The 69,187-nt window shown below is 45.5% G+C and overlaps 10 protein-coding genes across 10 annotated transcripts; 5 read left to right on the plus strand and 5 right to left on the minus strand.

Annotated features, from left to right (window-relative positions):
* The first annotated feature begins 5,176 nt into the window (after positions 1-5,176).
* On the plus strand, positions 5,177-19,851 carry LOC128714103 (uncharacterized). The gene is made up of 4 exons (XM_053808979.1): positions 5,177-5,696; positions 16,669-18,478; positions 18,618-18,980; positions 19,047-19,851. The coding sequence occupies exons 1-4, from the start codon at positions 5,234-5,236 to the stop codon at positions 19,843-19,845; spliced, it is 3,435 nt and encodes a 1,144-aa protein (XP_053664954.1). The 5' UTR covers positions 5,177-5,233; the 3' UTR covers positions 19,846-19,851.
* Positions 19,852-21,513: 1,662 nt separating this feature from the next.
* On the minus strand, positions 21,514-22,647 carry LOC128714355 (uncharacterized). The gene is made up of 3 exons (XM_053809229.1): positions 22,413-22,647; positions 22,248-22,344; positions 21,514-22,177 (listed from the first exon to the last, which is right to left on the minus strand). Exons 1-3 carry the CDS (start codon positions 22,639-22,641, stop codon positions 21,514-21,516), a joined length of 990 nt encoding a protein of 329 aa, XP_053665204.1. The 5' UTR covers positions 22,642-22,647.
* A 2,928-nt stretch (positions 22,648-25,575) lies between these two features.
* Positions 25,576-27,855, plus strand: LOC128714078 (sodium-coupled monocarboxylate transporter 1-like). The gene is made up of 7 exons (XM_053808953.1): positions 25,576-25,808; positions 25,898-26,175; positions 26,254-26,332; positions 26,451-26,594; positions 26,668-26,808; positions 26,868-27,494; positions 27,564-27,855. The coding sequence occupies exons 1-7, from the start codon at positions 25,576-25,578 to the stop codon at positions 27,853-27,855; spliced, it is 1,794 nt and encodes a 597-aa protein (XP_053664928.1).
* A 71-nt stretch (positions 27,856-27,926) lies between these two features.
* LOC128715078 (uncharacterized) lies at positions 27,927-29,318 on the minus strand. The gene is made up of 2 exons (XM_053809960.1): positions 28,809-29,318; positions 27,927-28,730 (listed from the first exon to the last, which is right to left on the minus strand). Exons 1-2 carry the CDS (start codon positions 29,316-29,318, stop codon positions 27,927-27,929), a joined length of 1,314 nt encoding a protein of 437 aa, XP_053665935.1.
* Positions 29,319-31,324: 2,006 nt separating this feature from the next.
* LOC128714490 (uncharacterized) lies at positions 31,325-34,817 on the minus strand. The gene is made up of 5 exons (XM_053809363.1): positions 33,867-34,817; positions 33,609-33,803; positions 31,928-33,540; positions 31,737-31,863; positions 31,325-31,597 (listed from the first exon to the last, which is right to left on the minus strand). The coding sequence occupies exons 1-5, from the start codon at positions 34,815-34,817 to the stop codon at positions 31,325-31,327; spliced, it is 3,159 nt and encodes a 1,052-aa protein (XP_053665338.1).
* A 775-nt stretch (positions 34,818-35,592) lies between these two features.
* Positions 35,593-37,604, plus strand: LOC128712490 (uncharacterized). The gene is made up of 2 exons (XM_053807381.1): positions 35,593-36,511; positions 37,588-37,604. The coding sequence occupies exons 1-2, from the start codon at positions 35,593-35,595 to the stop codon at positions 37,602-37,604; spliced, it is 936 nt and encodes a 311-aa protein (XP_053663356.1).
* A 1,469-nt stretch (positions 37,605-39,073) lies between these two features.
* On the plus strand, positions 39,074-39,483 carry LOC128714368 (INO80 complex subunit C). The gene is made up of 2 exons (XM_053809241.1): positions 39,074-39,221; positions 39,287-39,483. The coding sequence occupies exons 1-2, from the start codon at positions 39,074-39,076 to the stop codon at positions 39,481-39,483; spliced, it is 345 nt and encodes a 114-aa protein (XP_053665216.1).
* Positions 39,484-39,998: 515 nt separating this feature from the next.
* Positions 39,999-42,512, minus strand: LOC128714595 (ankyrin-1-like). The gene is made up of 7 exons (XM_053809468.1): positions 42,500-42,512; positions 41,712-41,988; positions 41,210-41,631; positions 41,083-41,100; positions 40,611-40,849; positions 40,391-40,543; positions 39,999-40,316 (listed from the first exon to the last, which is right to left on the minus strand). Exons 1-7 carry the CDS (start codon positions 42,510-42,512, stop codon positions 39,999-40,001), a joined length of 1,440 nt encoding a protein of 479 aa, XP_053665443.1.
* A 3,454-nt stretch (positions 42,513-45,966) lies between these two features.
* On the minus strand, positions 45,967-47,041 carry LOC128713695 (hsp70-binding protein 1-like). The gene is made up of 3 exons (XM_053808558.1): positions 46,991-47,041; positions 46,107-46,925; positions 45,967-46,038 (listed from the first exon to the last, which is right to left on the minus strand). Exons 1-3 carry the CDS (start codon positions 47,039-47,041, stop codon positions 45,967-45,969), a joined length of 942 nt encoding a protein of 313 aa, XP_053664533.1.
* Positions 47,042-47,350: 309 nt separating this feature from the next.
* LOC128711826 (DNA-directed RNA polymerase II subunit RPB9) lies at positions 47,351-47,864 on the plus strand. Its single transcript, XM_053806712.1, has 3 exons — positions 47,351-47,415; positions 47,480-47,608; positions 47,675-47,864. Exons 1-3 carry the CDS (start codon positions 47,351-47,353, stop codon positions 47,862-47,864), a joined length of 384 nt encoding a protein of 127 aa, XP_053662687.1.
* Positions 47,865-69,187: the final 21,323 nt, after the last annotated feature.

Consider the following 69,187-nt stretch of genomic DNA (forward strand, 5'->3'; position numbering starts at 1 on the left):
GCCCCAGATCGTAAAACGGCGATGTTCATTACCAGCGTTTAATGGACGCTAAGGGAAGGGTGGCCACTCCATCCATACCCCAGGCTATTGATGGATATCTCACCCCTAAGCATTCAGGTCCAGCATCGGACCACCGGTTCAATTTCCAATATGTCTCCCTCCTGTGGCGTTCCTCCGGCAAGATCTCGCACAGAAATCCTTGGAATGTCTGGGCGGTCAACTTTTGTATATAGTTAGGCTATGCTACCCTGTGGAGACTGCTGCTGCTATTAACATAGCCCTACCTTGGGAGCTGTTTCGTTGGTTGTCCCGCGTACTGGCCATCTGGTCCGCGGCAAGGTGATTTCCAAAATCTGCAAAAATCATACTTCATACCAGTTACTCCTACCTGGTGTTACACCAGGTTCACTGAACTTCTGGCACAACTGTTGCACAACTTTGTATAGCGTGCACTCTTAACGATAACTTCTAGCTCCACCTCCATTTTGACCCGTTCTGCATCTGGTGTCGGACAGCTTCCAATGTGGTTTGGGCTACACAATGCGATTCAATCGCATAATGCCTGCCAATCTGAATGATTAGACCTGGTGGGACTACCTCCTACGAATACAGCGATCAGCTTTATTTGTAGCAAAGAAAACATTAACCAATAGCATGAGGCTGTCTAGACTGTACGTCAGGGGTGTAAAATTCATTGTACTACTATGCAGGTATTACGGCTTTCCCACTCAACCGGCTCGATTCCCATATCTCATACAAAGTTTGTGTATACACCAACGGATAAAGTTGCTCCCTTGCCTCGCACATCCAGCTGCAGGGCTGATTGTAAATAATATCACTTTCCATTGGGAAATGACGGTGAAAGGCATTTATCTGTTGTAGGGACTTGCATCTAGCGTCCAGTGACCAGGTCGCTTGATAGCCAGCTAATGCCCTCCAGGTGAAGGTACCTTCCGACGGTACGTGGCACACGTGTCGCGTTAAATAAAGTTTTCAAGTCGCTTTTTTCCTCTTTCCCCATCTATCAGTGCATACACCCTATGGAACTGGAAAATCGTGTCAAAATGCACCACCACCGTTCATTGTCCTTTCCGGCAGCATTAAACGCCTGTCGTCATTGCTCCTGCTTCAGCTACAGCTTCATTATGCAACGTGTCGGCAAAGTTACGGTACTCATTACAAAACCAAAAAACAACTTATCAACTCCCGTGTGGAACGTGTGTCAATCATTCGTTTTTGAAAACATCCCACGACATGTACCATTTGTTTCAAACAAATATTATCCACATTGACGTGAGTTTTGTTTGCTGATGGTATTGGTGAACGGTGGCCAAGACAACGATTACACGTGACCGATCCCTCTCCCTTACATTGTCCACTAAACATTCTTCACTATCACTTTGTTGCCGGCAATCGTTTCACTTTTAACACAAGTATCCGATGGAATGTGCCGAAAATTACACAAAACCCTTGCTGTCTCCGCGGTGCAAATGGTAACGTGCGTACAAGATGTTAACAGGGAGGATGGTGTGGTGTGGTGGCAAGATAAACCACGACCCGGGCCAACCCTGGGCCTCTCGGAGGTTAGAGGCTAGAGAAAGCTATCGATGGTGCAACGAAAAATGCCATCCGAAAACAAACGTGCAATGGGACGGCCGGCCATAACCATGCGGTGCGGCATTTTATTATCACCGGTTGGTTTCGGGGAAAATGAAAGCTAACATTGCACGGGTTGAACATTTTTCTTTGCTGATTTATCTCTCGCTCGCTGCCAAACCGATTGCTTTGCCAACCGCATAGTAAGGGCACGTCAGGCGGAAATGATTTAGCGCAAGGTTAATTAATTGATTGCTTAATAAGGAAAGCAATTGCCTTTCGCTCCACGTTGACAAGATTATGCGTTTTGTTGGTGTTTGGTTACTTTTGTAACTAATTGTAAAAAGTGAAATGGGATGTTTTCATTTTACTTTTCCGCTAGATGGCTTAAGCCGTAGTGTATTATTTTTGCTGACGATGGGCAAAACACAATATTAATAATTGTTTATTGCACCGTGTTTGCCTACCTTTAGGCGCAGATTTATCTATTGTTATACAGTTATTCCTGAAGCTGAAGCTTAACTTGACAAGCTATTCCATTCGCCGTGAATCAATTTACTTAACAAGATCCAGAAATATGGTATGGTTTCCTTTCTTACCAACACATCTTCAATCAATGCACTGCCGCGAACGACGATTTATGGTGCTTGCGATATCATCCTAATGTGCAAACGCTTTTACTTTGCTAATAAGCACGACAAGAAGGCGTGTTATCGTAGAACGCATCTAGTGCGCTTTTACCAACCTTTAGCACCTTCTTACAGCTAAGAGCCCGTACAAAGCGGATTAATTCCAGAGCGGAACGATCGATCGATTACCATCCATCAAAGCCCTGGCCCTACGGTCGGGGCACGTGGTCTCGCTGCACAACCACTCTAAGCCCACCAAAGCAAAAGTGCATCCATTGCATCCGCCACCAACGCACCGAAATCGTTTTCCGGTTTTGTCATTCCGCCCCGAGGCTCCCGAGCTGATGGTTCTAAGTGTCTTAACAAGTTACCTGTTTTATGGCTTTTAAGAGATTTGCTCGTCGTTTGGGAAAGGCAACGCTTTTACACATTGCTGCAGAGCTGGAAGAAAAATCGTTAAGATCGGTTTGTGTGTGTTTCATTCTGCGTAATCCGATTCATTTCCGGTTGGTTTCTAACGTTCGCCAGGTTTTGGATGGTTCTCGTGAATCATGAGGCTGATGCTGGTTCGCTGTTTCTTTTTTTCCTAAATGATATAAATTTTTATAGCATACAGGAATCATCCTGCCCAACATGAAAGCACCGAGAATGAGTGGTGTAAAACTTGTTTGGACGCGTGTTAAACATTCACCTCATCCCGGCACCGATCAACCTTCCCAACCGGCCGTTGACAGACTCACTCGATCATCCATTCGCGCTGTCAACGGTGCACAGAAGACTACCGAGTCTCAAGAACTTAATCCGGGTGTGTTTTGGTGTTTTGTTGTCGTAAGGCTCGCAAAGTACTCCCCATCACACCCTCGGAAGAGAAATGCTTTTAGCATGCCGAAGGTACAAGTGCAATCTTCGTCCCCACCTTAACGATCGATCCGGCCGATAGTTGGTGCGATTATTTATGGGTACTATTTCACCAGTTGATTAATAAACAACATTACTTTATGGGTGTCGTTTCACATGTACCTGGCTTTTCATTTAACTTCATCCCGCGCTCCAGCGCTTGCCGGTTTGAATCACTATTTAAACAAAAGCGGATGTAAAACATTGGCCAATGCTGTGTGTTGTACGTTCTTCATTAAAATTCTCGCCAAGATCCCGTTCGCCAGATAGCATCCTTTCCCTTCCACTGGTAGGAACTCTGGCGTGGGCGATACCTGTGAAAGGACATTCACTGTGCAATAAATCTTATTTGTCCGTGACCGAATGTGTGGAACCCATTAGGCGAAATGGTTGTGCCGCCATTTTTCCCGCCATGCCGGGGAAGATGTCGCGGCAGTTGAGCCCATAATTCGACGCCTGTCAAACGAGGGAGATCGATGTGGAACCCACAAAGGAACGTGCACCGATCGCTCATCTTTCGTATCCGTTTGTCAGATTTCTTTGCGTGATATAAAATATCCGAACATTTTAATTGGCACGGTGAAAACTTTTCAATGTTTTTGATAATGTTTCAATTGTTATATGATTTATTTGGGTGTTGTTGATGTTAATAATTGAATTGAAGGCAGCAAAGGAATCAACATGCATAATCAGCAGTATTCTGATTGCATATTTTTTATGCAACAATCACTTGCCTGTGATATCTTAAAACCCATTTACCCTTTTAACAATTAGAATATGTGCAGCATCTCAAAGAACGCAAATACCTGGTTTGTTCTACGTTCATTACACAAAACCCATCGCGAATTCATAACACCTTTAAAAGCACAAACAAATTGTTCGCCATCTTCTTCAAGCACCTAAAAACAAGCAACCATTTCAAGATCCAGGTGATTTCTTACGCTTCTGATGTCGTTAACGGCTTGTCATTAATTAACCAAAGTCGTTACTGTACCATCTTCAGCTAATTGTACTAAATGGTGCAACTACATTTCGCACTCCACCTTAACCTCCAATCAACAGCGTCACGAATGTCAGTTGCAACAATAAATCACCACCTGCTGCAACTTGATCAACCCCGTGCACTGACACTGATGAGTGACCGCTGCGCCGGTACACCGTCCAACGCGTACTAATTGCACCGTAATGTCCAACGGTGTTTTATTACTCCCCGCTACCAATGGCAGCCCATTTGCGATGGCTAGAAAAGGCACCATTATGTTGACATTCGTGCTGGAACCGAGAGTTCCCGTGATGATCCCGTTGTGTGTTGCGATCGGGTCTTGTTTGCGGGAGTTGTGGAAATAAATCCATCCAATCCGATCCGATAGCCTCCACGGGGCCGTTGGGACCTTCTTCATTGCATCGTCAAACGGTCAGGTGCATCGGAGGTAGTTTGCCATTCTTTTTGCGCAGTTTCTTTATACGTGACTAGTTCGGCGTTGCCGCTTTGTTCTTTCCCAGTAGCATAAACATCGAGAACTGCTTGGTACGACACATTTTTCCTTCTTGTTGATGCGGGCTTTTTGTTGCGGTGCGTAATGTCGGGCGTTTGTTTTAGCAGAAAATAGTAAACCATCCGCCACGGGGTGCGTCCCGCTGGAAGAGCAACAACAACTTACCGGTAAAGCAGACTGACTACGACGTCAATTATGGTGAGCGGACGGTAATCACAGGTTCAATGTGCGCGTTCACTTGCACCAAAGGATGTTTGTGTGTGCTGCTGTCATTAACAGCAAAGGCTGCCTATCGGGGGACAATCACCACATGAAGGACTCCCCCAGAGGCCGCTGCCTGAAGCCTGATGCAAGTGATGTCGCAGTGTAACGATCGCTTAAAGATACGCTTTTTATTGTGCCTATAAAGATGAATTCAATTAAACTTCTTCACTGCGCTCCTCGATGTCGTGGGGTGAAACATTTTCATTTCCATTCCCTTTCGTCTAATTTCGTCCACCTTTCTAAATGTTTCCTTCGTTGCAAATTCTTTCTCGCAGAGTTTATCGACCGGCCGCCGCCGCAACGCTAACGACAAACACTTGCCCGGACCCGATGCGATAATTGGCCGGCACGATGAGATGGTTTAAACGATCGACCGAGTCGCCGAAACTGCTCAGCCTGTCCCCGCTGCGACACTCCGAGTCCGGGAATGTCTACGGCGGTAATGAACCGTCCGGGCTGTTGCTCCTTCACGATCACGATCGCCCCACCGGGGCAACGATCCGGCGAAGAAGTGCGGGCGATGGGGGTGGAGTTTTTGGGATGAACCCAGCCGGTGATGGGCACGAGGAGCTGCTGGTACCGGCTGTTGGGTTATCCAACTCCCCGTCCAGTGCTTCCACCACGTCCGGTTCGTCCGGTTCGAGTGGATCCTCTCCGTCGACCACCAACTCGTCCAGCTCGTGTACCTCCAGCAGCTCTCCGTTTTCCTACACCAGTGACAGCAAGTGTAGCAGTGGCAGCAATGGTGGTGGTGGTGGCGGATGTAAAATACTTCAGTCCGGAACTGCCACAACGCCAAGGAAATCCCGTATAGGTAAGTCTTCAACACTGCAAGATGCAAATATCCGTTCGTTTGGGATATTTTTGGCCACAAAATCCTTCTCGAAAGGTCCAACAGGAAGTGAACCATTTTGGCGGTACCGAAAATCTACCATAGCCTTTGGGCTCGTTGACAGCTTAACGATCGGAAACAATCGAATGCGTTACTGGATCGCTCACGGGTGTTGTTCACACGCAACTCTTCCAATGTTTCCAGTGGACGCTCGAGCACTGCTTCAAACTGTGCCTTCGGCTTCCTTCAGATGGGTTGAAATCGGAAACTCGTAGCATGAAGAGTACGTTCGAACCGCGTTCAACAGCTGTGTTGCTGGTAGGTTTCGTGTGGATTACGGCAGCACGCCATCGGCCCGAGTCCAACAGACACCGTACGCTAGATTGAGGAAAAACGCAATCTTCATCTGTCCGGCGTTGAGGATGGTCCACGATAATATTAAATTAGCTTCTTCCAGTAGGTGGCCTTTTTGCACAGTGGAATTTCATTCAGTCAAAAAGAGGTATTTCATCGATAAGAAACTTCCAATGAAGACTTCAGAATGACTATATTGAAATATTTAACTTACACGTACAGATGATACTTATAGTGGTGTACAATTTAAAAATAGACTAATACCCTCTGGCCGCTAATTATTACGTTACCGTGGAGGTTTATCGTCGCGTGGTCACTGACTTGCATGTTCCTCGCACCAGAACTCGCCACTGATCATCCTAATGACCTCCCGGAGCGATCACACCGGGAGTGTAGCATCCCGTATACCGCGATCTTTCCCAGAACCCTCGCACAAGTGCACAATATTTCATCGTTAATCTTCCGTACACGCGTCCGGCGTGACACATGACTTGATTCCTTCATTTACGCACCAGGCAGCAGATTCGCGATCGCATCCGAAATGGTTGAACTTGTTCGCTTAATTGCTTTCGCCCGGCGGTATTGATACGGCTCGCGCGTGCCCATTACTGTAGGAAGATCATCCGTTTTGTAGCGCGATCGTTCGCACCGTGGGCTGTTTGCGTTCTGGCGGAAGATGTTTGCATAATTTGGTGAAGTGGCGAACAGAACAGCCACCTCCTACGACTCGTCGCTATGTGAGGTGTGTCATTTCGAGCACGGTGTCGCATAAAACTCTCATAAAATAGTCAAATTTATGAAGAACTGGAAGCGCGCTTTATGAATTATGTGACAAGTGTACGCACCGGGAAGTTCAAGATCGAAGTGGCTCAGGTGACGATAAAGATGGTTGCTTCTCTTTACTGTATAAAGTTGGTCCAGAAAAAATGTGCTAACTAAAGTTAAGAATCCAGCTCCGGTTGAGTAAGGCGCCGAAATTTGGTGACTTACTCCGGTACTCCACTTTCCACAGTTGTGGAAAGTGGAACAGGAACTTCACGGAACCGGAGCGACAATGTAGCGCTGGAGAATGATGAACGTCATAAATCACACGATGATGTGAATGCACCGGACCTAATGTGTACCAAGCAAGTGAAACTCTTGGTGGCACTGAACGATCCAAGACCCATGCATCGCCGGTCATTGTCATTGTCATGCAAGATTGGACCTTAGGCTTCACCGGGTGTGCATATTTTACACCGAAACCCTGGTCTCTGGCTTTAGCATACTCCACGAAGTACCCGGAAAGTGAGGACTAAACAAACCGAACAAACAAGCGAATGAAACAAAAACGATTTCAAAACAAAAGCAAACAACAAGCGCCCTATTTAATGGGTGTTATTGTTTGCTGCTGTTCTGCAGACATGTCCACCGGTCCAGTGGGTCACGTTTGTGGGGAGTTTTGAGTTTGAAGAGAGTCAATGTACCGAAATTGGGAAGCAATTCCAGCCCAGTTGAGTGTAATTCAGTGTAAGACACACACTTGACGAAGCAAATTGTTAATGCGGAATCTCATCTGCAATGGCGACATCGATTTTGCCTGTAATTACCGAAATGTCTTTGGTTCGTAACCCCAGAAAGTATGCAATCCCAATAATTGGATACATTTTCAACAATTCAACCAGATGCATGCGGGAACAATACAACAAAAACACAACTAATTTGGAGATGCAAATGGATGTCGTAGATCTGGCCATCGATTTATCCCATTTCTCAAGTCACCTGCCAGTATTATCTACTACAGTTTTCAATATGGTCAATATTGTCTGGTTTTTGGAAGTGATTAATATATAATCAATTCCGTGCTTTATTGCACCGATCTTCCAAACTTAAGTCTTTTTATCTGCTTCCCCCTTGAAGATGATGCAACCAATTTGCTGATGCTGCAACCAATAAGTCACTGATAGCTCTGCCACAAGCAGACCGCTCGATAAGCAGCGATTGATGGAGAAATGCAAATGAGCTATTTAGTAACCATCGTGTGTGTGTGTTTTGCCCCAAAAATGTTTCAATTTTCGGGGAGCCAACACTCCAAATTCCCCCTATTTCAAGGGAAAGTGTTTGGAAATTTGGGGAGTACCGGAAAACACTTGACCCACGATGTGTGGATCCGTTTCGGGAGTGTACAACTGCACAAATAACAGCTTTTAACTGGGTAGCGTTCATCATCGAAGTGCACTGAAATGGTTTAACCTTATTAATTCAATTTGCTCACCGAAGGGATGGATGCTGTGAGGGATGAACGTTGCACGTTTCCACGACCGCCCATTAACCTACTGAACCGCGTCCGGATTGAATCGTTTTCCATTTACGTGGGGCGCCCAGCACGCCCTGCTCTAGAAATTCGACAGGAAAGTGTAAAACACTTCCTACCCTTGTGTTGACCTGCCGGTCCCCCGTGCGAGCCGTGTGATAAGTGATTTTTACCCTTCAGAAAAGAAGTATTTACCATGGGTTTTGGAGCAGAATGTTCCATCTACCTTAGCGATCGTGTGATCTCAATTCCACCTAAATGCACTCATGAAATTGATCGGTTGACCCTACCAGCGGCAAAAAGAAAAGCGGTAATACTTGGGAGAACAAGGTGAAAAAGGTGAAATGCACCCTTTTGCGAGGAAAATTGGTTCCAATTCAAACGATTTAGCCGACCGAAGCAGCTGCCCTTCCTTGGAATAAAATACTCGCCAGCTAGTAATTGAAACTGGGCACGTACAACTAACCTCGCATACTGAAAAAAAACCCTCTTGTGGTTCGGTATGTCCCGCATGCAATAAGAAATCTCTGCATCGGGACACCGTTAACATCCGACCACGGGCAGGCGTGGGCGTGTAAAGCAGGAAACGGAATGCTCTGTTCCTGTTTAGAAGCATTCCACCAGCGGCATTGCTGCTTTCCCTCCATGGGCGACGAAAGAAAATAAGCCGCAGCGAATGTATGTTTGCGCAGGAAGGAAGTAAAGCCTCTTCATTCGGTCGTACAATGTGGGTCAGGCTAGGTTGTGCACCTATTACAGCTTGTAATGACCGATCAAACCATCAGAGCCGCTAGTAGAAGTGGGAGGTAGAGCGGTTGTTGTTGTAGGGTGTGCCGATGCCGTAAATCCGATTCGTTTCGGAAGTTTCTTGCAGAAGGGGTAAGAATGTGCATTAGTAATGATGATGACCTGTGTCCAGCTGACCGATACGTGGATCTAGCTGCGCTTGCCGTCTGTATCGGAAGACTGCACTAGACGTTCTCTTCGCTGGTTAACATACTCGCCCAAAAACGGACCGTAACACGATAAGTGCTTTAATTAGAGAGCGAACATCTAGCGGATTTTGGTGGATGTATTGTACCGGTTGGCCTAAGTTTGACCCACGGTTCATCTATCAATTCACCAGCAGAGCTTGAATTGATCCGCTAACAAGCGGTAATTGCGCTCAAGCTGCAAGGTATCGAGACTAATCCTAGCTACGGTCCATTTCATAAGCTACAGAGCTATGAAGATCATCATAATTTTGGGGTGCAATTATGTTCGTCTTCTCCCCAAAAAAAGTCCAATATTTCATACGTCACAGAAACGTCAAACTAACTAACAAACTACCCTGATCAAGAACAATACATGAGATCGTTACACGCTTCGCAGCAAATCACGCCGCTTTATTTCGCGATCTCGTTTGGTTGCAAAATTGCTTGCACCCATCGCTTCTTAGATTTTGAACCTTTGCATTGGGAACCACTCTTCTGGGAGCCATGGCAACGGGGTTCATAATGCCGCAGCGGTTGCCTAATCGTTACCTCGCCGTACAAAAAAGGGTAATCATAATCATTAGTGCAACTGCGCGAACGCCGCATGAAAGGATGCACCAGCGTGGTTCAGCGAATTCCTGCACGTACAGCACACGATGATGTCCAGTCACCTTGGAACCGTCCTAAGGTGCCGTACCGGATCGTGTACATCATGTGAAGAATGCAAATTTGGAAGGAAGCCACAATTATGGCGGCCAGAACTGACCGCTTGGTGAACTAAGCGGAGTGTAATGACCGTGCGGAATGGTAGCTCTGTGGCCTTCGATTAGTCCAAAACGGTTACGAAACTACAGCAATCCACGAAGAGAATTCGATCTCGAACGAGCCGCAACAATCTTCTACCGTTGTGGGTAATAGCATTTTACCTGATGGAGAATACCAACGCTACATGAAGAAACATTTCCTGTAGTTCAGTGGCGCCTTCCCCAGACCCTAAACGCCAGTTGCCATCCGGATGCCACCCGGGAATAAATTGTATATAAATAATCCCACCACATTTGTCAACATATCTCGCCAAGCAATAGAAGAAAAATCATAAAAGGCCCCATTTCCTGTCGTAATTCGTTTGCGTTTTCCCACTGACAGATGCTAATAACTCACGTGCTCATCGTTGATGTCGCCATCGTTGGGCGCATCAGACGGGGGATGAGTTGGTGGTGTTCGCAACAACAACAAAAAAAAAAACGGTGAGGATCGCAATTTCTTGAGAAATTCCACTACCAGTTTTATTGGAACGAATGCGGATTGCTTCTTCCCCCCCGTCACGAGAGGATTCTGTGGCCATGCAAGTACAAAGTTTTGATATGTTTGAAGCGAAGATGTCCACACATCGGTTTGTGTTTTTGCCTTCCAGGTGACATCCAGGGGATATGTACAATAACCGGTTGTAATTATCAAGGCTGTTCTCGCTCTGTAAACCGCTCTTAATATCAATTGCAGCTAGATTCTGCCGTGCACCTGTTCTGCGTGGCCGTGTTTGGAACGCGAACAGAAATCTGGCTATAATTTCTTTAATTGGAGCAATCTTTTCTACAATAACGGGCAAGCATGTAACGGGAATACATATCCATGTGCAATGGTATTTTATTGCAATTGTTCTTATCTGCTGAGGATATTCCTTTTATTCCACCATCTAGACGATGGATATTCACAACAATATATCTATCAGATCAGATCCAGATGGTTTTTTTAGATTTGAACTCACATATGATCGTGCCGGTAATCCCCGACTGTCATGCACGGCTATACTACCTGTTATCGCTCTTCTTGTCTATCACTGAAACATAAAGCAATGGAAGGAATCTAACGAGTTCTTCATGCAAATATTTCATACATTGGTGTTTCTTAACAGCAATTATTGATTAAATAAATATTACGAATATCTTGATACACCTAAATCACTCCAAACATACAATCTTAATATTAATTCATCACCCCACGATCAAGCTCAATTTGGTATCGGCCATATTAAATGTAGCAAACCACTCGAATGCCACCGCTTCGTACACTGTTTGCCAGAAACAAGCGAATAAAATCCGCTCAGCAGCATCACATTAGCGCTTGATGGACAATAAAGCAAGCAATAAATTATTTCATTCTTCACCACCCGAAAGCAAGTGTGTATGACGTGCAGGTTGACGATCCGGCATATGGACACTTCTCATCACACGCTTAGAAATGGTCTGACGTGTTGCCATCCGCCCACGACCCACAGCCATCGGAGAAGGGAGCAAACATAAATCTAACCCGTTTAGGGAAATGTGATTCTTTTTGCCGTTTGGTTTAACATGACAACACTGTTCAAAGCATATGAGGAGTTTGTAGAAAACTTCAGAAAAAACGCTCCATTCAGTGAAGCTATGGAAGTAGTTGAATGTTTAGTGGTGATCCCACCCTGCAACACAGTAGTGACTCTCACTCAAGTTGACAGCTGTTAATTAATCTTCGCGAATAGCTTCTTGCAAGCGTTCACAAAAGCAGCCGTGAGACATTTCGGGCGAATCGCACACTTTGCTAATGTGCAATCATTTCCCATTAATCATAACGCCTCGTTGGTCTACGCCGGCGTCTCGGTTTGCGGACACCCATCTCCAGGTGTCACTGACCGACATGCACTCGCGTGGATTAAATTTGTTACAAACCAACACGACATTTTGGGTGAGGCTTGAAATAGATCACCCATCCCGATCGGGGGATTTCGGGAGATGCGATGTAATCCATTCGTCATGTTGCCACAACAAATTAGGCCCAGCCAAGAGCCAGTTACTGAAAGTGTTCTGACTAATCAATCTCCTTCCACCCGGGGCACTCGGAGAATTGGGATTCCCAGCACCAATAACCCCTGCCCCATTCCCTCTTCCATCCCCGCACCATCATTATGTAACACGACGCAGTGACCTCTAAAAAAATAGCGAATAAGCAACAGGCGCGCGCGCAAAAACGGAACACATGCAAAAACGACCCAGTCGCACGATCCCGATGCGCAACCGGGAGAGAACGACGGTCTGCGTTCGATGAACATGATGATGCGAAAACGAGTTTTTATGTGGAGCCTCGGGTCAATTTCTTCGGTGTAGGTCGGTTGGAGGTGCTGTGCGACGTGTTTTTATGCTCCTTGCGTCACGTTTCACCATTATCGCATCGCCTTAATCAGAGGGCTCCAAAAAGGCGGCATGGCTGTTTTTGGCGGTTTACGTTTGTGGTCTCTAGAAAGGGGCAGCATTTGTAAGAAGTTTTTTTAAGGAGTTTTTTTTTGTTGGGAATGATCCATATCACGAAGGGCGTTGGTTGGGAATTTCCTACGAGTGAGGAACGTGAAGGGTTTGTATTATTTATGTGTAATCGAATAAACGAAAACAAAATATACAATACGTAAAAAAATATTCAAACACCGCTCTTATTATGTTATATGTCAGCAAGAATGCTGAATTTCCCTACATAAAAGAGGAAAATCCTTATTTATGCCCAATAATGTGTGATTCAAAATTACAATATTGAAAAAATGGTCTGAAACTTCTTCCACCTCAATTAGGCTTCCTTTCGCGAGGGCAAATATCATTCAAGCTTTAACCTGTTTCGTTTCTTGTCGAACCACATTGCCATTGCCATATGCTCGGAGAAGTCCATAGATATGAAGAGGAAAAAAACCATGACCACATGTCGGGCGCGGCATTTACTTTCCCTTTCACACCATCCCACCGACCCAGCACTTGCACGAATTGCCGGTGAAGATGCCGATTCCTCTGCACAAGGGAGAAAACCAATCGGAATAAGAAAACAATGTTACGAGAATTGTATAGTCTTGTGACATAAAACCTAAAGCTCCCCCCCGGTCGAATTGTCCTCGAAAAACTCCCACAGAACCGATTGTAAAATGGTACGCATTACAGCCATCGTTTTGCCTGGAGGCATACGAACAAATGCACCGATGGAACGTCGATCGATTGATCTCCTTCGCCCCCCTGTTTTCGGTGTAGGCGTCATGCGTCCTTCCCCGTAGGCAATCTGGCACGTCCGGCGGGAACGCTTTATCTCGCCGGTTTTCGCAACACCGGGTCGCGCACGGCATGCAACCTGCCATAAGGTCAAATCCACTTCCCCGTTTATTGCATCCCAGCCCAAGTGGTTCCGATTTCCTTTTCCACCGAGCCGCGGCTCGTCGAGCAGAACAACTTGTTTGTATTGATATCTTCACCACCAACGAACGGGTGTGACGCGATTCCATTTGGCATTTTCCTTTCACCCGGGCGGAATGGAAACAACAATCATAGCGAAAAACCTACCCAACTGTGGAACTGCAATGTGATTGTGGGGAGCTGTTTCGGGCAGGGTGTAATTTTGTAGGGATTTATACGTTCCACCAACCAATGCACCAATCCGATCGTGGTGGATTTGCGATCCTCTCTTTCTTTTCTAGCAGTTGTTTATTGATTTAGATGGGTGCCGGAGGCGACCGGCGGAGATAATTAATTTAATATATTAATTGGCCACTGTTTTGCCATTTTACTGTCCCGCACGGGCTGGAAGTTTAAGCGTGACCTTGTGTCTTTTGTTTTTTTTTTCGCGCAAGCCAACTTGTGCGCGAATTTCATATCATTTTTTGTGCTTTTGCGCTTGACATTATGACTCATTTGTTGTGATCTGTTTTATAATATAATAAGGATGGAGGGTGGACGGAATTTGATCGTTTGCCGAACGGGTGTACACGACATCGGATACGGTCGATGTGCGATACTGACGAAATGTGCTCAAGAGATGGACATTAATATTTATAAACAGTTTTCACTTTCACCCCAAAAAGCCGTCGCGTGTTCGTATGTTTTTGCTTGCGTATTTTTTGCTGGAAGAAAGTCATCGATTTTATTTCAGCTTCCGCTCACTTTGCTTCATTCATTTGATGCGTTTGTTTTCTCGTTGTTTTGTGGAAGGCGTCTTGTGTATGACACAAGAAGTCCTATAAATTACGATTGTTCAAGCACAACGAAACATTGTCCGCTCTGGTTTGTTATCGCCACACCAAAACCTCACAATTGAACGACCTTCTTGACCTGTCTCTCAAGACCGTTCCCGGAAGGCACGTTCTCATTTTTTCGAAACTTCCATCCGCGGGGACATTGCGCGGGTTCTTATCTCACGCCCAACACGTGCCCACCATAAGTGGCGCATCTGTTTCCCGTGGAGGCCATTTAGAAGTATTTTCAATTCTCTTGTGTGTCTGCCACAAAGTCTGCCTCCCGCAGCAAAAGAAATGGGTGTATGTGCGTAATTAAGTGGTCACGTTTCCATTCTTATTCTTACCATTTGCTTACGCAATTAGCAAAGCTCCGGCATGGCGAGTGTTTGATTTCTAGCGACACTTCCATCGGTCTGCAGGCTGTCACACACATGTTGAGGAATTGTTTGCAAATTTTGCGAAAAAAATAACTAGTTTGCCTTACATTTGCACCTGTACTTACTTCACACTTGTTTGCCCGTGGCTAACGCTTCGATCGAGATGACTTTCGAAACCCGCTGTAGGATGTGGCAAAGCAATGTGTCTGCCAACTGCAAAGTAGGCAAAATGTGTGTTGTAGACACTTTGACTTCGGTTTTTTTTTATTTCATATATTTGGCACCCCCCAGTGAGTGAAGTCGCGGCGACAGCAGCTGTTAATTGATCGAGCCATGGTGGATATTTATGCTAATTTATTGTTGTCGTTGACTCTCCACCTTTTTATTTTGTCCAACACGGTGTGGCTGTGGAATAGTAACTAGCCCCACGTAGTCGCACGTCGTGGTACGCATGACGCTGCAGATCGATAGATCACCGCACACCTCGTGGAGGGGAGACTTCAATGAGGATCAGGAGCGAGAAGGCAAATATGATCACATTTAGCTTCACATCCCCCGGGGGGAATATTAAACATGTACAGGAATTCTCCCATTGCATCCGTTTCCTTCATAATGGCCAGGCTGTCAAACGAGTGGATGACTCCCGCGTTTACGTCATCCCTCGGTTGTCCGCAGCTGATTCCGTAGAGCCCGAAGATCACTCAATGTTTGGGGCCTCTCTTATCGTTCTGTTTCTCTCTGCGCCTTTTTTTTGCCTTCACACATCGCGGCCACTTTCTCTCTCACGCTCCGTGTGTCTCTGCGTATTATCGCTCCACCGCTTTGTGTTGAGCTCGCGAAGGCCTGAGCCCGACCGTCACTGGACGAAACGATTTTAGTCTGCCGTACGCATTCGGGGTGGTGTTTCTCAGTACCGCGTGTAACGATCGTAACGAGTGTGAGCTGCAACGATACCGTGCACCGCCTGTCTCGAGGATCACTGCGCTGTTTGGTCGAGGATCACTGAAAGCATTCCTGAGCATCGCCCGGAGGTAACCGGGGAAAGGGACTTGTGAACTATAAAAGTGTCTGAAGAACGTCCGGGATTTTTTATGGCACAAAAACCCATCTCCAGCGCTCCATCCCTGGGCTGGGGAGCACCAATTCGCACAAGGCATGTCAGAAATTTTTGACAAATTCTCGCTCACTTCCACGAAGGGTTGTGAGACATGTCGCGACGAGTTCAGGGTCGTGCCTCACTGGGGCCGGAGCCGTGGCGTTCGCCCGGCATGCAAACACAACGGTGACATGGCTTCGTATGCACTTTTGCATGAGTTAAGCAACAGCTAAAAAAAAAAACAAGAACCGGGGCAAACAAAGTAGAGCGCAAGTAGTTCTCGCGAATTGGAAAGCCTACCGCACATTGGCGCTTACACGCACGCACACGGATCGCGCGTTATGTACGTGTTGTTTTTGGCGAGACTATTATTGTTTCACCTTTAGCCGTGGTGTGTTGTGTCGTACACGTACGGTGTGGACCTTGTGTGCGGTCGAAAAGAAAACGGTTCCAGTAACTCCGGTTCCGGTGAGGAAGTTTTTACCGTCGCGGGCCATGGTGTCCGAAATTCACGACTTCGTATTCTGGTGCACGAAAACGGTCTAGCGGTTTTCTCCATACACTCCGGATCGAGACATTTTTAACGCGAAAGGCATAATTTATTATTCACGTCATTGTTTGTTCACTTCGTGAGCTTTAATTTTCGTCCCCGCGAAACACCGCACCAAGGAGACATTTCTCTTCCGATACAGAACCAGTTCAGTTGCAACAAGTTTGCTTTCAAATTCCTCTTTCCCAGTGCAAACTGCCTTGATGATTAATTAACCAAACAAACAAACAAACACATACTTACTGATGTTGTGCTTTTCTCCTCTCTGTTCTTTCTTCCCAAACTCGACACCGCAGATCTGTCTCCCGTCAACTGGGCAAAGCGCACCGGATCGTCCGGCATCAACTGCTACAGCATCGAGGAAGGGCGGGTTATCGAGCGTCCGAAAGGTCGTTACATTTCACCGATACGCATCAAAAACAAGCAGCAAGCGATCGCGAACGCAGCAACAACTGGCAGCAGCACACCGGCCCCCACTACCGGCCACACACATCCATGCACACCCGCCACGACGACGACCACGCCAGTATCGCGTCGAATACTGCAACTGAGCCGATCGATCGGCAATATTGTCGATACGATCGAGAGCCGTAGCCCGTCCCTCAGCCAACGGTCGATACCGTACCGGGAGAAGAAGAATCCACTCGGCAGCACGCGCCTGTCTTGCTACCAGCCGATCAGTCTCGAAACGCGAACGGCGACGGAAGAGGACGGCAAGGAACAGCCAGATCGGAAGCATGGTGCCACAACGGTGGTCGGTGGTAGCAGTGCAACGCTACGAGTGCAAAAAGTGCGACATCCGCTCTACAAGTCGGTGGACGATTTAATCTTTCTCGGTTCTACCGGTGACGTTATCGTACCTGTGACGCCATCGGACGCACGCGCAACATCCAGCATAGCGTCAGAAGCGACTGCGACACAAACCGACACAGCAGCCCAACTGCAACAAAGCACCCTGCACCGATTAGCGTCCCAAGCGACGACGACGTCTGATACGAGACGGAACCACCAACACCATCTGAAGCGCGCTATCACCGTCGATGTGGGCAGCAGTGCTCCTAATTCCGCAGCCCCTACCGATCGACGCTTATCATTCCCACAGAGCACGGAGCGCTCCACCACTCGAACGGTGGCAGCTGAGCGTGACGCACTTGGGCCTGCGACAGCGGCACAGAGTGGTCCAGCTAGCGAACTACCAAAGAACGACGAAGTAACGACGGAGTCAAGCATGATCATGATGGATCCTGCCGATCACGATGAAACGTACGGCTTTGCGCAAATGCGCTCAACACTCGGCCCGATCGAGGCCGCGTATCGGTTGCGGTTGGAGGCGCTCAAGCAGGAAACCGCAAACGGTGAACTCTCGTCCAGCAACTCGTCCACGTTCAAGACGCCAAAGAAGAAGGACAACTTTACCAACAAAATACGCGCGATGTCCGATCGCACGCAGAAGCTCTTCTCGCGCATCTACTCCACCAACAACGGTGGCGGTGGTACGAGTGGACAGAAGGGTTACCACCTTTCGGCTACCAAGTCACTCAAGAAGTCCACGGGAAAGCTGTCGGAAGCGAGCCGCCGAAGCGTAAGCTACGGTGCGCTGCCCGGGTTGGCCGATTTCCAGAAGAACGTTTCCAAAGAGCAGCGGGACGATGTCTACGAGGATGTGGAGAAGCAACCGGACACAGTCCCACCGGTCAAGCAACAGCATCCGATCGATGATCTCGATACGGAGCTGCTGGTTAGTGGTGGAACAGTGATCGCGATCGGTGGTAGTACCGGTCACACGGATGCAGAGGATGGCGATTCGGGTATTCTCGTGAACGAATCCGGTGCCTCCTCCATCCTCGAGACGGACGATGTGTTTCACGAACAGGGTGCCAGAATACCGAACATACCGACCAAGGTGCTGAACGGTAGTGTGGCAGAGTCGCAGGAGTTTAAGCTGGTCACTATACGGTTGGACGAACCGGTGGAATTGGAGGCAGAAACGGGTACAGAAGATGGAAGTGGTTTGGGTATTATCATCACCCCGATTGCCACCACGGAGGGTGAGGTCAGCAATCGCTACAAGGTAGCCCACGTTTTGCCCGGAGGACTTGTTTGCAGGTAAGGCGCCATTGTCGAACATTGATTTTTGGCTTTGAAACCGGTTCGATAGGTCACCTAGAGAAACCCGTCGCAAGTGACCACTAACCACTAATGACATTCTTATATTGTTTGGTTCGTTACGGGTGCACCCCAACAGGGAAGGTTCGATTAAGCCGAACGATGAAATTGTCAACATCCTCGGGAAGCGACTGCGTGGTTTGTCGATGCGTCAGGTGCAGGAGTTGCTCAATAGTTGTGCACGACGCGGTACTGGCCGCACTAGCATCGATCTTGTCATTTGTCGCAGCAGGGCAAATGGCATCGATCACCAAGACGACGACGACCACCACCATCAGCACCAACAGCAGCAGCAAAGACCACCGTCCGTTAATAGACGGTTGTTCCGCAATAGCCGCAAGATATCGCTCGACTCGTACTTGGAAGATGAACGACCGGATCACAGTGGAAGCGAGACAGGTTCCGAGCAGGACACTACCAACTACACGTCGATTGCTATCAAGTACGTATGCACCTCCACGGAACTGATGCAAATAGACGGCTAACCACACTATCTTTCCTCTTTTAGAATCGACGGTAACAAGTACAACACGCTCGGAACTCCCCGGCGTTCGAAGCAGCCACTCTCGATGGTTTACAAACAGCAGCAACAGTCCCAACAGTCTCAGCCACCTTCCTTAAGCACTGTCGTAACCTGCGATGGTATCCCCGGCACGGAAGTGGACTCGCAGCCACCCTCGCTCGACTGCGCCAAGCGTCGTTCGTTCACCAAAAACGTTACCCCCACGCAACCATCCAACACGTCCTCGAAAGTCGTCCGCCGATCGCTTGTTGGCAAGCAGTCCAACAATCTTCCACAAACTCCACCACTCGTCACAACGGCCCGCAGTACGATGAACCTGTGCGACGACGAAAAGCTGGAACTGCACGCATCCACCTCAGATGATGCGGAAACGAGCAGCGGTACCAGTTCGCTCGAACTGGACAAATCTACCGCCAGTAACTTTTGCACCCTGCCGAGACGTCCGAAATCGTCCGCTCTGTGCTCGTTCCATACGGTCGCGTTCGAGAAGGGCCCGGGCAAGAAGTCGCTCGGTTTCACTATTGTCGGAGGCCGCGATAGTCCACGGGGTGCGCTTGGCATCTTCATCAAGAGTATCCTACCGACCGGCCAGGCAGCTGAGGACGGTCGATTGCGGGCCGGTGATGAGGTGCTCGCAGTAAATGGGCAGGTTTGCCACGATCTCACCCATCTGGAGGCGGTGAAGCTGTTCAAGAGCATCAAAACTGGTGAGATTGTGCTGCAGCTGTGCCGGCGTAACAAATCCACCCATCGGTCGATGGACATCGATGCGAATGCGTGCTGAGCCGGGTGGGAAGAGTTTTTAGCAAGACTTATTAGCTGGTAGGACAGACCGTGTGCAAAGGTGATTGTACAGCAGAAAACCTTTGTTGCGTTAGGACAGATCAGGGTTCTACTTAGTAGACTGCGGGTAAGTTAAAGCGCGTGGTGTTGTTAGCACAGTGGATAGCAGTGCGAATATCATGCACTGGATCCTCCTTCATAGCTGACTAACCACCGACACAATTGGGGAGCAGCAGTGCTGTCTAGTGTGGTATGTGTAGAGTTAGTACTTTGTATGCGGCGTAAGTTAAGGCGTCTATATGTATGTGGTAATGAATGTAATTAAAATATGAACTGAAATATCCTACACAGATGTGTTGTATTACTTACTCTATCACAAACCTGACAAATTCGAGTCCTGTGTAAAATGTTGTAAACAAGATAACACAGGTGAGTTCTTGGTTTAGTGAAGATGGCTACAATTGAAACAAAAACGCCGAAATTTTGATTGAAGTACGATCATCTGACTGTTTTGAATTAGACTAAGACATCAGCTCACAAGAATGTCACAGGTCGATTCACTACTTGAAATTTTTGCATACGGTCCACATGAACTTCTACTTGAAGGAACTGAAACTGAAGTGGAAACTATGTCCAGAATTTAATCATTTCCATTAGGTTCCGACACCTCGCGTTCATATCTGCACGTACCAGGACTAATCGTTGATTAAGGCTATAGACGGGTTTCCTCGCCAATCGCCAATTTCCTTTGATTTAAGACCTCCCAAGTCCCTTATCCAGATCTACCACTGAACAAGATAGTTATCTACCATAACCATAGTTGTCTTTCAAGATATTCTTCTTGTTGATGAATCTGGAGCCGCTTTAATAGCTTGTAAGTATGATAAAATTGAGATCATCAAGAGATTCTTCGTGAATTTAACGTGAACTGAATTTAACGTAAATTTAACGTTAACGTAACGTCCAGAAGTACTAGACGACCCTTTCTGGATGATACCGAAACACCATGAATCGCATCTAGATCTAGAGTAGTATATTTATTGTTGTCTTGCTTTTTTAAAATTCCCACCAAAATGTCACGTCACATCACTCTGGACAGGATTAATGTCTACCTCCCGCACTCACCATCCCTTTATGCGAACGCCAAATTTCTACTGATTTCACTTTCGTTTCGCAGGCGTAAAGCAAATACTTGCGTTATCTATTTCCGGACATGTTTTTGTCCAGTTTCCTTTTTTTTGCAGTACCTGGTGTAAATTGTGGTTGATGCAGGGTCGGGAAAAAGGGGAAGAGAGTTCTTATAATGAGTAGCGTTTGCATTGTGGTATGCGTTATAGTTATTATAGTTAGATGCGTGGTAATACGTAGTTAAGCGATCTGGTACGTAAATGAAGATGCTTTTTCTTCGGCGTCCCCTCTCCTCTGCTTCTTCGTGCTGTGTAGTTATAAATCATTTCACTGTTCTACCATCTTACAGGAACATTCTTCGCACCACATCAATTCGATTCGATTGAGTCACACCAAAGAAGTGATCGGAGTGGTTTTCAGGTCCCCTCCCCAAGTACTATATAGGAAGGATGTCGTCAGTTAGGAATGCGTTCATTTCCATTCTCACTCAGCCGCCATCTTGCTACGATGGTCAATTCCTGCCACAGCTTCATCCTCCACCTCAGTTCTTAATGTCGCTGATTCGTCGCGACAAGGATCCACCGGCCGGACCGGAGCTACCGTGCATCTTGCGACCCATCGTCGTGCTCAGCATAGTGGGATAGAGATTGAGCGGTGCCATATTTGGGTTCTCGATGTGTGTCGGCGATGATATGAGCGTGGCGGTACGGTTTGCTGTGGCGGCACGGTTCAGCGATCCCAGCACTTCCTGCGGTTCCTGATAGCCCGAGTCCATGTCGTCGAAGTGTGCGTACGATTCCATCAGCGGTGTCGGATCCTCGTAATCGTAGTCAACGAATCCGGAATTCTCGAACGAGTTCTTGCTTTTCACGATTGTGCCATGTGCGGAGGGAATGTACTGCTCATGCTTGCGCCCGTAGTCGATCACTTCGTAGTGATCCTCGGGATTGCCACCGTACGATTCGGTGATGAAGTGCTGCGTTCCGTGCGGTGTCAGTGCGGCCCACAGTGTGCGGTTGTCCGGATGCGGTGGTTGCTGATGGTGATGGTGCAAGTGATTGGTCGGATAGAGAATCGTACCACCAGGCATAAATACTGCCGCCTTTGCGGTGGAGGGTTCATGGCCGAGTGTGTGCAATGGCGGTTGCTTCAAGTTGCTATCGTGGTACGAATAGCTGAACGAGCTGCAACGGAAACAGAACCGGCTGAAAAAAGGATAGAGAATTGTAATGGTTTCTGGAGTAGCATTGCCTAGAGGTGTATAAAAGGACATACTCGCGACATTTGAGCACCACCATGGCTAATAGGGCCCCAAGCAGGAGAACTCCGACACAGGATGAGATCAGCACCAGCACCCAAGTATCGTCCATTCCTAAAACGAACAAAAACATGGACGGTTGAGATATCGTAGCACGAGCGAATCGTTCCCATTACCCCTACCATTTCCGGGCAGCTCAACAAACTCCATCCCGGACTGTTCGTTCGCTTTCAGGGACGGTTCACAGATGAAGGCTGCACTGCACAGCAAGCTGTTGTTACTGTTGCCATTCGGTTTGGTGGCCACCAGTGCGTTCCGGGGCAACAGAAACGAGGACAACGGTGGCGGTGGCATCGACAGTATCATATCGGGCGGTGGCCCCAACTCGAGGCAATCCCCGAGGCAACTCATGATGTGCAGCACTCGCTTTGGCTCTGAGTCTTCACTTTGCACCACTCCAATCGATTCGGTTTACTACAATGAAAAAAGCACAATTTACACTCGTTTGTCCACTTTGCTGCTTATGTCAAACACAACAATTGATTTAACGACATCACTTTTCTATAAAACAACTTACCAGCAAGAAAATAGGCTTCCTGTCGTACGCGTTTCGTTCGCGAACTACTGGAATTCGTCCGTACCACACACACAGTTTGTTTGTGCGTAGTTGTGTTAATGCGCGGGGACTACATGCAACCTGTACGGGAAAATTTCTGTCCACGGCTCCGAGGATAGCATGGCAAGACCTATGTGTGTGTATGTGTGCGTGTCGTAAATTCGCGCACGCGTCCTTGCTCGCATGCAACCACACAATTCGGAAAGTTAGGACCGGGAAGCGTAGGGTTGGGGTGTATGTTTTTATTGATTTCTGAATTACGGGATTGCTCTGACGCCAGCAGCCCCCTTTTTGCTTGTGGGTAGAAGAAGAAAAAGGGACGAAGGAATTGGTAGCGATGAGTCAAAATAAACATCACAGTGTTTTCCCTTCCGCGAGCGGGAATTGGACGAAAACAGAAAAAAAAATGAAAGGGAAGGATATAAAGAACATGAAACAACCGAACGGGATACAGGGAGAGGGTTTCCCTACTTCCTTCCGAACACCGAGCGGGGGTTCGTAAATCGTTTCCTCCGTACGTCCTTGTTTCATAATTGAGGACGGATGCTCACCTTGCCAAGAAGGAAAATGGGAGCGGAAAATGCGCAGAACGGCACGCAGAAGGGACACATTCTTTGCACCTGTGTGCCCGTGTCTCGTCACTATGTGTATGTGTGGCGGTAGAAACGAGCGGGTTTCTATGGCTAATGCTCACTTCGGGACTGCGAAAAGCGCACTTTGGGTGAATGGAAATCTCCCTCTTCGATACGGTCTGGTGAACGAATGATGAGGTTGGTATGCTGTTGCCATTGGAATCTGCTTGCTTGGGGAGTCGTTACACAGTAGGCGCGGAGAAAGTTTTGCTAATTGGGCAAATTTTAGAATCCTCTCATGTGAGGATTATAGCTTTTTTTGTTATTTTAATTAAAACTTTAAAGCCTTTCATGTTGGCAGAATACATTATGAAGGGTATTCGTAGAATCGTTGATGGCTTGATGTCTGCGTCCAATAGGGATTTAAAATAAAGAATTTGGAATTTTTTTACTGGAAAACGTGCTGTGGACAAAAGACAGTGACGATATCAAACTCCAATCACTTAATTCCGAAGACTACGGAACTAGTTTAAGGACATAAATCGTTGATTGTACAGGCGTATCCTGCAAGTTCCTGTACTATCTTCGTATCCACAAGATCTTCGTGTTCGAGCGCATCTACTTTACCGAAGTAGGCGCTGTACCTAAACTCTGGAATAGAAATAGAAAACAACTTACGGATGTTAGAATTCCGTAGGTACAACACCGCCATACACCGTTTTATAGCATTAAACCTCACAATTCAGGTTATTGATATCCAGGAGAATGATTGCTATTCATGCAATACTTGCGTTGACAACAAATGCGTGCAATTACAGACAATTGCATCCCGTAACAGCATCCTCAGTTCATTGGACTTGAAGTTATCTACCGAAAAATGCCCTCAAGAGCAAACAGACATCCGCACGGAGTACATATTTAGCAACAGCGTAATCAACAAACGCTTCGCCAGATAATCCTGAAAGATAATTCGTGCACAATCGTCAAACACATACGATATGTGATCTACGCGAAAGAAGTCGACGGCCTCAGTTACTACGAAGCAGAGTGAATTGACTTTTATTTGTTTTTCTTATTTTCTGGCCATCACGTCCGGGCGTATTTCTGGCCAACAGTAGCTTTGTTTGCATTCTGTAGATTAAGATATTATAGCGGAAGCTACTTTCAGATCGTAGAAGTTACCTCTGCTATGGACATCACTTAGGCTACGTCCTGTGCACTACGTGGTTTGTACTGCATCATCCTTGTAGACGTGGCTACTCCCATTGTAGATGGGCCTCTCATCGCTCATTACGACACGATCAGCTGCTGGGTCTTAGCGGAAGATCTCATGCTCAAACAAGGGATTTTTCGCTGCTTTATCCGTCTCACTCACCAAAGCCTTCCTGCCGACTCAGACTTCTATCACCCTGTTGACTGTTGGACCATCACCAAATGATAATAGAAACCCCCTGGTCTCAGGCGTATCATGCCCGAGAGTCCACAGCATCAAACAGTGGAGAGGCTTAGATCTTTGTGTTGGACATTACGGATAGCGTTGGAGACATTGCAAATCCATGGACAACATTTGAATTAAACAAAAAAAAGTCATTCCCTTATCTTCCCGATCCATCCAACCACCCGGGCCTCCACCACCTAAACTCCCATTATGCTAACATGAATGAAATCCCTCCACCCGGGTCGCTCTTCCCGCTTTTAGTCACGCAGCACAACGAGGAACGTGAACGCCGAACCGACGGCTTTTCGGGTGAGGGATCTTAAATCGCGATCGCTTCAAGCACACACACGCGCGCGCGTAGGGCTGTTCGCGCTATCTTGACATCTTTTAAAATAGCTCATCCGCGGAGTGGCAAGCCCGCAGTCGTATCCGCGCCAATCATCCGGTAAGGTTGCAGTGTTCGAGGTGTGTGCATGGGACTCCGTGTGGGACTCCACTTTCTCCGTAGTGTCGAGAGAACGCCTGCCACTTTAGGGCATTTGTTGTGCTCAGAAGCGTCGCTTGTCGCTAAAAATATCTAATCGACCGTAATTGACGTCCACCGGGCCATTTCCGTGTTTGCCTTTTGCCGGTGGTGTGGACCGATGTGTTAGAGTTGTAAGTTTGCAGTTGGAAAACGTGTGTGCAAAGATTGCTAATTTGGAGCGTAAACTCCAGCAATGGATCCAAGTGCTACGGGTGGGGAAGGTGACGATGGGACCTCGGCACCGGAGCAACGGCTGCTCTTTTCCGCGGTTGATTATGTCATCTTCTTCTCAATGCTCGGTATGTCGGCACTGATCGGTGTGTACTATGGATTCTTTGCCAAGCAGAAGCAAAACAACACGGCCGAATATCTGCTCGGTAGCAAGCAGATGAAGGTGTTTCCGGTTGCCATGTCGCTGACAGCGACGTAAGTGAACACTGTTTAATACAGCTCCTCATCCACACCGGAATATGTATGGGTATGACCTTCCCTGCGATCACTCTCACCTCTTCCAGCCATATCTCAGCTATCACGATGCTTGGTGTACCGGCGGAGATGTACAAGTACGGCATACAGTACTGGGCCTGTTCAATATCGGGCCTGATCGTGACCATCTTCATGGTGTACGTCTTTTTGCCCGTGTTCCACGAGCTGCAAACAGTCTCCTGCTATAGCTACATTGAGCAACGATTCGACAAACGGACCCGCACGTTAGCCAGCGGTCTCTTCATGTTCTACTGCCTACTGAACACACCCGTTATCATCTATGCGCCTGCCATTGCCTTCAGCCAAGGTATATCCCCTGTATGATCTCCGAACTGATCTACGTTCGCTATCTCACTTCACGCTTTATCACCATCTCTCACCACAGTCACCGGTATCAATGTGCACATCATTACGCCGATGATTTGCTGTATCTGCATTTTCTACACAACATTCGGTGGCATACGGTACGGTTTTTTTTTTTTCGTTGGGCACACTACGGGAGCCCCCTTGTCGATGGACAGATTGAGGCGGAATAAACGTGTGTTTCACCTTCTTCATTAAGCGAATCGTTATTGCTTTCAGGGCGGTAATATGGACGGACACGCTACAGTTCGGGGCCATGCTGTGTGCGCTGTTCGTCGTAATGACACTCGGGACCTTGCAGCTCGGTGGAGTGATCAACGTGTTTCGACTAGCGGAGGCTGGTGGTCGTTTGATATGGTTTAAGTGAGTTAGTAAACTGTCTTCAATGCAGGCACTCATTCCTAATCCAACCGATCTGCCCACTTTATTCTTCCAGTATGGATCCTGATCCTTACCTTCGTACCTCGTTCTGGCTAGTGTCGGTGGGTTTAACCTCGATGTGGATATCAAACATCGGAGTAACGCCAGAGTGTGTACAGCGCTTCTTAACCATACCGGACATGTCAGGCGCCAAGAAGTATGTCGTCTCCTGATGCATTCCTATCCTTTTTCTAATTCAATCCTTTCCTTTTGCAGGGCAGTTTGGATCTTCGGCGTTGGCCACATCCTCGTAAAACTGTTCTCCGTCTACAACGGTTTACTGATCTTCGGCAAGTACCATGACTGCGACCCTATCCACGAGGGCACGGTACAGAAGTACGATCAGATTTTCGCGTACTATGTGCTGGACGTTGCACGGCACATACCCGGCCTGCCGGGTCTATTTGTGGTGGGTATCTTCTCGGCCGCCCTATCCTCAATGTCTACCAGCATGAACACACTGTCCGGCACACTATTCGAGGACTTCATTCGACCACGATTCGCTCTCAAGGACAAAACAGCCAGCACGGTGGTTAAAGCCATGGTGATGACGATCGGTGTGATCTGCCTGTTGCTGGTGTTTGTCGTTGAACAGCTGGGCAGTATCTTCAGCCTGGCCATATCCGTGTCCGGCGTTACCTCCGGTACGATGCTAGGTATCTTCTTCCTTGGCATGTTCTCGCCGCACATTAACGGACGAGGTGCTTTCTGGGGTGCGATCGTATCGTTGATATCACTCAGTGCAATTGCTGTCGGAGCTCAGCTAGAGATACTCGGGGGACATCTGAAGTATGAGAGCTTACCCTTCCGGTACGATGGCTGCAGTGGATTCAACGCAACAGGGTAAATACTGTTATAGATAGCTATTCCTCCCTACAGAAAGCCTCTAAAGGATTCTGGTTTGATTTGCAGTGTGGAAACAAGCACCTTCTATCGCGATGCGGCAGGACACGACAACTCCGAGGTGCCGTGGGTATTTCGCATTGGTTTCATGTACTACTCACTGCTCGGTACAATCATCGTCATCGTTGTAGGCATCGTGGTAAGCTACGCAACTGGGGGACAGAAAGAACGAGTGCCGCTTAACCTGCTCACTCCATGGGTGCGGCCACTGTACCGCACACTAGACTACACACCCGAAAAAGGCGAATACAAACTAACGCGAAGTTGTGAAATGACGGATATAGAGAAAATCCCTAAATGAATTCCACAAATCGTACACAAAACCCTTAACCGTGTCGCTCTGTTCCTCTGTCCGATCAGCTCATCCGTTCACTACCCGACCGCGGGTCGGATATAGATTTTGTTTGGCATTTTGCTCACTATATACCGCAGACGTTCTTCGCGCAAATGTTTCGCCAACAGCGTAGCGGCCTGATCGGCAACGTCAAAGTCCTGTTTAAGCGTCTCGTTGTAACATTCGTGTAACCAGTGGACCGCCTTGGATACGTTCGCACCAAACACACTAAACACGTCTCGCGTATGCTGGTACCGGGCTGGATTAACCATATCCGTCAGGAGGTAGATCAATGCGTGACGTACGGCGGACTGCTGACGGATGGTAATGTACGGAATCTCAACCGATGGAAGTGCTGCCTGAGCGGCCTCGAGTGCCATTAGTGCCCCGTGGCAGGTAGATCGTGCATCCAAGGCTAGTGTGATCGTTTCTTCCGCACTTTTCGACGGTCGTATCAGCTCCCAATAGTCCACCACCTGGTGCAGTCCTTTGGCTGCCGCTCTGAGTAATCCACCGGCAATGCGCCATTGTTCAACGGCCCCGCCAAGGCGATCTCTTACGTCCCGTGCCGAATCCAGTTCGGCGTCCAGCTTCTGTTCAGTCAATGTACCGTACGCTCCGTTGTAAACTGTCGCTAATAAACGATCCTGTTCGAGATACAATCGCTTTAGCTGTTCGAAAGCTGTGCGTAGCGTCAGGGTACGCTTTCGTGAGTGCACTATCATCTCCTCGCGGAAGTGATCTGCTTCCTGGTCCATCGCGGTACGGGAAAGCCTTGCAATGAACTCTTCCTGCTGTGCCGCCTTGAATTGATTGGACACAATGTCTAGCTTGAGGATGATCTGAAATTGTAAAGTAAATGCAGAAGTTAATTTTCACATCCAGACATCCTTCGCAATCGTCTCACTTCTTCAACGTACTTCACGAACCTTAACCATCTCTTTACGTGCGCTTTCGGTTGGACTATCTATTTCAGCAGATAACGGCCGTTTTAGTACACCTCCAGGTACCCCATTCGGGATGATTCCATTAGGAAGGGCCTCATTTGGTAGTGGTGGTGATGGGGCTTGAGGTGCTACCACATCCTGGCCAGTGCTATTACCCACTGAACCCTTTGCACCTTTCAATAACTCGACCCACGCTTCAGCCGTCATGAGCCTTGGTCCGGGTGTAGTACTTTCAAGCGCACAGATTTCTTCGTCCAACCGTCGATAGGCTTCAACCAAAGATTCGGGATGTTTCGGCCCTAGGGAAGGCAGTCGTCCTTGCTCGTTGGTGTCCACTACGGGCGTCGTAGGATGTGGAATCGGTTCCTCCAGCACAACGGACGATGAACATCCCATACCGGTGGTCATCACTGTACGAAAACCATTCGAGTGTCCTGGTAGGCGCCGTCGAAAATTGTAACAGAACGCTCGAGGATGGACCATCGGCAAACTGCAGGTTCGTTTCACGTCCGATTATCGACTGCGACCGATGCGATAGTTTGGCTCGCCTTATTCATCAATCACGTACGCATACGGTGTGTGTGAGTTTTAGTAACGAGTGTCACGCTACCCTTGCTCTTTAAGCTCGACACCTCGTGTCCTCGTGTGCTTATCTATATCGTTTCATCGCAACACAAAACGACATATTCATCGTATTAACAATAACGTTATCCTGGCGTGACATCGCAACATGCAAGCAATAACATACACTCATACAACCGCACCGAAGGAAGTTTGTTCTGATCGGAACACAAGAATGATTATTTTCTAATTCAGTTACCGGTTGCGAACATATCCGGTACGAAGCGGTCTATCATATCGACGCACAAATAAATGAACAATACGTTCGTTAGGAAGGCATCAGTGTTGAATAGTGCCAGATCATAAGCCTTGATAAAGCGGGTGAGCTGTTGAAAGAGGTTTCTTCACAGTGTTCCGATTAGTGAAAATTGTGATACAAGTGTACTACTTGACGTTGTTCCGTAAGGTTGCGTATATGATTTGAAGAGTCAAAGAATCAAGAATGAAACGATTGCGGAAGAGGATCGAGCAAGCATACAAGCACTATTTTCGACCCCAGAGTTCTAATAATTGACAAAGGAGGTAGTAAAATACCTATACCGAAATGATTGCTATTGCAGACGTCTAGTGTCGATGCCCTTGATTCGTAACCTTCAGACCATACAATTGATAGCCGCGATTATTCCATCACGCTTTCGTGCCTCGCTTAGTGTCAAAAGCGAAGGTCACTGTTACGACCTGTTTTAACTGATCCATAAGGATAGTAAACTATTACAGCACGAGACTCTACTGTAGCGCATTTTTTAAGAAGAAAGAAAGCAAAACAAACCTACAGACTTATCTTCTGCACTGTTCTTCTCTTTTCATAAGACCTTATTATTCTTTATTAGACTAAACCGTCCGAGTACCTTGTATCGGTTTGTTTTTCACAAATTTCGCGCAAAACTATCCATTAGGACTATGTACCTCAACTGTAAACTGTAATGTGTTGTTGTATTTTCTTTTGTCTAGCCACACTAAATCTTTTATCGATTTAGCGCTATTTACATGGACCGAACACGTGTCGTTTATCAGGACTCGGTTACAACAGCTGCTCTCCTGTTTTTTTTTGTTTATCTATCCCATTACTAATATCATTTTAACAGCGAGAATTCACAAAAAGGAAACATAAACAATCACGAACAAATATGAATTTAAGTGTTTTTTTAGAATCTTGGACTATCGTTTTATGCGGGCGTTTGATTGGTTAGTGGAACGGAAACGGTTTGGGGAGCACTAAATGAAACTTCACTTACTTTACTTACTGAGCACGCTGATATTAGTGGATTATTATTTTTGTTTTAAATCATGGTCTCATCTAATAGAACTAATGACCCGCACGTGAATAACTGCGATAAGTAAATCATTCTAAGGATCTCTCATATGTAATTCGTGGTGATTTTTACCCAGCAAGGCAACCGAGTTGATTAGCAAATTTACAGTAATTTTTATCAAATGTAGTTTTGATCGAGTCTACTGCAAGATGATCACATATTATGTTTCTTTTATTCTTTTATAGCAAAAATATTTGCAAATTGAAAATTTTCAACAATAGCTTTCAAAATTGTGAAAGTTAAGTATCAAAATGTATCGTTCGCAAATGAAGCTGTTTAAAAACATTGAAAGAAGAGCAGAAATGTATTATAGAAATGTTTTTCGCCCAAACAAGCCACGAATTCAATTTAAGACCTTAAAGACAATTTCAAACCGAAAACCCCATTTTTGGAAATGCTCATACGCGCTAGTGGTTGGGTTTGGCTAAGCGCGGTAAAATAATACTCTACATAAGGAAAATAATATTAACAACGAAAACAAAAGCCGAATAACACCTCAACAGACAGTCCTATTTCGGCACGTTTTCCCATTGCCCGTTTGGCGAGAAGTAACGATCACAGCGATCCCTCCCTGCTGCGGCAGTGCTCTCCCGTCCACAGGTCAAGGATACGCTTCCTAACGTTTACCAATTGTGTAAGATCACAGGAATGACTAAGACAGCGCAGGGTGCCCAGATACGATTGTTTTAACAGCTGCAACCGGCGCACGATTCGATCGCGTTCGCACGTGTTCGCTGTGTGACGGCGCCATTCCAGCAAACTCAACCGAATGCCGTCGGTAAGTTCCCACTTGAGCATATGCAGGCAATCGTTGAGCGATGCTTTGTTCTGAAGTTTGGAAATGAAAACAGGAGTAATTAAAAACAATTATTTATATTTCCAACACGACGGCTTTTGCCGTATTATTGGACAAACTTGTTTAGTTGTAGTACGAAAAAGCATACACAACAATAGTGACATCACTTACCACATTGGAACAAAGCAAAAAATTGGCATGCAATCGTTCGGCCGGAGATAGATTGGAAAGTATGAATCCGATTATGTTGGGTACGTTGACTTTCAACGCTTCGGGAAAGATTCGACTTTCCGCTTTTCTGTAACGATCAACGAGAGCAATTAGACTGCTGTTCCCACGAATGCAAAGCATCAGCAACATACCTTCCATTTGGGAAAATTAAAAGCGATGGAAACACATCCATCGTGTACTCCCAGGGCAGATCGTTCAGTTCACCATCTATTCGGACAAACCAAAGGTTCGGTTGATGTCGCAACATGCGTGATACCGTGAGCAGGTGGTGCGCTTGTATGTAGCAGAAGGCACACTGGGCTGAGTAGAAGCTAACCACCACGGTGCGGTTCGAGTCGAGTACGGTGCGCTGGAAATTACTCGAGTAAATCTCTCTCACACGATGATAGGTGCGCGGAGCACGAACTCGTTCCGGTTCTTCGGGACCACTAGGTGGCACTGATGGGTGTTCCGATTCGGATGTATTGGTTGTTTCACTGTTTGTTTGCTTTTCTGTCCCTTTCGTCACCCGCTGATGAGATGCCTTTTCCGCTTTGGCCTTTGCTTCGGCCGCATCCAGCAACGTCCGATGAAGGTCAAGATATAGCTGATCTTGTTCTACAAACTTTACAGCATTGAACGTGTGACTGTGTTCATAAGTCGTGTTCTTCGATCGCAGAAAGCGTGCCAAGGATCGATTGTAGTAATCGTGTACGAATTTCGACAAAGTATGAAGATTAATCGGATCACGCAACACATACGCCGACTCATCGGTAGGATCCACGATAAATGCAACGGTACGATTAGGCTCGTGCAACACATCCACCCCTAGCCGTTCGCCGAACGCATGATACAGCGTGCTATCCATACTGATGAAGGTAAGCGTTTTATTGTGCTTACAGGATAATCCACCTATGGCGGAGTAATAATCCACCGATTCCTTCTGCCGTTCCGGTTCACCGAAGAAAATGTTCGACATTTCCGCTTCCGCTAGCTGCAACAGTTCGCACTGCTGACGCAGATTTTGTCTCGCAAGCAACTTGGGCCCGCGATAGTCGTGCTCGGAATCGATCATGGATGTAGCGATTGAATGCGCTTGTTCATAGTTTGTGTTTACCTCGTTATACCGCCTCGACGAACAGCCATCCGTTTGCCACAGCAGGCTATGCTTACGGGACCTATCTGGTCCAAATGCACCGCACTCTTGCTTTCCGCATCCCACAGCCGGCGCAATGTCACAGTATTCCTCTGCTGAAGGCTTTCCGTCCACCGGTTTGCCATCAACAAACTTTGAAGAGTTGAGCACATTCACGAACGATACCGATACGGTCGACTTGAACCCGTCCTTGCACCTGTTGCGACGGTATCGATGGCTACCCGGAGGACCTTCGCCGTCTTCCTCCTCCTGCGATGGATGACGTCCCAGTACACGCACACAGTGATCACGCTTTTCAACGTATCGTGCCGTGTTTGCCGTTCGCTGCTCTGCGATGTATTCGCGTGCCATTTCCAATATCCATGCATCACCCGGACAGTTGTAGTACTGCATACTGAGCTGCCGCAGCATCATGTACGCGTCGGAACTGTCTTCGTACAGTGGACGAGGAGTGAGTAGCATCAGCACCGGACCTTGCCGTAAGTAAGGTGCAAGTGTGGTCGATTTTACGTTCCCCGGTGGTGCAATCCACATTGACACTACGTGAAGATGTTTATGAACCCAACCGATAAGATCCTGCGGTGTCCAGGGACTATTTCCTTCATATTCCTAAAAACAACACGAAATGTCGTAATGAATCATAAAGGCTGGTAAATTTTGGACGTTGATAAGCTTACAATTGTTTCATTCCACAGGTACAATCGGATCGAGGGGACCGTTTCAACGCCAAACAATTTGGAAGACTGGCCCGTCACGACTCCAAACGATACTTCCTGGAACGGATCCTTCTCAAGCCATTTCAATGAAGCTTGATAGTAACGCTGGTAAAGTTTGCTATCCTTTTCCACATCTAAAAATACGACCAATACAGCCTTTAAGAAGAAACACACATTATTTCCTAACCCTTGCTAGATGGGTGCTTTGCGTTTACATACATCCTTCCCGGTCATGTGATCCATTAGATCCCCGGGACTGCCGAAACGATGCATTGGGAGCATTAGTGATTGCATAAAACGGGACAGTGCAGCCGTAGTCCATGCTTGATGATACTGTACTGCCAAGCCGCTCGGTTGGTACGCCATCAGCACGGGCCACGATTGGACCTTGGTGTATCGTGCGCGACATTCTCCACCCGGTTGCCAGCAGTTGATGGCGGCAAAGTGTGCCTCGCGGTAGTACAGCTGTGCTACGCGTTCGTACGCGTGTCGCGCATATTGACTTTCCGCACACCACGGTGCATAGTACAGGACGAGCGAAAGTTCCGATACGGAAACGCGCGTCTGTGTCGTCCCTAGTGCACCGGTTGGCCAATCGTTCACTAGTGAACCCTTCGAAAAGAATGGAACTGGTGGCGGTGCCTTGGATATTTTCGGCGGACTGTTCTGGATCGTCGCGTACGTAGTTAGAATAAGGGCCAGTATGCAGAGCACCTCGCGCCCGTAAATGATTATCATGCTGATGCGATTGTACCGACGAGTCTTTTCGTCCACCGTTCCACTGTTCAACTGTCCGTTATCACTCGGTTGTTCGGGTTGAACCGTTGCCACGTTATCATTTTCTGCTGCTGCTAGCGGTCGTTCCGTTACCAGTGCCACCGAACACGCATTCTCGGTGTCATCGCCATGTCGTTCCGGGGATGCGGAAATGGTACTGGCTAGTAGGCCACGGTGACGTTGTGCTTTGCGCCCTGGAAACTGCTGACGTCGCAGTTGGTGGCTGGTTTGGTGACTGGGATTGTTTGCTGCAGCTGTCGATAACGTCGACGGTGCCGGTGCTGGTGGTGTTGGTAGCGATGATAGTGGTGGTAGTGCAGGACGTCGCGTCGATTCTTGAAAGTTGCTGCTGCTGCAATCTTCTGCTGACGGGTCTAATGTTAGTGCATGCATAGGGAAGTGCTTTCATTCGCCTTGATCGCTGATGTCGGAGCCCGTTGAGGTAGAGCAAGTACCACGTCATTACCCTCTTGCAGAACGGATTGCTTTCGTTCAAAACATTCTACTCTGTTTGCGTTCTCTGCACACGGGCCGAACCGAGCACAACTCGCGGAAGCACCGACTACTGCAAGCTGCTGTTCGCTGCTGGACAACAAACGTCGACAAATTCTCACACGGGCTGGTATCGTCCACTGGTCATTGTAGCAAATCTGTCCGTCTAGAAAATCCAATTATCGAATTCCTTTCCTTTTTTACTCCGTAATCCAATTTTGCGAGCAAAATAAGAAACACATAAAAACACACACACACAGCTTCACTACCACTGACAACTGTCGTTCAGAACCTCTTGACAGCTGTGCTATTTTTTTCTTGCCGTATAACCAAGTGCACTGTGAGTGCTCTCTTGGTTATCGGAATTTCTCGAAGTAAAGTCTTGATAATAAATCAAAAACAAACTTTTGAATTGTCCGATAGTTGTGAAACAACTCCAATTTTAATTGCATTCAGCTGAAACAATTCTTAAACAATCTAACAGTTTGTTTTAGATTTATTATTAAAAAGTCACTTCACGCAATGTGGATGACCGATGAATCCTCACCGTGCGTTAGGTTGTCAATAATGGCGCTCAAAATACGCAGATTCAACGGATTTCGTGATCGATTATTTTCATTCGAGTTCATTTTGTTCTGTTCGTAAACATCCTGCAAAATACAAATCAGTAAATAGTATGGAGAATACACCGAAAAGTTCGAGACAATCGACCCGTATCAGACAAAGAAACATTCACGAGTTTATGGGTAATATAAGCCGGAAACAACAACATCCTCTTAATCGTTCAAATCAAAGCGTAACCAATGCAGCGTCTTCAGAGGGGTGTACATCCAAAGCGAAAGTTCCCAACGCACCAGCCGAAATAGTGGAATCTATCCCTGCGCAACAGCTGTTAGGAAATTCATATGCCCGGGAACTGTTCTTCCGCCACACCAATACCATGGAAGTGTTGGCACAAATGCTTCCCCAAAGTAGTGGTACTATCCTAGAACATTTTGCGGCCCAGCTGTACGAAGATTTTATTACAAAACCGAGACGTCCTAAAGTCCGCAAGTATATAGAAGCAATACGATTCGATACGCGCTATGCGGAAGGCATGTTTCGCCTTGCTCTAAAAGTGCCAATCAGCAGCGCACAGGAGCACACAGTCTACCAGCAAAAGCTGACACAAGCGGGTATCAAAAAGATGTGCTTCGTCGACATGATACAAGACAATTTAGTTCTGGAACATAAGGAAAAGGTAGTGAATGTTTTAAAGGAAAGGTTTGGCGAAAACTGGCCCCTCAAGTTGGGCAAGTTACCAAAGTACATGTCCACAAGCCAGCGACTACTTGAAGATGCGGAACGTAGATTTATATGCCGACTAAAGCACCAATCATCCCTGAAGGGCGGCTGGTTACTACGGGTACCGGAAGTGGTACAGCAACTAACTCGAGAGTCCAGGATTCCGAGCGAGCAGCGAAAAAATTTGATATGGGCAACTTTGCGGTTCGATAATGACTATCTAAATAAGAAATATAGCACGGGTGATTATAGTAGATTCCAGAACGACGTGGACATTAACATGGAAGATTTCATGGAGTGTCAGCCGCAACGTACTACTGTAATAGAACTGGAAGCAAATAAAGGCGAAAACGAAATTGGCAGACTTGACACAGCCACAGTACGGCACCCCTCGAGAATGTGCTCCATAGGACAGAACAACAATGACGTGCCGGCAATAGTTCAACCATCCCCAAAACCCACATCAGTTCAACGCACAATACACAATCAACGGACTGCAGCCATACCTACAGCGATATCCCGAAACAAAGAATACAATCCAAGGGCGCCTTGTCCTATACGTACGGGGTGCATCATGTACGAATCGGATTCTTCCCTGGACTCAACATTCAATAATAATGCTTCAAAAGTGACAAACAATCCAACTAATCAAACGATTGAATTCGCACCAATAGTCCAGAAACATTTAACTCAACAAAACACTCCTCTAAGCCAAGTAGTTCCTCTTCCGGATTCGGAAATCTTCGCACCTTTGGTTACCTCCACACAGAACCAATCTCAAGCAATTGAATACCAACCCGTAAACGAGGCTGCAGTGACTTCGTCCACTCAGGACCCTCTACAACTGACCGGAGTGATCTCAACCCTGTCACCTTTCAATGCGAGGACATCGAGCCTAACACCTACCACCAGTGTTTTGCCGCTTACAGAAACGATAAGACGAGATATTCACACCCATACGCAATTACAATCTAGTTCCAGCATACCGCCGTACCAAGCACTGGAAACACATACCCCAAGCGAGTCAACGCCTGCAATCAATGTGGTGTCATTGAGCAGGTTCTGCATTAAACAAGATCCCAGCGAACGGTCGTCGCAAAGCGACACATCCGGATATGAAGGATATGTAGAAATATTACCGGACTCACCCGAAGTTATCACAATTGACAGTGACTCATCGGCCGGTTTTAACGCGTCCATGGATCGGATAAATGACCGAGTGTGTGAAATACTATCAGATGAAGCGATGCAAACGACCACTGGCCGAAAAGGAGAACTTTATCTGTCGTGCGCTGAAGGGAGCATGGTGACATGAGCATGATATGTATGCATGCATGATAAGATCGGGCGCAAATCAGAAACTAATTCATTTCTTTCTTTGTTGCAGGTAAAATCGACCAATAAAATCCTCTCATATATTCAGGCGAACGCCATTATGCATAGCTTTCTTGTTAGCCATTCGTTCTTTACGGACAATAAATTATTTTTTTTATATGCATCATCCTTCCAAATAGATGAAAACTTCAGCAATCATCTTATAAAAATCAATCCACATCCCGGAATACACTGATGACACACACGTCGAGTTTCTCCCACATACATAGCTAAGGACTGGTGTATAGTAAAAGTCGCATGACGGTAACGAAATTTCTCGTCCGAAGAAGGAGAGCATTTGAAATCAACCCGTTTGCACAGTTTCCCATTAGTTGCTCCTTATGTATTGCTTGGGAAGCTTACACAGACGGGAGTGGACTAGCTGCCGAAAATCAGGAGCTCTGTTTAATGACACAATGTACTTTGTTCCGGTTGTTGTTCCTTCAACCCAGTTAAAGAACCTTCTTCCTTTATTTTATTCCTTCTCTGCTCTGACTTGTATACAAATTTTAACCACAATGCTTGGTTCGTTTGATGATATTACAAATGATGGCTACTGGAATGGTATGGTAAATAACGAGGCAAACCCATAAATATGGGTTTACGATGAGAAACGCGCTAGAGTGCTAGCTGCATATCGATCTTTTTACAATCTGCAGAAACTTCTGTACTCAAAACACCTGGTGCATCGATCGATGCTGGGGCTATGTAGAACTTCTATAGTATCAGTAGTTACATACGCCTCTGTGTCAAGGACCAAAACCGACGAAATCCTCTCAGTCGCGTTCGAGAGAAAAATGTACAGGAGGACTTTTGGCCCTTTATGTGTGGAAGGTCAGTGGTGGAGTCGCTTTCAGTCAGTCACTATAATGATCAGTTTCGTGATAAACTCGTACAGCGATTAAGACTCACCATGCACTCCAGGCTCACCAAGCATGTCATTAGAATGACACCGGACGTCCTAGTTCGTAATATCCTTTCAGGTCATCTGTGTGACCTGTGGAGGTGTAGTAGCGCCAAATTCGAATGAAGTAATAGCATTGATGCGTCATCAACTCGTTCGTGAACGGTTTAGAAAACTGCTGAACCAAACCAAGGCCGCAAAAAGGTGTATTACCGAGTAAGTAAGTAAATATTATTCAAATTATCGGTTTAAAATGAATGTAGAATGAAATGAATAATTTACAATGAATGAGAAGTTGATGTTATTTGGGAGAATGTTAACAAAACGCAGACAACCGTTCAAGCCACGAATATTTTCCCGTTTTTGCTTGCTGAATATCGCAACGCATAATTCCAGTTGATATGTTCTCTTTTCATGATAAAACTTTTTTCGAATAAAAAAATCAAAGTGTACGAAGAAAACCCCTGCAATGCCCTGCGGTTTGTTTACCTCTGGCTGTCAAATGCGAATTTCGCTTGGCTTCCGCCATCCACAACAGACTCCATCGTATACGCGTACCGGTTGATAAAGTTTTCAGTTAAAAAGTGGACCCACAATGGACAGTGATACGACGAAGCCAGCATTCAAAAAGAAAGACCTTTCCGAAGTGAATCCCATCATGGGGAAGAAAAGACAGTGGAAATCTTTGAAGCAGATTTTAACACATGAAAAAACGCTACCTTGGAAGGAATCGGATATCACATGTGAGTAAACCACAGCCATCCTTTATACCAGTACGGTATATTGATTGCATGTCGTTCAATTACAGATTCGACTGTTAATGCTCCACCGTCACTAAAGCCGGCCAAGAAATATTCCGACATTTCCGGACTGATTGCACCGTACACGGATCCACACTCGAAGCTGCGGTACCACAACGTGGAAGAGTACCAAACAATTCGCACCTTCCCGATGGATCTAACCGCTGGCTATCTGGCACTAAGAGGTGCTACAAGTATTGTTTAAATATCGATCTTTTCGACCCACAGAAAACAAAAAAAAACAAGCTCCACTAGTGATTCATCATATTAGTGTTCATATATTTATTAAACCTTCCTTGGAAGCGTTGAATTGCTTCGATATCTTACATGCTAACAGTTCGATCTTTCATTAACTTAACTTAATCGACAAGGTATAAGAGACAAATGTTTCACTTCAAATATCACAACCGTTTCACAATGTGTATCACTCTAAAAGAGAGCACATGCACGCGCGCGTAAACGCTTTCCGTGATCGCATGAAACGGAAAGCACTACAGGGTACAGGGTCTTTCATTTTTCAAGACCAGGATCACCTTCATCACTTGCCATTTGGAAGTCGAGGACACAAAGGCTCGAAACAGTCGCTTTACAAACTAGTCTATCATATGGTGGGAATATCGGATGATTCACCATCAGGACAGTAGTAGTCTTATCAGGTCCAGTGTTAAAGTAAAAAAGGTCACCGCTACGGGGAACAATTTGGCCGTACTACACAGACCGTTACAGGCTGTGTTCGTACAGCAGATAGTTTTTAAGCTCGCTCGGTATAAATAATGGCGGAACGAACTCGCACAGATTCCGCCCGAACAGCCGGCGGTAGTAGGCACGAATCTGGGACTTGAGCTTCCGTGGCACCGAGGCACGTTCTACCAGCAGATCGCGCTGCTCATCGGTGATTTGTTGGTTGCGGCGTATCATGCAAGGATCGAACTCTTCTGCAGCGTCCAGTATGATGCGGAAGCCGGCCGATTCGTGATGCAGGTTTGAGAGGCAGTTTAGTAAACCGTCCGGATCGCGGTACTGGGTCTTCAGGATAACCTGAAGGTAAGGGTGAAAAGAATTTGGCAAGTGACACATTACTGACATTCTAAAAGCTTGTATTGAATGCTTACCCTTGCACCGTATCGTAGCAACAAATGCAGTTCCTGTGGCGTCACGTGTTCGTTGCTGGCAAGCAGCTCTGCCAACGGAGGACGTAGTATCGCATTGGTGGCAACATCTCCCACAACGCGTATATTCGGGTCAGCACCGTAAAACAAGAGCATCTGTTGAAGAATCATCAAGGTACGATTTAGCATTACCAGCAATTAGTGGCACGCAAACCACACTCACTTTCATAATTTCAACTCTGTTGGGAATATTATCGGCGCAAGCCACATGCAACGGCGAACCAATGACGGGACTGCTGCGATTGACATTAGCACCATGCTCGAGCAGTATTCTCACCAGCACGGGATCGCCCCGCAATACGGCAAGATCGAGCGGGCTTGGCCGGTCCGGTTCGGGCAGCGGTGCTGGAATGTCTACCCGGGCGCCTTGTTTCAATAGCATCGTTACGAGTGACGCATTGCCTGCAATGAAACAAACGGTCACAAAGTTCATAATGCAAATGAGTAAGGTTACGAGGCTAAAGAGTCTTATCAGGTCTCATACGTCGTCTTATGTCGAGAAAAGGCCACAAAAAGGATTTTTGCGATAAAGAAAGGGTGTAATAATAGGAAAACTTATGAAAATGTGCCCGTTTTGGTGGCATGCGATGTACTATTATCGTCCAATCAGTCTGTAAAAGCTACAAACGACATACCACCGAACAGATCTAATCCTAACCATCCATTATATTACGCGGTTACCGATCGGCCCCCAAAAGAAAAGAATCAACAAATATTAACGAACTATTCGTCACATCGTCACAACTGCATCCTGGGGCGTACCTGATAGAACGGCATAATGCAACACAGTTCTGTAATCATTCCTTGCATCTGTCATCGCATTAACGTCCGCACCGTAATGTAGCAGCAGCAGCACCGAATCGACGTTACCGTTCGTTCGCACGGCACGCATTAGCGGGGTGATGCCGGAACGGTCACGCGCCTCCGTGCTCGCACCGTACGTGAGCAACAGCTCCAGGCTTTCCACATCCGTCGCCAGATTGATCTCGGAGCCGAAGAAATAGCGCTTGTTCGGATCGGCACCACGATCAAGTAGCAGACGGGCCACCTCGTAGTGTTTGTTACGCAGTGCCAAGCGAAGCGGTTCATCGCAGAGTGTCGTGCGTGGATAAGGATCATTTGTTGGCTCACGGTAGTCCACCTTACAGCCAGCGTCCAGCAGTATCTTCGCGAGATGCAGATAACTAATGAAGGGAACGAACTCTTTTTTAATGTACGGCTCTTTTTTTTTTAGGTTAGTCCGGTTCCCGATTGTTACACTTACCCATGCTCTGCCGCCAGATGTAGTGCGCTGTAGCCAACTTCATCGATCGCGTTTATATCGGCACCACGCACAATAAGCAGATTAACGGCAGCTTCATTATTCTGCCAGACGGCATAGTGCAGTGGTCTCAGACCTTGCGTCACCTGCTCGTTGACCTTCGCACCGCAGGCGAGCAGTATGCGTAACTCGTCCATGGACACCATGCGTATGATGGCATCGGCCAAGGCCCGCTGCAGCGGGTTAGCGGCACACTCAGCCGGCATCGTGATAATGCGTCCTGGAACAAAAATGGAAACCCAAACGGAAATTTGATTTTGAAATAGAGTACACAGTAAGTAAAACATTTTCAAAGCATGATAGAAGTGGGTTTTTTTTTCACCAAAACTAACGTCCATTCCTTTCTCGTTCGTTACAGAACCAAACCGGCATCCGTATCAAACCGCTTCGTTTGTATACCGCACACGTTCGCTCTCGAATGACGTGTGGACGGATTTTCGTAATTTACAAAAATAAACATTTCGGCCCCTCCTTCGCGATTCCCTGCAATCACGTTGCCCGCCTGATGAAACCGCTGCTTCAGGGAAAAGGGGCCGACACTCATACACGCACACTCTGCACGATCGCGATTGTGACAATAATTTGGTACGGATACGATGCTGACCGGATACGGCTTATTTCGTAATCGGTCCCATTTGCACCAACGGTCCATCCAGCGACCGGACGCACCCGGAAGCCGAAAACACACAACCACGCCATCGATTTGATGATCCGCTCGATTTGTCGCTTACCTCGTCCATTCATCGTGGAAAAACCACCTCCCGTGGTGGAGTTGAGCAGGCGCCAAATACAAAGCGTAGAAAATAGAACAAGTAGACTGGGTGGTGGGGATGTATATACCAATTACCGTCCACCTTCCCTGATTGTACCAATGAAATGTGTTCCTGTCAGCACGTGTAACCGTGTGCTTAATTAGTTAGTAAGTTAGCGCACAAAGAACCGTTAAAAAGGATTGACTTTTCGGTTAGCGAGTTGTGAGATCGCGGAAAATTGCCCGTTAAAGTCGGGGTGCACCAATTTTACTTTCCGTACATGCTACCGCACTACGCAAACGGAACTGAATGCGTTGTGATGTTACCGCGAGAGTATCGGACAAATGAGGCTCACGAGTGTCCACCTCGCGAGGATGATAAGCTGAGCGAGTTTTCCACCGGATTTCCTCTCGCGAGTTACACCAAATGGAAGACGCTCAGTGTGTTCACGATCGTTTAAAGATCACTCAGCACAGAGGTTTAAATTCACAACCCAAACAGACGGTTCTATCGAGTGAGCGATAAACATATCCGGGAGGAAATTGGCCAAATCGGAAAATGGGCACCACACTCACACAGGAGCGTAATTTTGGAAGAAACTCTACCCGTCCCGTCAGCTGATCTCAATTTTTTTTTTTGCTTGGTGTGCACTTCACTGCGCATCACTTGGGAGGATGAAAATTTCGCAACAAATGCAAAAGAAAGCGGGAATGCTAAATATCTCACGTTGTTGTATAAACAATGCCAATACGGTGGGTAAATCGCTGCCTCGTTGTCCGGCTCATGATGAAGATCGATTGCCCTCCGAGCAGAGGAGAGCAAACCTTTACATTCGAGACCGCTAACAATGCTAATACACTTGTTCTATCTGTGCCGGCGATACCCTTTTTTCGACGACATCTTCGAGAAGTATTCGTACGTGCTCCAAAAACGCGTCTCGTTCAAACGCGCAATTGCGCATTGGCGGGATGCGTGATCCGTTTCACCACAGCTGACAGATGAAACTCATCACACGGTTAGGAATCGGAACTCGTTCTTCGAGTGCACCTCGGTTTGTGTGCGAGTACCGACACCAGGTTCAATGGCATAATTCAAAAATAGCATAAAAGACATGCCGTCTGGTACGGGATTCGGATTTCTTCGAAACGAGATTTGAAGCTGTCTGCTGTCAATCAAGGGATGATGGGATGGAATCACTCTAGAAGATCAACGACACTTTGACCATCACTTACTTTAATCGGTTTGTATCGAACGCTTGAATTGTCCTGCTTGCAAAGTTTCCTCCCTTGTTCTACGAAGGCACTGACGGTTTGCCACCAAATATTCACGTTCACTTATCTCCTGTCCAGTAATGTTCTGCTATTCTTTGCGCATTGGTTCACACTTGGAGAGCACACTTTTCCCGTGCGTAAACTTCACTCCACTTGTGCGTTGCCACTAAAGTTCCCACCAGGTACGTGAACTTTCTAGCAAATAATGCGCTGTTCGGTTTAATGTTCCTTTTTCCCTGCTTTTGAGTTTGCAGGGAGTACTGATCGCACTGAGTTATTGTTGTTGTTATGTTTCGCTTTCGACTGCTTGGAAGCCGATCGTCGACTGAAGATCGTGCAGGCCACCCTGCTGGTATATGTCGGTTCCTTCTCAGCGGGAAATCCCTTCCTGCATTGCGAATTTCGCACCCATAAAGAACCGAAGCGTAATTAATAACCAGCCGTGCGGTGAAAAACAACGGTGTGTGGTGGGACCGATACAAAAACCCCCAACGGTACGGAGCAGCATCCTCCGGCACGGGTATCCGGGCATCCCTGGGTGGGAGCGAGAAGAATAGCAAGCACAAACGATACGAATTGAACACACACGCTCACGAACGCATTTTGCTGGGCGTGTTTGTGTGATGGTTTTCCGCACAAGAATCGATGCCAAATTGGCTTATTTTCTACCGTATAAAGGAAAATCGTACATGGTTTCGTGTTGGCGGCCGCTCTCATTGTTGTCTATCCACACTGCCGTTCCCGTGGACACTCGTGGAAATGTCGTGTCAGGTGGAGTACATTGTACGCAAACGGTAAGTGAAGGTCCCGAAGGAAATGGCTTGGCAAAAATGGTGTTCCATCTTTGGGAAATGGGAGCAAAGTGTACCATTTGGAACAAGAGACTTTGTTGTTTTAGCACGTAAATTTGTCCAACTTTTAGCCCTTAGAAGAGAACCTTGGTTAATCACCTCAAAACGTTAAGAATAACTATAAACGATATGGGTACATTTACTTACCGCATCGTAATAGGCAATTCCGAGAACTTAAACACGTCGTAAACAGTTCAAAAACGTCGTCAATGTTACTGCGTAACTGTACTACTTCGAGGAATTGATTTCAGTAGAGCAGCTTGGCAGCTATCTTAAAAAACTGACAAGACACATTTCTCATAAAATGGGAGGTATAAATATTAAATTCATAACAAACAAACAAATTTCGAAATTTTTCTTTAATAATTTCCCAAATGATAGAAATATGCGATCGTAATAATTTTCATGGAGACGCCCAGTACTTAACGCCCGGACGTACTTTGATCATGAACTTTATCACGATAGTTTTATTGGTTGAGGCCACATGACAAGACACATGAGGCCCGTATCGATGATCCATTCCTTGTAAAGGCTCATAGGGCCCAGCATAAAGGGGAACCTTGAACTTTTCTCGACTGGTTTCACAGGCTCGGCCGACGCCGACTTCCGAAACAATGCACCTCCACCACACGCAGTACCTTCAACCGTCAATCTCTGACTCTGCTGGCCAATACCCTTCCGGTTTCGTGTCCGACACTTTCCTCACAAAGGCAGTCAATCGGTTTTTTTTTTATTAAGATGCTACGCACACGTGACGCCGCAGCAAAGAAAGGGAACAAACAGACAAACAACAAAAATGGCGCACTCGCTCCGGGATCTATAGTGAACGGGGTTAAAGATTAAGTAAACAGCAGAATCAACACGAGAACCAGCGTGACGAAGCCGGAACGCAGTTAAACGATGCAAACGGAACAAAACAAAAACATTCCTCACAGACGCAAAAACCCAGTTACGACGCGCGTTTGAAAAAAATAATACACAAATGATTCGTATCGCCGCAGTTTTAACGGTGTGGGTGCTGAAAACATGTTTTCTGATCGTGGTGTGTCGATGTGGTGCAATATTGCGCACATTGAAGCGCGTGTTTGGGTGCCAACATTTTTTTCCGGCAATTGCAAACTAGAGTGGAAGAGGTCTTCCGGGTGGTTCGTCGTAAAATATGGGTTAAAGGTAATGGATTTCGGACGTTTTCGGGCTAACGGTTACGACAATTCATTTGCAGGAGATTTCACACGTACAGTTTACCGTTCGAGCGACGGTGAAAATGATTTTATTGTAAAAAAAACTTCTTATGCGTTGTATGTTTGATTCGTATTAACACAGTCTACCGGTCGGCGCCATCCTGTTCACCAGAATAACAGAGTTTCAGCAGAGTTTTAGCGAAATCGAGCGGTGCCTAAAATAGAAACAAAAACCATTACTAACCAGATTCGAAGCAAAGTGTTCCTTTCTCCCATTCCTTACCCAATAATCATCCTTCTCACTTCCCAGCTCAATGATCATGTCCAGCTTCTCTTTCAAGTTACTGTCTGCCCGGCATCGCTGAACGCCCTCTTTAGTTTCCGCGAACGTTGCCAGAACTGACAGTCCGGTTTGCAGCATCCGATCCGAAAGCTCTATCCACGTCAGCACACATTCGATCGCATTTAGCTTAATAAACTTATCCATAACCGGTGCAAACTCTTTACTCAAGGAAACCATCAGAAATGAGGACCTTGTGCTCAGCTTTTCATCATTTGAATGTAAACATTTCATAATGCTCTCGAGGCCACCGATATCGATGAATGCCGCTGCACAGGGTTCGTATTGTCGTACCATAGCGGATACAGCGGATACGGCATCCTGTGCGACGGATAATTCGTCCGCAAGTAACTCGATCAGTTTTGGCAAGATGGTCAGCTCAAGCAGGTGCTGCTGGCAGAATGGATTGCACTGTGCCAGTGCAGCTATTAACCGTAGTGTACGGCTACGAACCTCTGCGCTGCTTGACTCAAGCCCTGGCTTTATAATAACGAATCCGCCAACTTTGAAGAAATCATTCGCGGTGTCTATATCCTCCACGAAGTCAGTCACTGTTTCTAACGCTTCAATCTTTGCCTCCTCATCCGATTCACTGTCCAGCAAAATATTCATCGATTTCTCTAGCTCCTGAACGACATCGACGGTAAGGGATTTGAGTGCTTCCTCCAGAAATCGTCGCCGTTCTTCGTCCAACGGCTGAAGTTGTGCGTCATGTGGTGCGTCTTCGCTTTTGGTAGCTTCCATGGCGAACTTCAGTAAACCCTGCGGAGGAGAGGTATTGTGTTTAAATTTCACCACGAAAAGTCCCGCGTCCATTTTTCACTTACTTGCAAGTTGCGAGGCTGTCTCGGTTGATCCGGATTCTCACCACTAGCCATTTTAGCTGATTTTCTGTAACGCGCACAAATATCTTTAGCAAATGCGTAGGGCGATATGTTGTTTTCCAAAAATGATGTTGTTCTCGAATCCCTCCTGTCACAACATTCGAGACAATTCGAGAGTGCTCCATGAAATATTTCATCAAATTAACCTTTGTCGGAACGAAACATTTCCGACACGATGCGAGCTGTCAGTTTGACAGTTTCCTAGCACAACAAACAACACACCGGGAAATAGACGCGTATTTTTGCATCCCGCGAAATTCATTCAAGTATTTTGTGGTTTTTAGTCATAAATTTCACACAACGATGGCCTACGATGCAACACATGATGATGGTCCAGGATTCGTTGGTATCCGGTTCTGCCAGGAATGGTAAATATGTTCATTTTGCATGAATCATCCATACGCTCACACACGCCGTTGCCCTCAATTGCAGCAACAACATGTTGTACCCAAAGGAAGATAAGGAAAATAAAATTCTGCTCTATGCCTGCCGTAACTGTGATTACAAGCAGGAGGCTGATTCGAACTGTATCTACGTAAACAAAATAATGCACGAAATCGAGTAAGTTTCCGTAGAAGCATATCGGTCTTTTGTTTCCACGACTGATGTATCCTCCCTTTCCGCCAGTGAACTGACACACATTGTACCGGACGTGATATCGGATCCCACGCTGCCGCGCACTGAGGAGCACGCTTGCCCGAAATGTTCTCACCGTGAAGCGGTCTTCTTCCAGGCACAAACCCGCCGAGCTGAGGAGGAAATGAGGTTGTACTATGTGTGCACCAACTCGTCCTGCTGTCATCGGTGGACGGAATGAGTTTCATGCATCAGTTGCTGGATTATACTCTCATGGAAGTATTATGATAAATATAAATATTTTCTCATAATCATATTCCGTGATGAAGATTATATATAATAATGATTCTTTATAATGTTTGTTGGCTTCCAACACCTGATATAAAAATGTATTACTAAGCATTCTTTCGTAACTCTTCCTACAAGCTTAATCTCAATTAATCCTTCCTAGCGCTACTGCCATTCGTTTCACGTTACAGTGCGGTAGCTTCGGACGCTGTGTACGTTAATTAAACATTCATCATTATCTGCTCCATCTGTATCAATGTTGGCATCTGTCTGTTGTACACGCATGATCTGCTCCCACGACAAAGAAAAAAAAGAGAAAGGTACAACGACAACCGTCTTTATCGCTAGGACAAGCATCTACGTAGAGCCACCGTGTGCCTTGTAAACCCATTCACCCTAGAAAGACATCAACTTACCCGAGTTACAGTTACATATTGAATCATTCGTAGAGAAAATAATCTTTCCTCTAGTGTTACACCGAACATATTTTCCTACGGCAAGGGTGTACAGTTTTGCCCACACCATGTCCAAAGAAGCTTAAGATAGGACAGTGCGAAGATACGACATGCATTTGCATAAAGTAAATGGACATGCAGGTGAACAGCAGGCGGACAGCACAAGAGAGATTCGTCGTAATCCAGTTTGCATCTCAATCTCGTGAAGATGGAGCTAACCGGGTACCGGGCGACCACAAAGATAACTCAGTATAGTTACTATACCGTCAACCTTTTGTGCTGGTGACCCCATATAATATTTAATACAAAGAGAAACACATTTAGATTTTAAGATATTTTTTATTGAATATTTTGATACATGTAATCATACTAGGCAGGCTTGCAAACATTTCAGATTAGAGCTAGAGTATAGAGGTGATATTGTTATTGATCACGCAAGAGTGTCGCTAACGTTCCTGCTTAACCCGACCGCCCATTTTGCTGGTGTGCATATTAATTGTACCATAATGTGTCTACCAACATCCACGCACGACACCAAAACACCATACGGTTCGCTCTACAGCGCCCTTTCGCATAGGGGTTGATGAAGGTCATAATTACTAAATGCAATTACGCGTGCAAAAGGTAAAGCAGTTTAGCTTTAGAGGCGAAGGATAAGCACTATAACCGTTTGCACTATGAGAAGAGAATGGGAAACCAAAACACCTTCGAACGACGTTAATGTTATTAAGAGACATTTTTCGTACGTGCGTTATGTACCCCGAGCGTGTGTGTGCTAAAGCGATCAATTTCACGATCTTGTGCTTTTGTCCGACGGTGTTTTGTCCAACTTTCAACCAATCAAAGCGTTTAATTATATTATTTATATCGCCTTTATTCATCAACCCCTCGACGTCGAACACACCACCCCGAAAGAGGTGGTCACGGTGTATCTTTCCTAACGTGCGCATCGACCCCAGTCGCAATAAATAAACCAACAACAAAAAAACCTACAATAAAATTGACACGACAAGAATGAGTTTAATGAACTCACACAGCAAAACAAAAAACAAAACGCGCGCGCATTTGAAAACTGCATGGACATCCATCCCTCCCCGTTACTTGCTTGATCTTTGGAACAAGGGTGAGCGTGGTGCCGTTCCCATCACTTTATAACACACACCCTGGTTAACTAATTCGATGCATTTCGGGCTAAAGAGGAGGGAAGACAATGCGAAAATGTCCGCACAGCTCGGCGGCAATCGTAAACATTTGGGGGGGATGGATACCAGGAAAGCGCATGGCGAACGGGAGAAAGAGAAAATGAGAAAGGAATGTAATTTTAGATTAAAAAAAAACATTTTCGAACATATTGAAACACGAGGAGATCAATGGTGTTGGACCGTACATTTATTAATGAAAAAATGGAATGGTAAATAATGATTGTCATTCAAGGATAATTTAACTTTAGTAACATTTTAACAATTCCAGTTACTAATTTTCAGATCGTTTATTCTGGCTATTTTTTCTGAATTTCTCACGATTTAGAAGGATTTTGGTAAAGTAACTCATAACAAACAATCTCTATTTGGTCCCACCGTAGGGAGAGAAGTAGCTTCTTCTCAAGGAATACTCTTTGTTATATTAGCAACGAAATAATTTTACGTATTTAATACAATTATTATGACTCTTAGCTGTATTATTAGAAACGAATGATCACGCAAAAAAGTACACAAGTAAAAAAAAGATAACAAATTGCATTACATTTATTAGAACACAAGAAACAATCGTTTAATTGAACAATACAAACGGAATTCGAACACTAACAAAGTGAATGGTTCGTAATTGCTGTAATTGTAAATGTTCGAAAATTTCACCGTAAACCATTACTGAAGCTAACAGATACATTTAATCTAGTGTTTGAAGTTGCTCCATGTGCTAGCTGCCATGCCACTTTGAACACCTTGGTATCCTATCACTTGGATTCACTTTTGCTCTTTTGCCTACCGGAAATGCAGACACTATAGAATTCCGTGCTTTATTGGGTTAAACATTTGAGATTTAATTAATTAATCTAATGGAACCACACATGCTGTAGTGTGTGGCGCTGTACATTGTACCTATTGATACCATGTTGCACTTTATTTCCTAAAGGAACTTCATTTGATTATTTAAGTTTTCAACTCAGTTGCCCTGTTCTGCTCGCCTTCGCTTGATTTTGTTGTGATTTGATGTATCGATGACGAATTAGACAACTTCTTATCACGATTTTTAATTAGTGAAGTGCAAACAGCAGTGGCATTAGTGAAAATTTGCAAATACTTAACTATTTAAATAAAATTATATCTTATACACAAAACTTACATATATTTTATATAAAGCAGGAGACTGAACTCTTCCACTTCGCTTACTGCTATAAATATCCCGTTATACCGTCCCGATGGACGGGATCCATTTCCTGGGTGAAGCCCATTCTTCGCATATCAACGTATCCAGCCACCCACACGCACGCCACCAGTGGGCATGAAGCAGACCAGGAGGTTGATGTTCGGTACAGAAACAACATCACTTCATGGGCTGCACTCATAAAGCAATGTTCGCCCGCATCATCGTCGCCCCCATTCGTCGTACCGTCGCGCTGCTTCCTTCGGATACTGTTGGTGTTCCTGCTTCCCGAAAGGAGAGAGAGCAACAGCCTGCGGTTTGCATATCCCTTGAGCCGCAATTCCCCAATCCCCACACGCTCTTTTAACGGTGGATTAGAAACATGTTTTTCAAAACCAGTTCATGCAACAACAACAACTATAAAAAAAACCTACCAATATCTCCCCATCAACGTGAAAAGTAAACACGAAGGCAGATTCTAAGCTGGTACCAATGAAGGCGAGCATAAAAACGGACTCAATCAGCAGTGGGGGAATTATTCGCAATTATTCAAATGGTTTGGGTTCTATAGATGCATTTGCACCCGTATTAAAGAGTCGTTTTATTAGTACGATCGATATTACATTCTCTCCAACATTTTAATTTCGATTCACGTCCATCTCCTGTGGTGGTGTAGTGGTAATTATTAATTTTATTTCAAATCGTTTCTTTACGATGATCGTTAAATTTGATCGTTACGCTCCTCCCCCGGGGGTCCGCGAGAGGTGGTTGGATGTCGCGCATTTGTCTATCGGATGATTTACAGACCACTAGCGGTGGGTTGTGTAAGGTGGGGCCAACTCCTTACCAGCAGCCAGCAGCTGCACCAAAGAGAGGACAATCACCCGCAGGCTCGGTCGTATTTTACGTGGGAAAAACACATTTTATGCACTAACGAGAAGAAAGATAGATGCAAAACCGGAGAAACGGAGAGAAAGAAAGCCGCTCGTCCTTCCGATGATCGATGCAAATCCCATTGTGAACGGTCATTGGCGTTTCCTGGTCACGTCACCACCAGCAGGCCGTACATCCACCGATGCGGAAGCGTGCTGAGAGCGTCCTTCGCTCGTGGCCTCCACAGTTTTATCCCTCCTCTCCGTGGGACGGTTTGATCCTTTTGATCTTTCCGTACCGCAATAAGGACCCCCGGGACAAGCGCACACATGCACGGAAGAAATGTCTTCTCCTGGGGTATTTTTTTGTCATCCCGAGCTGCATAAAGCCGTCTCCAGTCGCATAAACTCACCTTTTGAGGTTGCTTTTATCCCATTCCGCGTATTCGTGTACCATATTTCTTATTCGCATTTCTTTTTCGCATCAACTGTATCTCTGCGGACTCGCCGCGCAGTGAAGCAGAAGGGATCTTCGCTAACAAGTCATCAAAGCAGTAAGATAATCCAGTATGTGATCGGTCCCACTAGCTGGAGAGAGTTTCGGAAGGAGTTTCAAACCGCCCCCCACACTCCCACCTCCCGCTCCCTTCCTACCAAAACCATCCTTTCGAAACGCGACCACAAATCATTCAACCGCCGTTACACTCGGAAGACACACACGTGTGGATAGAGCTGAATAATTTTTGTCGTCCAGAGCCCCCGGAGTGGAGGAGGGAACAGATTTTGCGCGGCTATAAGCCCACGAACGATCTTCAAAAGCATAATGGTTGCCGCATCGGTTGGAAACTGTGGGAACTGTGCGGTTTAGTGGAAGCAAAAGATGCACCCGCTGTACGGTGTTTCACGATCGGCCGATCGAACGCGATCTTCGGGGATGGAAAACGGGAAAAGGACCCGCGACTGCTGGAACGAGTTGGGAAGCAACGGCAACAGCAGTAAGAAGCAGCTTCCGTATGCATCCGTGGGTATCCGGGGCTGGGACCTGGACCGTGCACCGAGATGGGACAGGCCCGTGGCGGAAAGTCTGGAAGAGTCTGGACGAGGATGCGTACCACCACTGTGCTCAACAAAGAAGATCCATCCGGTGTGCGTGTTCGTATGTGGGGAAGTAAACTTGAATCAAGGTAAGCTCTGAAGTGAGAAAGAAAAGGTGCGTGAGAGTGAGAACGGTGTGAAAGGAGATGCAGCATAGAACGAGCATAGAATTCGTGTCGCGAAGGGAGCACAAGAAAGACTGAGAGAGAGAGAGAGAGAGAGAGAGAGAGAGAGAAAGAGAGCGAACGCACTCGCCATGAGCGAGAGAGCACGAGGCAAAAACAGATTTTAATCCCAGCATCCCTGGACCCGGCGTGTTGCAAAGGTCATTCAACTGTACTTGGCTCGAGAATGTGTGTGCGAAAGGAATATGGGGAAAAGGAACACAAATGCACAGCAGTGAAGCAGCGCATTATCTCACACTAATGCAGCTGGTGCACAAACACAGAGACACACAGCAGTGCAGTCGAGAGCAATAATCGAGAAAAACGTCGTCACGTGTATGAAACGCGCGCACGCACATCATGCTGCCCGTTTCTCTCCTTTCTAGGGCTCCCCTTAGCGCCCCAGCTCCCCCTACCCTGCTTCTCCAACTGTCTACTTTGCTGCTGTTGCATAGAAATGTGCATTGAGTCTTTCTCTTTCATTGTCTCTCTCACCCTCTCTCTCCTTTAAACGTCCCGGCAAAGGTTTTGATTTAATGAAGAACGTTTGGGGGGGACGAATGATGCACCACACCTCGATTCGATCACCATCCACACCATCCACATTGTAAGGATGCTGGATTATGCTTTTTCCCACATTGGCTACGTATGTGTGTGGTAGGGATCCTTCACATAATGCGCTTATGCATAAAGATGGGTTATTTCTCCATCTGAAAATGTTTGTAATGAAATTACGCGGCATCGTTGCATGTGAAAGATATACAATGTTCCCCTGAAGAAAAGTGGTTAAATTTATTTAATTACTGTTTCCATTCGCGGTGCCTCGTGTAGAAATTGTTCATAACAGCTTATTGTTGATTCGGAAATTAAATTATACAAGCAATAAAGTAACAAATTTTATTGAATATCTTACGTTTCTTATGGAACATAATCCTGGAATTCATATTGGATCGTTGGTAGTATATTGGTAGCGGCACCGGTCCTCACACGACAGGAGCGGTCCAAAATCCCATCCGGACCAAATCCCCGGTACGTAGGACTGGCTATCTACCTACTGGTAAATAAAGTCAAAGAAAGCCAGAAATGGCAGGCCTAGACTTCTTCTTCCTAGATATAGGGAGATAAAGAGTGTGGAACTACGAATTCTGTGGAGTAAACAAGATTTAAAGGAACTAGGTTTGAAGATCACTACGAAGCAGACGAATCTGGTCACTTCCGGTGCGATGATGACAAGATATTGAGGGGAGGGAATACCCCTAAAATCAGTTTTTCCCAAAGCTCGATACTTTGATTGGGGATCCAAGCTGGAAATTATCCACCCAGCATGAATAGAAGAATAAATCCTTCAAAATATAATATATTTTTAGAATGTCTGCGAGGTACCATTGCCCAAATTACTGCATTTGAACATTGTAATTTTACTGAGATCCAGAAATCCTTCAGATATTCATAACGGAATATGAATCTAAGACTTCTATCACTTTCAATAAGTGATAAAACGTAACCTAATTACTTTAATATGTAACTTTATGTTATTAATCAATATGATGTTATAGTATAGTGCTTCAGATGTTTAGCTTTTCAGAACGTTTTAGACAAGAGCTGATCGCTTTGGGTTACCAAATAGGAGCTGGACGTACTAGTCTCGTCCAAGAAATGGCTTTCGTTGAAGATCGTCTTATATTATTTGTATTCCTCCAAATATTGGTGCATCCCATCGTCGTGTTAAGAACCTCCAAAAGATCGCCACGTCTTTAAAGACGTTTTAATGACACGAAAGGCTCGATCAATGGTTTCCGTCCATGGGTCGCCCCCAGTTGACAGTCCACGCAAAGAATCACACATTGTTGCAGCAGCCGTTACCTGCACACTACAGATGACTGCAGGAGCCCTGTGCAAAACCGGTGCGAAATGTACAATAAGGTCCTGTTGCGGGACATATGCAAGTTAGGGCTGTCCAGCAAGGGAACCAAACTACAATCGGGATTAGGAATTAGGGGTGAAAGGATGCATTGTGATGGTTGCCTTCTGTGCTGTGTACCCGTCGCATTGGGTTTGGATGCGTGCGTATTATGAGATGATCTCAGGATCGGACTATTCGCTACTTACACACACACGCACGCACATACGCCATTACTTACATCCGGTGCACGTTGTGTGTTTTTTCGTTGCTCACCTGAAAGTCGTTTTGCGATGCTCCGGTGGTTGGAAGCAAAATTTGAAGCATTTTTCCATGCTTCTTGCGCATTTTTTATTTCATCCTATTTATCATAACCAGTTTTTGTTGTGCCGTGTTCGTCCGGTGCTTTTCAAAACCGGACACAATTGCACTCGATGTGCACAGCACCATCGGGATGCACCACCGAGCAGTGGCTTGTCTGCGCTCCGGCATGCCTTTCTGCCCGGCGGGGCCCTTTCAACGGGACACACGGGAGACTTAGAAACATTCTTATTTCGGGGTTTGATAAAACATTATTTTTCCATCTTTGGGACATTATGCTGCCTGCTGGCCGGGAGGAGGGAGTCGAAGGGAAGGGTTACAAAAGCATGATCGGTGAAACCGGACACATCTTCACGCAGCAGGATGAGCCTATATCGTGCGAATGTGTGGCACTGCATTGGTACCCTTTCCCGCTCTCCCATGATGAGAACAAAATAGACATGCAGATGAGTGCACTCATCTTTCGGTAGTCCGCTGTTTTGTTTTGTGTGCGATCTCAGCTGTATGCAATTGTCGGCTGGACGAAAATTGTCTGCGATTAGACGCGAATTCTGGCTTCTTGGGCGAAGGGTGAATAAATGATTTCGATGCGGGTCGGCCAACACCGGCGGGTTGATGGCCTCTCCCGTGGTCACATCTGCACAACCCTCTTTTGGCGAACGATCATCAAGGTTGGTCGCGGCAGTAAAACCGTTGCAGCTCGTGGTTCTAATCTAGGCGTGAAATATCTAAAACTAACCGTCGCCTGACCGGGGTGCTGCCAAACCCAAGGTCGTACAGATTCAAATGTCTTTGACCTCCACAGGCACAAGGGGCACGGTTCTTCTCCACACCGCCAGGTACACACACCTCCGTGATGCAAAGATTTGGGGTCACTTTGTCCTGGCATTCACGCAACGTACATGCGCGTGCAATACACACACGCACTTTCATTTTCGCGGCGCACAATTTCAAACTCCATTCGGTACACTCAAGACTCTCCCATTACAAGGCCAAGTGAGGAGGAATGTGTGGTGTTGCCTAATCGGTTCTTGCTCTGTATGCACATTCCAGCCCTGTAAAATCTTCTGAACTTCATTATTTTTAGCACACCGAATGTGTTCGGTGCATGAGATGAGAAGAAGATGAACAAAACTGGAGCTGAAAAATAAAAGGGTTTCCCGCCGATTTTTTTTAAATAAAATAACGATTTATGTGTTCAGTAAATTAACCATTTAATGTAAATTGACCACCACCGATGGAAAGTTTGTCTGTGATCAACAAAGAGTTCTTTTAAATTTAGATAAACCATACCCAGATAGTCTCCGAGCAAAGATGACAACGAACAAACACCACGTGCCCGTAGAAATCTCATACAAATCGCTCAAGATCCTTTACTAGGAACTACCAAATAACAAAATAAGAATCAAAATTTGAACTGAGATAGTTCCTCCTAATGGCATTCAAGTGTCTCTTCAGGGAGAAAACCTTAAGATTTATCTTCGGTAGGTCAATTAAGATGATGACCTCAGGACCAAACCTCAGGATTCAAACAAAAACTCTTCTTCTGAGCATGAAGACATCTAACCACATTCACAACGAATAATGTTATAAGTTCAAATTCACACTCAATATCGCAACTCATGGTGTCAATATGTTTATATCTTCGATTAATTAAACAATATCCTCCCTGTCAACTTGTATCAATAGCTCATTTTTATGAGCATATTAGATAATGTGTTGAGTCCATAGAGAAAGCAGCAAACCCTGTAAATCCTGAGTATGAACAGCATGAACGATGCGTTGCAATTGCACCGATACACTCTACGAAGATGCAGCAGCATCCATAGATGGGCCACCATCGCCGAATACCTGCCGCCGGCACCAGAAACCGGCTTTACCTCTCCATTTGCCCTTCTCGGGTCCCTCTCATGGCCCACCTATAGCCACCCTGTGTGTCAGGGGGGGATATGAGACGTTCTTTTCCCTTTTGTCCCTTTACTTCTTTTTGCTGGTTTTATTCCTGCCGAGCAATGTTTCAGACACGAGTTGAAATTAAACTGTGGTCCCTTTTTTTCACCAGGCCAGGGCCCCTCAAAGACTAGAACCCCCTTCAGAGAGAGGAGAGGTCAACTGGCTCGTCTACTCCTGCTGTGGCTTCATTTAGCAATTTGGAGGCATTGTGTAGGATGTAATACAGAATGGAATACGTCCCTGCTGGGGCTTGAATCAAACGTTTACGCTGCGTCCTGTTCGCGGCATCACCAGTTCTGTACAAGAATCGTACAGCGTGTGTTTCGTTTGACGATCGTCGGCCACCACCGGAGTGTTGGTGATCCTTTTACGGGTATCAAGTCGTTATGACGCTTGATTTTTAATTGGTGGAAAAGGGCATAGAACATAAAGGATAAGACAGTTAGTTTGTGATTGAAGCAGATTTTAAGGCAAACAGTAAGTATTCTTCAGGCTGAAGCAATAAAAAATGTTCATTAAGAATAATTCATGTAATAATTTTTTTCTCGCATTTCAAAATTAAATGCAAAGAAAGCTATCGTTCATCCCGATTTTTAAACAAAAAACATTAACAAAATTTAAAATAATACAAACACATAGAAAGCGTGCAAATGCATGAGAAAGTTATGCTACTGTTTTGGGGGGATCTGATTGATTCATTGATTGTGCGACTGTCAGAACGAATAGCCATTGAAACGGGGCGCAAAACATGTTTCGTAACGAGCACCGGCAAACATGTTCTCCGCATCGGTTTTGTGCTGGTCGCCCTTGTATTCGCTTACCCCCGCTTTCATTCGGAAATCAGTGCCTCATGTTTGTTGTGCAGTATCTCGCCGGATGCATCAACTAGAGACAGGGAGAAGGAGTAGCCCACGGCAACGGCAGCAGCAGATCGTATCCTACCATGCAGAAACACTAACCCGAACGATCGAACAAACGCCGTAGTGGGCCCGCGGAAACAGTTTTGCTAAAAATCCATTCACCACCATGTTCACACAGTCACAGGCACCTTTCACCAGACACTGCTGTGTGTGACAGTGCGTACACAGCAAATATGAGTAAGGGGGAATTGGGAATCGTGATGGATTAAAGGAGGATTGTCGAACGCTTAGCTTGTGCACACCGTGTTTTATCTCCCGAAACTTCCCACCGTAAACGCACCAATACACAACACTTTCACCGTACGAAAATACCGTTGCATCTCAACCGCTAATACCGGAGATCAAAACTTGTGAAACTTTGTAACGATAGTCACAAGTTAGGGTCTCAGGGAATCAGCAGATACAAAAAAACGAAACAATAAAAGTGGGCTACTCTAAAACAAAACTAAACTAGGTTCTCCCGGTCCCAACATATGCTTCCTAGCTTCGGGGTGTGTTTGTGTGTGTGTGTGATGGAGAACATGAGAGGGAGTTATGAACGATTTTGGAAACAAGGATTAAAACAATTCTCTATTCTCTATTCGGAGGGTTTACATAATGCATTCATTAGATCATCACCCTTACATCCGGAAAGGATTGAACAAAACCATCTTCAATGAACTGTTACACACCCAAATAAAACATGCAGGATCTCACTTTTAGTCTTCACATGGGGTAAAACATAACTGAAACATTTAACAGGGATCATCAGCTAAGTATGACGAGCGGAACGATCGAATTAGTTTCGTGTTAGCAGTTAGTGCGCAGTAGACGGTTGATTGTTGTATCCTTTTGTGTGGCAGGATGTTGGCTTCACTACCCACGAGGCAAGTTAGCGGATTGTATAGTCGAGTATCGGAACCACGGTACTATACAACCAACTACCTCAGCACGGGAATAGTACGTAAACGAACTTGACGATCGTTGCCCGCGTTACGATCGACAGCGCGAACTAAACGTCAAAACTGACAGATAAATTGAGGGGTTTTTCGCATTTCTAAGTAAACAGTACATCATTTAGTACACTCTGGTATGTAAACATAAATTTGAATTTGAAACACATTACATGGAAAATTTGACAGGATTATACTTTTTAAGAGGTTGGTTAAAAAACTAACAATAAAATTTAACCGAAAAGAAATTAATTCTGAGCAGTTATTTTCCGTCTATCGTTTTCTAAGCAATCGAACAATTCTTCCAAATGATGTGTAAATAACTAAAGGAACAAAATTCATTACAAAATTTAGCCAGGATTGCATGTTTGGAGTGCTTTCACTGATCCAGAGAAAACTGTCATTTATAATAATCCATTTTCTGGTACATGACCCCAAAACCGGTGTTTGACCTAAATTACCACGCGAAAACAATTTCGTTCTCGCACACTAACCATCATCATCACCATCCTGAGTTGAGTGTGCGCATGCAAGCAACAATATTAATGATAATCAATTTGATGCCTTTCTTGATAATTGATGCCTTTCTTCAAGAGCTTTTGAATCACCAGCAAAAGGGGAATAATTCTAATACAACCATAATGAAATGTTACATTGGAAGGACAAAAAAGGGAGTGATATGATGATAAACGTGTGTGCTATAATGATGCTTTCTTTAATGAAATGTTTAACTTGAACCCCCCCCAAACTGCCATTTCATAATATGCCTCATCCCGTTGTACTTACCCATTTAAAGCTTATATTCACCTTGGTTTTGTGCAGCGTTTTGTGATAGGAAAAACAACAACAAATCATCAAACATTGACGTTTACACAGCGACGAAAGGCCTACGACCTGGGTGTGATGTTCTCGCGCAGCACACACAAACAGGAGCTGCCCACAACAATTTTCCACATCGTGGAAGGAGTAAATAAACTTTAGAGATATTTTCGTACCAAGTTGATTGGGTAAAGAATACAGAATTATTAACAAAATCTCGTCATAAAATATCTAAAACCCTAATATAACTAGAATTTTCCAAAAAAACAAAAGTATATTTCCTAAAACAACATTAAATATTACATTTCAATTAAGACTAAAGGAATAAATCAAGATTAAAATATATCAATCCAGACGTTTAAGGTCTTTGTTAAAAAGTTACATAAAATCAAACTAAAGTACTTAATCTGTCACAACATTTTGCTTGTTCTATTTTTTATTTTAATTACTGGACCCTGCCAAGAATTCGGTAGACCCGATCACATAGTACACAACAGAAGGCAACAATACGCCTAGTCCAAGCTTCAAATCTCAACTGTACCGTGTCTCCAATGAACCGGACAACCATTGAAGAGTGGGTAATTAAGTGACGAATAGCTTTAGCCATTAGAAAAGATCAACCAATGCAGTAGAAATAGTGGCGATAAAGCGAAAGCATGAGAAGAAATGTTTAGCCATACCAAACCACAATCCCGTGGACTTTATACATTTTTTCTGTGAGCGAAAATATATCCTCGAAACAGTCAAAAGGATCTATTTTCGTATTTTATTGCGTTGGTAGTACAAATCTTCCTCTTCTCATTATAATCATGGAAGGATCTCTTCTTTGCAGGTATAAAGCTACCTAAAGAGGCTTTGAGTGGCTTAATCATTATCCTTTGTCGGAATCACCCTACGAAAGGAGGCGACCGAAAGGTTAAAAACAGTATTACTTAAGATATATTTAAATTGCCATTTCCATCCATCAAATAGAAACATGATATACTTCACATTTACGCTACTTTTAGTGTTGCAATAAGAAAAAAATCTGGATAGATTTAATACAACTTCCTCTACTAAGCTACTAAAAGTGTGGTTGTTTTTAAAATGTAATTTACTTTAATAAAGGGAGACAAAAGAGTAAAATAGAATTAAAAGTTCCTTTTTTTCGACAATCATTTTACATTTTTTAAGAAGAAATTAAACTAAAATGTTCTTCCTTTTTTTGGCACAAGGACCTATTAGGCCTCAACTGATTTGAACAGACTTGTGAGGAAATGGTCCAAGTGGATTTTGATACCGATTCTGTCGAGTTAGAGATCGGCCCCTCTATTAACTACGCTACCAGAGGTTGTCTTAAATAAAATTATAATTAGAATAAATAAGGATCTACTAAAAATACTCTATAGGTAATTAAAATTGCTCTAACACAGCTAAAGATGATACAATACATAACACAAAACTACTACCACCTTCCTTGCTTCCCATGCTCAGCTTCTGCAGCCGTCCGACTGGTTGTTTCCTCTCGGTGAAGATGGCATTGCAGTCACATAACTTACAGATTCGATCGATTTTATCTCATCTTCTCCCGTGAAACACAGGCCAGCTCAAACAAAGAACATCAGCACAGAAACAGAGACGCCCGCGGGAGGAATGCCCTTTATGCATGCGCCCGCTCGCCCCATCGATTTGGAATTAGTGCGGAGTTTTACAATGCTGCTGCTGCTGCCATCAACCACACCATCTCCACCAAACAACCATCCAGCTTGAGCAACCTAAAAAAACGCTACTGTAAAGTTGTAAAATCCCTATCCCAACCCAACCCCCAACCGAACTACCACATTTTACACACTATGTTCGAATGGGAAGTACGCTACAGTAATAAAAATGAATAAGAAAACTGCCAATTGGTTTCGAAATTTTATTTAAACAACCAGATTTGTTTGATTTGCATTGCATATTTTTTGCATTTTTTTTGTATTCTTTGTGATGTTTTTTTATTGTAAATTTTTTGTTTCATTAAATTTTGTTTATCTTTCAAGGAAGTGTTGTAAGATTTTTTCGTTTTTTGTGTTTTTTTTTATTTTGCTGCTTTTGCATCGATTTTTTTTTCCTACAACCCACAAAATCATCCATTCACACACACACGCACACACAGACACAAATACAAGAACCGGGGAGATCGTTCTTTGTTACAGAGCTGTAACTCACTTCTCCACCAGCACGAGTGCAGTGTGTGCAAACATTAATTTTGGGGATTGTACACGGAAGATTTCCGTTTTTTTTTGTTGATGTTTTAAATTTATTTATAAACTAAACACACATCGCCAATGTCGAATAAACGAACCAATAGTGAAATGGAGACTCCGGAAGAGAAAATTATGCGTTTTTTTTTTTGTTTTAGTTTGGCCTGTGGGCGATAGAAGAAATTATGCATGGAGGTTTGGGTACGAGGGTATAGGAGATAGAGGCGAAGGAACCGGAGTGAAGGGATAGTAAGTACACTGCAGTACATCAAATTAGATTGTTAAATATTAGAGTGAGCACCATTAAACGCACAGCACGACCAAAACTAACAGCACGTCCACACAAAACGGTAACACACACGAGACGATCACACACGCTTGATCGAAGGAAGCTTTACAGCGGGCTGGAACTGGATTACAGAAACAAGGGAATAACGTACACTAGAGTGCCTAGCACCGCCCGAACGTTTTCGTATTAAGTTCGATATTTTCCACCAACGTTCCTTAGTTCTTTGTGCCGCTTGGGTAGTGGTGCTGCTACTTGTGTGTGATCGAGTCTTGAACAGCAACAGAACTGGGTATACGGAAGAGCGGAACAAGATAAAACCTCCGGGGAAAACCAGCATTCCGGAAGAGCCAGATCCAAGGTGTGCGCTGTTGTTCTCCGCTGTTGTTCCTGGCTCGTGTCTGCTGCCGTTACTACCTTCAGCTCTGTACTATACTACTTAGGAACCCGAAAGCTCCGGGCAGGGTCCAAAGCACTACACACATACATACACCTACAATAGCGTAACATACACACACACACACATCATCCTACAGTGAGGATGAGGACGAATGGATGCAGAGGACAAATGAACATACTCTTTATCTCTCTCTCTCTCTCTCTCTCTCTCTCTCTCTCTCTCTCTCTCTCTCTCTCTCTCTCTCTCACACACAAACTCTCTTTCTCTGGAGCGCTACTACCAGTATGGAGGATGAGGCGCCTCCATTAGGAGATCTTCTGGGTTTTGGGAGCTTGTTCTCTTTTAGGGGCAATGATGATGCTCCAACTTAAATACAAAAGGATACCCTGATGCAAGAATCGCGCTCTCGCTCTTTTCCATCAATCACGCAAACACACACACATACACATACACGTACACTTGCGCTCTTCGTTTGCTGTCCTTTTTGCTAGCTGCTATAGTTGCATCTGTGTGTACTGATGAGTCGTTGTCGTTAATAGTTTGTGATTGAGATATGAGTGGCAGAAAAAAAGGGTTTACACTTAATTAAAACTACACACCAACAGTTCTTCACTCCATCACGAAGATCTGCTCCCCAATTGCTAGGGAATCGCTTATGAAAGTTCCTCTTCCAGACGATCTCCCCCGGATCTCGTTCTCGGTATTTACTCTTCTAGTGGATAATTCTCATGAAGGCACCGCTCAGCCACCGCGCTCCCCTTTTGCTTCTGGGACTGGAGAGCACATATCATTATGAAAAAGCACACCGAAACTCGCGTACACTATAAACCATCGATGCTGCCCGCCCAAAATCCGGTACCAATTCTCTCGATGAATGGCCCACCGTCGACAGAATCCCATATATCCGTTCTTGCGTTCAGTGTACAATGCAGCACAAGTTCGGATCTACGGGTTTCCACAGACGGGGAAATGACATGCCGATGCGTATGCCCGAATGGGTTGGAGGAGAAGCGGAGAAGGACCGGGAGAGGGCAGGTCAACAAATTACACAAAACGGGCTTTGAAGTGACCAAATATCATGACGGAGGACCAATACACACTAAAGGGAAAAGGAAAACTGCACAATCTGCACGGTGCACAAACACACATACACACACAGGATGGTCTTCTCTGCAGCAGGAAAGATGAGGTTTCAAGAAGTTTAGGGAATTAGGTGTTCTTACCGCGACCTACGAATCACAACTAAACACTACCACGATCCGCGACGGAGAACCTTCCTTCTCTTGGCGCGCGGATATAAAAGGGGTATTATTTTTGCATATTTTCTACCACCGAGACCGCTCGAAGGGGTTGTGTTCTGTGTGTTCTTCCGTGCTGTCCACCAGCCACTGGTTTTCCCCGTTCGTTCTCGACCAATTGTGGCATGGTGTAAGTTTTTTCGTTGCTCGAAATTCTTCCACTGAAGACCATCCCTTGTCCGGATATTGGATAATATTTGTGTGTTGCTTCTTTGCGTACAACACAGTCCGGTCGGTAGTCGTCGTCCCTGGTACCGAGAGTGAGTGAAGAAGATTCGGTGAAGAATTCTGTTGAAGAAAAATAAAACAAAAAACGGAGCAACGGTGAGTAAAGTATCGCAAATCCAACAGACGTATATTTTCGGTGAAGTTTTTCCACAGGTCAGAGTGTAGCAGCAATAGGGCAAAGCGAGGATCAAGTACACTTCAACTCAATCACTTAGAAACGCGCCACACAAAGCCAGTTCTGCAATGCTGCCAGCTGATTGCTAGAACCACCCGATATCCCTTCCCTGCCAGAACGAACGATGCCCTGCCGGGAGTCCCAATATTCTCGACCAGCACAGGGCTATAAAAACCTGGGGAGTCGCCCCAATTTTTCCACCAACGATGATTTATTGTTTTCCTTCCCTGGTTGTCAAAAGTGCGATGACAGGACGACTCTTCAATCTCGTTCTGTAGTACACACTGCTGGGATGGTAGGAAACTCGACGTCACCTCAAACACTAACACATCGATGCACACCCCGTTCCTTAAAAGGAGCGAGAGAAATAAGGGCTCGCGCATATCGAACGTACCTAAGCGTTGTTTTCCAACTCAACACAATTCCTCCCAGAACCAACAAGACACGTTTGATAGATTTTTAACAATAAGACAAGAAAGAAAGTAGATGTCTAGGTACTAGGCCTTTTCTATAAAATATCCTTAAGAATTAGAACATTGTATCAGCGGTCGACTACTGCGATGGTAAAGGGCACGTCGCATCCTACGAGCTGTCAAAATTTTGCAACTCGTGCAAAAGCAAATACAAATGGCTAGTTGTAAGTGAGTGTGTGTGTTGAACTTTGCACATGCTCGGCGCGGAACGAAACCGTGGGAGACATTTTGCTCCCTTTCGGCAGTGGAACTGATCCTGCACAATAATCGAATCCTGTACCAAATGCCACGAGAACGGGACAGAAAAGAGAGTAACAAGTTCTCTTCTCTAAATGTGTTTGAGTGTTTGAGGGTTTTGGGGTGATTTTTCCAGATTTTCCCTCGCTGATGGAGAAGACCCTTGCTATCATGATACCGAAAAGTTCTCTCTCTCTCTCTTTTAACTTAGACGTTCGGGAAATCGCTGGGAGAAAGAATCCATATCCCTTATGTGTGTGCCTGGGATGGTGTTGTTTTTAGAACAAAGAACTGCCACCCAATGCTTAATGTTGTCCACGCTAGTGAATACGGCAGGGCAACAGCACAGGTACGTGAATGAACTTAGGGTTTGTTTTTTTCCGTCTATCCGGAATAGGGAAATTCCCACGGTGGTTACTCGTGCACACTGCTGTTCAAAGCAGGCAATAAATGAAGCTGGGAATTTCCATATTTAGAGTAAAAAGAAGTTCTAATGACTATTGAAGAGTATGAACTGCGCTTGGTCTATATCCAGCCATATATCCACACTTATATAGCGTACACGAATAGTACATTTGGTTACTACCAATATTTCAAAACTTGCTCAGGAAAATTCCACGTAAAGCACAGGTATACTTTCGATTTATCTTAGTGTTTTGATTTTTAGAGCAAAATTCGACTCTTCATTGAGATATGACTAGGGAAAACCCTGGGAACACTATAATTTCAATTCAAATCCTTTTTTTCCGAGCTATCAATCATCCCCACGAACAGATCTCTCTATTTCCACTCTTTTGGAGTTCAATATTCTCTATCTCTCTCTCTCTCTTCCCGTTTCGAATCCATACTGAGCTGCAGTTGTCACTAAATACTCTGAAAGGATTTTAAGGCTCCTTGGATTTCATGTCCCGTTGAGAGTTTCCCAGAGATTGAATGATTCCTCTCACGTTACTCTCTGTCACTGCGCCCGTCAGTACACTCGATTGGTTTCCTTTGTTATCGAATACGAGTTGAGCGACAAACACAAGAAAAAAACAACAACAAAATTTGTTGCCATATCGTCCTTTTTGTAGTTTAACGTTAAGATAAATCAAAATTTCCACTGGTAAAGCAAATTTTATATTAATCACTTATGATACAAACACTAATTCTGCACAGTGCCCAATATTCGAACCTTTCAATGATTCTACGCTGAACAGTTGCTCTCTTTGCGAGCAGACCCGTGCCATCCGTGTACACAGGATTCTCGTTCACCGCAATCTCCGCAGCACTATATCCTGGTGTGTTGTGGCGTATGTGTCTGTGTATGCACTCCAGTCCTCTGCTGGAGACAATGATCACGTTCACGATGCGGCTGCGCAGTCTGTTGTGTCCTACTACTACTCCTGGGGGTCGGAAAAAAGGAATTTTCCCAAGGCACCGCGCCACCACGGTAGAAAATTCCATCAGTTACTCCAAATATTCCGACACGAATGAGCCTTTTACCGTGCCCATCTAGCTCTATATCTGGAAGCTGCTAAAAACGTTTTGATCCCGCAAATCAATAGTAATGCTGCTTCTCCGCGGATTGAGTTTACATCCCTCTATGGAGGGGGTTGTGTGGTTTGAACTTTGAGCTGGACACTTTGACGCTGAGCAAAGGATCCCAATAAAGCAGCTCACTAATGCCAGACTCACAAAAGCGGAAAACAATATTGGAGTAAATGCTCGTGTTAAACTGAAGAAACCGAAAGACTGAAAACAAGCAAACCCGAACGGGACAAATGAAATCCGACAGCCGAAACCGGAGTGTCACGCGCCGTTCCGTTCGGGCCAACCACGGAAGAGAAACTGACTCCACGAGATTGGGACCCGTTCCGCCAAGGAGTTGTCCTTTCCGCTGATTTTGTGAGCAGCAACCCCGCACACCACATATACTTGGGATCCATCATCCACAGAGCCGTAGCGCAGGGAGATGGGCGGGGAATTTTCCCAGGGAAAGCAGGGATGAGAGGGGATGTTTCGCTCCCATCATGCATCTCAATGTGTATGTGTGTGTGTTTGTGCGTTTGTGGTGAGCATTCTGAGCGAAAAACTCCAAATACTCCCAATGACGGCACATTATTCCTCTATTGCGGAGAAGAAGATATGTTCTTAGTTCGCTCCATAACCACACACACACACACACACATGCAAGCAGGACAACGACACGCGAAAAAAATGCACCCTGGGAGAGCTCCATTTCTATTGCAAAAAAAAAACGGGACATCGATGAAACAGAGAGAGAGAGAGAGAGAGAGAGAGAGAGAGAATTACGGTGAGGAAAAACGAATGGAAAAGAAAAATACATTTCCATGCGTGCGCGTTTGTGTGGAACGGCTCTCCACCGTGGGAAAACTCATGGAAAGCACGTGAGCAGATAATGACCGTGTCCTGGGGGCAAGTGAGGTGTTTGGAGGGAAAGGTTCAAGAGGGTGAGGAACATGGTATTAGCGACAGATTTAGAAGAGACGTTAGAGTGACGAAAATAAAAAAGGAAAAAAAAGAAGATCCCACAAACAGCGGCAGAGCGCGTTGACGTAAGAATAGATAGAACAGACAAAGAGACAGAACACGAAACAGTGCCAATAGTTCATCTCCCCCTGACGGAAAGTTTCCAGTTCGGTGGAAAACGATATGAGTTTTGAGTTTCCTTAGACGGAATGTGGTTCTGTTTGCCTTCTTTGTATGGGAAAGCATCCTATAATAGTTTATTATGGCAGTAAACATACTGCGATAGCAATACATACTAATGTATCATATGATTTTGGGTACAGGTCGGTGTTTTTACTTATGAACCAAACAAACACTTTTGCGATAAATAAAGACATAAATAAATTCTACCTTCCAACGTGAAAACATCACATGACCACAAGCGACTTCTCCACTATTTTACATTACCCTGACCCACCCTGACCCGGGTGGGCACAGCGTGGAATGCTTAAAAAGATCAAGAAAAAGACACAAGAAAATCGATTGCAATTGGTCACGAGACTGGGTGGCAGCACCATACATACTAACTAGTGCTGTACCTTCCCTACTGGCCATCGTCTATCTCCTCCGAACAAACACCGAACGAAGATGAAACGGGAAGAACATTCGCTTCCACATCATGCACATTTCATCGCTGTCGTCGTTTTACCGAGAGTAGTTCCGATGTCATTAGCGAAGATTAAATTTGCTCAAGTCAACACACAGTTTGACTTTGTCCTTGTCGCAAGAAACAAAACGACGAAAAAAAAACAATCAATATTTATCCTTGCAATTGCTGCAATTAAAGTGATTGAAAGTGGAAAATCAGATCAGATGCGAACAGAATGGGGATTCAATTAAATTTGCTTGAAAATCAAAAGCTACTCTGCGTTCTGTTTTGTTTTCCCGAGCCATTTGCTACCTTTTCAAACACAAATACCCACCGGGAGGAAAAGCTGGCCCGGAAATTAAACATTTTTCTCTTGGCTTTCCGCGAAGGTTCACTATTTTGCAAGGGAAAATAAACAATCACACTTGCGGGGTTTAGCCCGTTGCGGGGCTAAAAGATGTGGAATCATTAATTTTCACACGAAAGCTTCCGCATTTTCTCACCCCTTGGGTCCTTTCAGTAGCAAATGATGTTGGATCACGTGATGAAAACTCCTTCGGCGGAAGGAACAATCTCATATCTCTCTGTCTTTTGCTCTCGCATCCAACCACTATGCACAACGTGTTCGTTTTCCTGTTATGGTAATTACAATTTACAAGTGATGAGCTTTTGAAACGGTTATTTGCGATTGGAAATCATTTTAAGCTGTTAAGAGCAGTAAGAGAATTTTTACTAAGTACACAACAATCCTTTTTCGTTGTATTGTATTGTAAGTAGCCCTTCTTTCATGCTACCAAAAAAATGGATAATGGCAAGAAAAACTGGTTTATTGTGTGCACATTTCATTTTACCATCATTACATTATGCAATTTTGGCTTATCAACAAAGGGAGAGAATGAGAAACGAATCCCATCTCGTGAGAAGGATGTGAAACGCTCTAAAACATTATCACAGGCATCCAGAAGTGCTTGCACACATATAAAAGGAAATTATCTCTTCTTCTCTCACTTTCATTTCATGTGTGTATGTGTGTGATTGTGGGAAAGTGTGGAAAAATCG

This window comes from Anopheles marshallii, chromosome 3 (assembly GCF_943734725.1).
Source record: "Anopheles marshallii chromosome 3, idAnoMarsDA_429_01, whole genome shotgun sequence".
Taxonomy (NCBI): domain Eukaryota; kingdom Metazoa; phylum Arthropoda; class Insecta; order Diptera; family Culicidae; genus Anopheles; species Anopheles marshallii.

Excerpts from the sequence above, each read along its gene's own strand:
- LOC128714103 (XM_053808979.1), top strand. The coding sequence starts at position 5,234 with ATGAGATGGTTTAAACGATCGACCGAGTCGCCGAAACTGCTCAGCCTG. Across the intron at positions 5,697-16,668 it reads GCCAAGGAAATCCCGTATAG|ATCTGTCTCCCGTCAACTGG; the intron begins GTAAGTCTTCAA and ends TCGACACCGCAG. Across the intron at positions 18,479-18,617 it reads CCCGGAGGACTTGTTTGCAG|GGAAGGTTCGATTAAGCCGA; the intron begins GTAAGGCGCCAT and ends GCACCCCAACAG.
- LOC128714355 (XM_053809229.1), bottom strand. The coding sequence starts at position 22,641 with ATGAGTTGCCTCGGGGATTGCCTCGAGTTGGGGCCACCGCCCGATATG. Across the intron at positions 22,345-22,412 it reads TGTTGAGCTGCCCGGAAATG|GAATGGACGATACTTGGGTG; the intron begins GTAGGGGTAATG and ends TGTTCGTTTTAG. Across the intron at positions 22,178-22,247 it reads GTGGTGCTCAAATGTCGCGA|CCGGTTCTGTTTCCGTTGCA; the intron begins GTATGTCCTTTT and ends TCCTTTTTTCAG.
- LOC128714078 (XM_053808953.1), top strand. The coding sequence starts at position 25,576 with ATGGATCCAAGTGCTACGGGTGGGGAAGGTGACGATGGGACCTCGGCA. Across the intron at positions 26,333-26,450 it reads ACAACATTCGGTGGCATACG|GGCGGTAATATGGACGGACA; the intron begins GTACGGTTTTTT and ends TATTGCTTTCAG. Across the intron at positions 26,809-26,867 it reads GACATGTCAGGCGCCAAGAA|GGCAGTTTGGATCTTCGGCG; the intron begins GTATGTCGTCTC and ends TTCCTTTTGCAG.
- LOC128715078 (XM_053809960.1), bottom strand. The coding sequence starts at position 29,318 with ATGGTCCATCCTCGAGCGTTCTGTTACAATTTTCGACGGCGCCTACCA. Across the intron at positions 28,731-28,808 it reads AGATGGTTAAGGTTCGTGAA|ATCATCCTCAAGCTAGACAT; the intron begins GTACGTTGAAGA and ends TTACAATTTCAG.
- LOC128714490 (XM_053809363.1), bottom strand. The coding sequence starts at position 34,817 with ATGCATGCACTAACATTAGACCCGTCAGCAGAAGATTGCAGCAGCAGC. Across the intron at positions 31,864-31,927 it reads TTAATTTTCCCAAATGGAAG|AAAAGCGGAAAGTCGAATCT; the intron begins GTATGTTGCTGA and ends TGATCGTTACAG. Across the intron at positions 31,598-31,736 it reads TTTTGCTTTGTTCCAATGTG|AACAAAGCATCGCTCAACGA; the intron begins GTAAGTGATGTC and ends TCCAAACTTCAG.
- LOC128712490 (XM_053807381.1), top strand. The coding sequence starts at position 35,593 with ATGGAGAATACACCGAAAAGTTCGAGACAATCGACCCGTATCAGACAA.
- LOC128714368 (XM_053809241.1), top strand. The coding sequence starts at position 39,074 with ATGGACAGTGATACGACGAAGCCAGCATTCAAAAAGAAAGACCTTTCC. Across the intron at positions 39,222-39,286 it reads GAAGGAATCGGATATCACAT|ATTCGACTGTTAATGCTCCA; the intron begins GTGAGTAAACCA and ends GTTCAATTACAG.
- LOC128714595 (XM_053809468.1), bottom strand. Across the intron at positions 41,632-41,711 it reads CATCTGGCGGCAGAGCATGG|TTATCTGCATCTCGCGAAGA; the intron begins GTAAGTGTAACA and ends TCCCTTCATTAG. Across the intron at positions 40,317-40,390 it reads TGCTACGATACGGTGCAAGG|GTTATCCTGAAGACCCAGTA; the intron begins GTAAGCATTCAA and ends CCTTACCTTCAG.
- LOC128713695 (XM_053808558.1), bottom strand. The coding sequence starts at position 47,041 with ATGGCTAGTGGTGAGAATCCGGATCAACCGAGACAGCCTCGCAACTTG. Across the intron at positions 46,926-46,990 it reads GACAGCCTCGCAACTTGCAA|GGTTTACTGAAGTTCGCCAT; the intron begins GTAAGTGAAAAA and ends TCTCCTCCGCAG. Across the intron at positions 46,039-46,106 it reads GTGAGAAGGATGATTATTGG|GCACCGCTCGATTTCGCTAA; the intron begins GTAAGGAATGGG and ends TTTCTATTTTAG.
- LOC128711826 (XM_053806712.1), top strand. The coding sequence starts at position 47,351 with ATGGCCTACGATGCAACACATGATGATGGTCCAGGATTCGTTGGTATC. Across the intron at positions 47,416-47,479 it reads ATCCGGTTCTGCCAGGAATG|CAACAACATGTTGTACCCAA; the intron begins GTAAATATGTTC and ends CCTCAATTGCAG. Across the intron at positions 47,609-47,674 it reads AAAATAATGCACGAAATCGA|TGAACTGACACACATTGTAC; the intron begins GTAAGTTTCCGT and ends CCTTTCCGCCAG.